General features: G+C 49.7%; 3 protein-coding genes and 1 pseudogene across 3 annotated transcripts; 2 read left to right on the top strand and 2 right to left on the bottom strand.

Moving 5' to 3' along the window:
- Positions 1-19,154: 19,154 nt before the first annotated feature.
- On the top strand, positions 19,155-20,300 carry LOC117842318 (peptidyl-prolyl cis-trans isomerase CYP19-3). Its single transcript, XM_034722718.2, has 2 exons — positions 19,155-19,305; positions 19,660-20,300. The coding sequence occupies exon 2, from the start codon at positions 19,684-19,686 to the stop codon at positions 20,209-20,211; it is 528 nt and encodes a 175-aa protein (XP_034578609.1). The 5' UTR covers positions 19,155-19,305; positions 19,660-19,683; the 3' UTR covers positions 20,212-20,300.
- A 2,293-nt stretch (positions 20,301-22,593) lies between these two features.
- On the bottom strand, positions 22,594-23,790 carry LOC117844139 (uncharacterized; annotated as a pseudogene).
- A 1,219-nt stretch (positions 23,791-25,009) lies between these two features.
- Positions 25,010-27,972, bottom strand: LOC117842363 (uncharacterized). The gene is made up of 7 exons (XM_034722782.2): positions 27,568-27,972; positions 27,006-27,205; positions 26,426-26,776; positions 26,147-26,347; positions 25,974-26,044; positions 25,621-25,760; positions 25,010-25,514 (listed from the first exon to the last, which is right to left on the bottom strand). The coding sequence occupies exons 1-7, from the start codon at positions 27,908-27,910 to the stop codon at positions 25,219-25,221; spliced, it is 1,602 nt and encodes a 533-aa protein (XP_034578673.1). The 5' UTR covers positions 27,911-27,972; the 3' UTR covers positions 25,010-25,218.
- Positions 27,973-51,091: 23,119 nt separating this feature from the next.
- Positions 51,092-53,046, top strand: LOC117845010 (coumaroyl-CoA:anthocyanidin 3-O-glucoside-6''-O-coumaroyltransferase 2). The gene has a single exon (XM_072292137.1). The coding sequence runs from the start codon at positions 51,093-51,095 to the stop codon at positions 52,470-52,472; it is 1,380 nt and encodes a 459-aa protein (XP_072148238.1). The 5' UTR covers position 51,092; the 3' UTR covers positions 52,473-53,046.
- The last annotated feature ends 18,484 nt before the right edge of the window (positions 53,047-71,530 follow it).

A 71,530-nucleotide genomic window follows, 5' to 3' on the forward strand; every position in this document is an offset into this window, starting at 1 on the left:
TCGTCGCCGCCGAGGCCGTCAGCGGTATCCCAGTGGGCACCTCCGCCTCTGCCGCCGGAGCCACTCCCACGGGGGTGATCGGGGTGGAGGTCCCTGCCTCCGCCGCAGCCGCGCCTCCGGGAGCAGGCGTTCCCTCTACCTCTGATCCCGCCACGGCCGCGGGGGCATCCGTCCTACCTCCCGTCACCGCCGTCCCCTCTGCCTCGTCGGCGTCGAGGTCGATCACCTCCCCGGCCTGAGAACCCGGGAGGATCGCGCCCTGAGCTGAAGGGGCGACCGGGGGAACCGAAGGCGGAGTGGAGTCCGCTCCCCCTCCCGCGGCTGACGCCGCCGTCACTCCGCCAGCCGCCACCACAGGGGCCACCTCCGCGGGGAGATCCGCGGCCGCACCAGGAACCCCGCCGCTTGCCGCGGGCGGGGCCGTGGCCCGCCCCCCGGAGGAGGTCGACAACCGCAGCGCCTTCTTAGGCGCCAACTGCAGGGTGAGGCCACAGGGAGCAGGGCTGCACATCAATGGACAGACGTCAGCAGAAACGAACGAAAGAAGAGGAGAGGAACGAGACGCAGGGAAGGCCAACTTACGTCCTTGAAGCGCAAGGACGGCGCGCGCGCTTCGACGCAGAGCCCGACGCCGACCCCGGGGCATCCGGCAGTGGCCGCTTGTCGCCGCTTTGCTGCTCTCCGGTAGCAGGCACGGCGGTGGAGGCAGGCTCCACGGACCTCCGAGGAGCGCCCTGTGCGGACTCCTGGGAAGCGCCCCGCGCCGGCTCCGAAGCTGCGGCGGGAGTAGGCTCCGAAGACCCCAGGGGGGCACCCCTTGCCGACCCCTAGGGAGCGTCCCGCGCCGACCCCTGGGGGGCGTCCCGCACCTGCTCCTGGGGGACGCCCTGCGCCGACCCCTGGGGGGCATCCCGCACCTGCTCCTGGGGGACGTCCTACGCCGACCCCTGGGGGGCGGCCCGCTCCAACTCCTGGCGCACGCGCTGGGCTGGCCCCTGAGGCACAGCCCCAGGGCCTGATGGAGCCGAAGCCCGGACGGACGCCTCCCCCGCTTCGCCTTCCGCGGCCGTCCGCGGGGGCGCCTCCCGAATGGTGAGGGCGCCCGATCGGGGGGGGGGAGAACCAGCTCCTCCTCCTCTTCATCATCTTCCTCATCTTCATCCTCTTCATCATCGTCGTCGTCATCGTCGTCGTCGTCGGACACAACCGACCCCCTCCGCCGCCGCTGGAACTCCTTGGCGGCCTTCTTCCGCTTCTTCACCGTCTCCTTGTCCTTACGGCGCTTCTGCGCCTCGGCGAGGAGACGATTGCGAGTTCGCCGCTCAGCATCTTCCGGCACCGGCGGAAGCGAGTCCTTGACCCGGGTTAGTGGGCCCTGCAAACGCAAAACAGCTCCGCGTCAAGGCGACAAATAGCAGGATACAAAGAAAGGAAGACGATGCCCCAACTCCTTACCAGGTCTATGAAGCCCGCCTCCGGGCGCATCGGCGGGTGCCCGGGAATCGGGTACTCGACGTCCTTGTCCTCCAGCGCCTCCCGAATCCGTTGCCGGATCTCGGAGGCGGCAAGCGCGCCCGTCACCAAAGCGGTGCCCTCGGTCGACGCGTCGGGGGTCATGGCGCCAAGCGGTCGGATCCGGAGCATCAGCGGCGCCACCCGTTGGGCATGGTACGCCCCGATGACCCCGGCGCCGGTGAGCCCGTTCCTCTTCAGCCGCTCGATGGCCTGCAGCAGGTCGGAGAACCGCTTCTTCTCCTTCTCCACCGGCCCGTACACTCATACATCCAGCGCCGCATCGATGGTACGGCCGGTGAAAGCCGGCAGGGGGGAGTCCGGGTAGTTCTTCACGTAGAACCACTGATTATGCCACCCCTTATGGGACGCCGAGGTCTTCATCGTCATATACTCCTTGGAGCGAGTATGACGAAGGTGGATCCCGGCGCACCCGATCGGCACCGGAGGCAACCGCTGCTGGCTCCCGGCCTTCCCCGACTTCTGGTACAAACTCACTGTGAAAAAATATTTCCACAGCGAGAAGTGGGGCTCGATGCCCAGGAATCCCTCGCACAGTGCGACAAACGCCGCAATGTGCTGGATCCCGTTCGGGTTGAGGTGCTGGAGCTCGAGGCCATAGTGGTGGAGGAGCCCGCGGAAGAAGCGACTCGGGGGAGAAGCGAACCCCCTCTCATGGAAGTGAGCGAAGGAGATGACATAGCCGGAGGGAGGCGTCGGAACTTGCTTCGTCCCCGGCAGCTCCCACTCGCCCGCCGCCGTCCTCTCGCAGAGGAGACCCTTCCGCACCAGGCCCTCGGCGCGCGAGGAGGTGAAATGAGAGACCCCCCAGGAACCCATCGCCGGAGGAGGGAGGAGATCGACGGAGACGGCAAGAAGAGCGCGCGGCTTGGAGCGAAGGAAACGAGGCAGGCGCGGATGAACTGAGCGTGAGGCTGGAAGGCACGGGTTTACGCTGAATTTATAGCGGCAGGAGCATCGATTTGGCTTCTCCGGTACCTTTCCTATAAAAACGGGAGCCCGCCGCGCCGGCTCCGCCTTCCTTCTTGCCTGCCTCCGCCTCGTCCGACTGCGGCCTAAGGGTCGGAGGCGCCCGACCCCTCGCAACAAGGTTCCGCCTTGTCCGACCCCAAGCACAGGGGTCGGGCTCACTGGGACCCCCAGGACAGGCATCCCCCTCGGATGCGGAACAGGTGGGCAAGACAAACAAAATCCTGTGGGTCCCCCCGTCAGCTTCGCCATAAATGCGCTGCAGGCCTGGCAGAGGAAAGGATGACCGCGCCCCTCACGCAACCCGTCGCAAGTACCCGTGCAAGACCGCACTGTGCAAGCTACAGTGCCGGCGGCTGACTCCCATTCGCCGCAGGGTACTCATGGCCTGCGTTGGCTGGAGCGGAGGAGAGACCGGCCTGTCCTCGGGCCCCGCGCACCCTCGGGTCCCGCGCGCCCGGCAGTAAGGATGTGACGCCCTCTCTCCGGGAGCCATCATCCGAACGGTGGCATCCACCGTCCTCCCCAACAGACACTAGGATAACGACGAAACGCCTTCATCATGACCCGACGCCTACAAGTGCCGAAGGAGCTATCTGTAGGGAACAACGACAGTTGGCACACAGCCGCCTCCCCCTCCGGCATGCACGCCGGTGTTCGCCAGGGGCCGGCGGAGGCGTCGGGCGCCTAGGAACTTGCTCCTCCTTCCTGCCGTATTTTTTACCATTCTACGCTTTACTCTTTACGGTCCTCTTCACCCGGTCCCAGCTGTAACTCCGGCCACCCCCCTTGCGATATAAAAGGAGGAATCCAGGGCCGGAGGGGGGGTCGGCTTCTTCTCCCACAAGCCACAGCACACAACGACTCTCCCTGAGAGCACAAGCACGAAAGAGACTTGGGATCAGTCCCTCTCTCGTCGACCTGTAACCCCTACTATAGAACCCCGCGTGGGCAATACGAGCATCCTCGATACTGGACGTAGGGCTTCCCTTGCCCGAACCAGTCTAACCCGTGTCTCCCACGCCACCACCTGAGGCTTTACGCGCATAAAAGAAATTTACTAGTCTAAGTCTTGATCCGCCGATCTTGACAACGACAGCTGGCATGGCAGCAATGGCCATAGGAGACCCCCACACGCACCGGAGGTGGAGACAGTCTTTGTCTCCAACTCCTTCCATCTAGAGCATGATGTGCAGGACTAGGAATCGTCTGCTCTCGTACCGTGGGCACTCCACCTGCCGCCAGACGCCGTAGCGCAGGACATCGCCGACCTCATCAACCGAGAGCTCCGCCTGCAGCCAGGGAAGGTCTCTGTCATGCTTCACACGCCGAAGCCCTACCTCATCCGCTTCGAGCACGCTGCTAACACGATCGAGTCACGCCGCCATGGGCGCTTCATTGGAGGAGGCATCAACATCTGTCTCCGCACCTGGCGCAGCCTCGTGCACGCCCTCGGCTTCCGCATCTTCTACAGGGTGCGCCTCTGCCTCAATAGAATCCCGTCCCATGCCTGGACACCGAAGATTGTTGAGAGGATCATCAGCCACAAATGCGCGCTACAGTGCATCACCACCGACCTCATCCAACCGGTGGACTCAAGGCATATCGAGCTGTGGGCGTGGATGGTGGACCCAAGAGAGATACCCAAGAAGGTGTGGCTCGCCTTCACACACAAGCTGATGGACAGGTCCTTGGCTTTCTTCATGCCGGCCGAGCTGCCGCTGGAGTCATGGCAGCAGGGCGCCCGCTACGAGGTCTTCATCCACATTCCCATGCTCGAGGACTACACGGCAGCCGCGCGCAACCTTCAAGAGGCGGTCGACAACCCAGCGAGTATCACTCCGATATGTTGGAGATATGAGTGGCGCTAGGGCCTTGTGGACGGCATGCCGCCGGACGCCCGCTCGCGCTTCCTAACCGAACTGCCTCGGCCGCCGCAGGAGCCTAAGGGGTGGGATGATGGTGATGGCCGCCAGAAGCACGACGGTCATGGCCGCGAACGGCGCACTGGTGACAGCCAGAGCACCAGGCGTGTCACCTATGTTCGTGATGACGCAGGGGACGGGAAGCGCGACCACGGACCACACGCACGCCGTGGTCCAAAGGACGAGCGCAAGAAACGAACCAACAGGACCAGCTGCAACGACGGCCACGACTACGAGCACTCGGGACACAGGCTCAAGTACGACGACGCATACTAGGGCGGCACGGAGCTGGTTCGCTGGGACCGCACCAGGTCCCCCCCAGAACGAAACTATGCACCATGCCACGGGAGACACCACTATAGGAACGAAGATGGGCTAAGCAGCATGCCTCCTGCTCAGCTGCAAGCACTCTTCGTGGCCCAGGCGAATGCCTTGAAGAACTACATGCAAGGTCAAGTATTCACCGTGCCTTCGTCTAACACGACCATGGATTTGGATGCCAGAGCAACAGCTACCTTGTCGGCGCCGACGACTAAATCCACAAGGCCTCCTGGCTCACGGACCGCCTGGGCATTGAAGATGCCAACAGGGGGAACCAAGCCTGGTCCGAACCAGTCCTGGTGTCGTGCGCCTTCAACACACTGCGAGCAGCGCTACGGCCGGCGTCCCCGCCTCCGACGGTCGCCGACGTCAACCAGGCACTGGACAAGTTGTTCCTGGATACCAACAGAAGCTCCCCAACAGGCTGCAGAGGATGCTGCATGGTGGCCTACACCGAAGCACAGGGTGGTGAGGCAACCCATGCAGCTGGAGGCCTTACCTTCTTGGCCCGCGACGGCAACAAGGTGGGCTACCTCGAGGCGCCTAGCCTGGCTTTGAACGGGGAAGCTGGCGAGGCAGCCCAGGAGGTGCTAAAGGCCCAGCAAGCATCGATGGCCCAGCATGACAACAGAGACCAGCTTGCGGGCTAATGCGCGCTCGCGAGCTGGAAGGATGCCGCGGCCCGCAACGGGGGCACGCGCATGGGCCAACTGCTGGACGGCAGCGCACTCACGGCCCAGCTGCCAGGCATGTCCCAAGACGGGGGTGTGCGCACAGGCCACCTACTGGACCTGCTGGACATGGCCTAAAATGGGAGCGCGACCACAACCCAGCGGCCGGGTGCAGCCCATGATGGGGGCGAGCCATGGACCAGCTGCTGGGAGATGATCACGATGGCCCATAGGCCGAGCAGGCCCCTAACTCTGCACGACTTTCCCCAGACGCTAGCCCAGAGGGGTTGCTGCTTACGCCCAGCGTGGATGAACTCTTCTTGACTCCGGCGCTGCCAGCAGTGCAGCATCAACTGACGTGGCGCACGCGCCAGCGCCACACGTTCGACATCAATGACGTGCGGCGGAGCGCGCGACTGGCCAAGAAATTGGCCATGCCGGCCATAGAGCGAGCCCAGCGGAACTTTTGGAGGAAGCTTGGAGTCGGCGATGATGAAATGGTGCCAATTGAGCAAGTTCTGCAAGAATTCCAAGGGGCCCTACCGGAGTTCGTCATAGCAGCCATGGCCGCCCTCTTCGACCTTGACGAAGACAGCAAATGAATGATGCACTTCTACAGATGGTGGGTCATGTCGTAGAAAAACTTCAACACGAGCAGCACACTGTGCAATGATGATCAAGACGAAGCACACTTCCTATGCATTCTACCACCACTTTATGTACTACTACTTTTATGTATCATCTGTGCCTCACCCTGCTGGCTGCGACCTTCGGGGAGGACTCTCGACTACGAGTAGCCTTGCTGGCTGCGACCTTCGAGTGAAACTCGTGAACTGCAAACTATGCCTTGCTAGCCATGACCTTCGAGCACTACATTCGACGATCCCCATGACAAACAATGTCAACGCATGTCAATCGACAACCTCTACGACCCCCACGCTCTACATGATATACAGCATAACAACATGCTACTTCATCCCATGTTTTGCGACACGTAAGCAAGAGCATGACACTACGCCCAGATGATCGGTAACTTTGAAATAATGCACTGGAATGTGAGAGGTCTCAATGCTCCAACTAGATGTCTAATGGTCCGTGAAACTATTGCAACGACAACATGTCACATAGCGTGCCTACAGGAAACCAAACTACAAAACATCGATGCAACTCTAGCTAACTTCTTGCGGGGATGCCCGCCTAAACCAATTCGCATATAAACCAGCTTTAGGCACAAAGGGAGGAATCGTCATCGTCTAGGATGATAGGGTATTTGACATACAAGACATCCAAATTGGACGTTTCACCGTTTCAGCAACAACGGTAGTAAAATACAGCAACACACGCTTCTAGCTCACGATAGTGTACGGGCCATCATGCCATGCTGCAAAACCTGCCTTCCTGCAACACCTATGAGCTATGAGATCGGACGACGACACCAGATGGCTACTCCTAGGGGATTTCAACCTAATATACAGCACATGAGATAAAAACAATAGAAATCTAAACCGACGGCTGATGGGGAGTCTCAGGATTGCACTCAATTACTGTGGCCTAAAAGAGGTACATTTATAGAATAGGAGGTTCACCTGGAGCAATGCCAGGCATCGACCAACATTGACACGGCTTGACCGAGTCTTCTGCAACGAGAGCTGGGATCTTTACTTCGATGATCATGTCCTACACGCACTCTCCTCCTCACACTCGGATCACTGCCCCCTGCTACTGGCACACCAATCTGGGCCCAGAAGGCCGACGCCTTTCAAATTTGAAAACTTCTTGATACGTCTCCCGAGCTTCCACAAAGTGGTAACTCGGGAATGGTCCAAGCCGACAAGCCACACTGAGCCTTTCCATAGATTGGAGCACAAACTGCACACCACGGCCCGTGCGCTTTGATTCTGGAGCAGATCACTCATCTCGGACGCCAAATTGAAGTTGTACATGGCCCAAGAGGTCATCCTGCGCCTCGATACGGCTGAGGAGACAAGAATGCTTATAGGTGCGGAACACTCCTTGCATCAAAAGCTTAAAAGAAGGCTTCTGGGGTGGGCGGCTATCGAAAAAGCATGGAAAAAACAATGCTCCAAAATAACCTACCTGCACGAGGGCGACGCTAATACAAAATTCTTCCACCTAAAGGTGAACACCAGGAGAAGGAAAAACTTCATCCAGAGGTTAAAGAAAGAAAGTGGCTGGGCAATAACTCACCAGGACAAGCAGGGTGTAATTTAAGATCATGTCGCATGATGAGCACACCACAGAATTGCAACAAATACCTAAATTGAGAGGTAATAGAATTCCCAGAGGTGGATTTAGGCAATATTGACAGCCCCTTCTCAGACGAAGAAATACTACAAGCAATCGCAGAAGTGCCAAAGAACAAGGCGCCAGGACCGGATGGCTTCACTAGCCTATTCTTCAAATCGTGCTGGCACATAATCAAAGGCGATGTCAAAGCGGCCATTAACGCCTTCTACAACATCCGTTGTAAAGACCTCAATCTGGTCAACACTGCTAACGTAGTGCTAATCCCCAAAAAGGAAGGTGCCGAAAGCATCCAAGACTTCAGACCAATAAGCCTCATACATGCGATTGCCAAGATCATCAGCAAACTCCTGGCGCTATGCCTAGCACCTTTCATGGAAGCGCTAATATCGCTATGCCAGAGTGCCTTTATAAAAGGAAGGAGCATCCATGACAACTTCTTGTATGTTTGGAACATGGCACGTCGATTCCACAGGAACAAAACACCTGCACTGCTAATGAAGCTGGATATCTCAAAGGCTTTCGACTTGGTGTGTTGGGATTACCTACTATCAGTGATGCAGCGCAGAGGCTTCCCCACAAGATGGCAGGACTAGATTGCCACAATGATGGCCACATCAACCTCAAAATTTCTATTGAACGCAATGTACAAAATAGCGGGCTATAGCGAGGCTATAGCGGCGCTATAGCGTTTGATGCTAACTGCCGCTACAACACTGTTGTACTAATTAGCGGGCTATAGCGGGCTATAGCGGTTGAGCACAGCTCTACGCTAAATCTCATAGCCCGCTATTTTGTACATTGATTGAACGGCTTCCCATCTAACTCGATTGCGCATGGACACGGACTATGACAAGGAGACCCGCTCTCCCCTTTTCTCTTCATCCTTGCGATTGACCCGTTATACCAGCTGATACACAGAGCAATGGACACGGGATTGCTGAGCAAGCTGGAAGGATGAGTAGCAGGGACCCGTATCTCAATGTACGCTGACGACGCAGTAATATTCATAAAGCCAATGCCCGCGGACATTGCGAACACCGCAAAACTATTGCGCATCTTCGGAGAGGAAACTGGGCCTAAAACAAACCTTCAAAAAATGACCGTTGCTCCCATCAGCTATGACAATGTTGATCTGGAGGAAGTCCTCTCAGAACTGCTGATAACTCAAATGGGCTTCCCGATAAGATACCTCGGACTTCCTCTAGCGATAAGACAACTAAAGAAACTCAACTTTCAACCTCTGATTGACAAAGCAGCACACAAGCTGTCAGGATGGCATGGCTAAAACCTCACCCAAGCAGGACGAGCTTGCCTCACCAAAGCAGTACTAACATCACAACTGTTATACCTACTGATAGTAATCAAAACGCCAAATAAAGTACTTGAGGATCTTGACAAAATAAGGAAAAGGTTCCTATGGGCAGGAGATAAAGATCTCAGTGGTGGGAAATGCAAGGTCAATTGGGTCAAGAGTTGCCTACCGAAAGCAAATGGAGGACTAGGTGTGCTTAATCTACACAAGTTCCCAAGAGCACTGAGACTACGATGGCTTTGGCATGAGTGGGAGTCACCACAAAAAACATGGATTGGAATGGAGACACCATGTGATGACACGGATCGCCTTTTGTTTGCGGCATGCACAAGCATCATAGTGGGGAACATCACAGTGGGGAACGGGCGCAAGATGAGCTTCTAGCACTCGGGCTGGGTGCAAGGCATGAGACCAAAGGACATTGCGCCAAACATCTATGTGATCTCCGGAAGGAAAAAAAGAAGTCTGGCGGAGGCCTTACAGGGGAACAACTGGATCAGGGACATAAACGTACACGGTGGAGTAACAACAGTGCACCTACAAGAATTCGCGATGCTTTGGTGACTAACTATAGAGATCCTGGAGGACATCATTCGCTGAAAATTTACGTCGAGCGGGAAGTACTCAACGGCCTCGGCATACAAAGCGTAGTTCTTGGGATCTACCAATGCACCGCATAGCAGCACACTCTGGTGCTGTTGGGCGCCGCTGAAGTGCAAGTTTTTTGCATGGCTCATACTACAAAACCAAGTGTGGTCAGCTGATCGACTTGCACGTAGAGGATGGCCACACTCCCCTGCATGCCCCCTATGTAGAAGCCAAGAAGAGACGGCGCTTCACCTACTAGTCGAATACAGATTCACCAGGAGGATATGGAGCCTGATGGCGGAATGGACGGCACAACCAAGCATACACCCCTCAGAATGGCGACAGAGCGACAACATGTTGGACTGGTGGATAAAAATGACCATTAAAATAGAAGCCCCCAGGAAGGGAACATGTTCCACTGCACTGCAGATCATATGGGAAATTTGGAAGGAGCAGAATAGGCGTGTATTCAATCAAGAAGAGATGGCAGCCACCACATTAGTGACAAAAATCAAAGAAGATATGGGAACGTGGATAATAACAGGGGCAAAGGACTTGGCGTTTTTTTGTCTAAAGAGTAATCGTGTAATAGTGTGTACCCTGTCTGGTTAGCCAGCTATAACTTTTTTCTCTATCAATGAAATAGGCACAATCTCATGCCCATTCGTTCAAAAAAAATATTTACAAGCATCGATATACTTTATCCATTTCATTAAAATGAAATTTCAGGCTTGTAGATGATAGAGAGTGCTTCCATCTATGATTTATGGTTAATATGTCTGCTCTCTACAACTTAACTTTATATGTATTTTATTTGAGCTCCTTTATGGTGCTTTTAAAGTACCATCAGGTACTTGGAGGTACCTTGTGCTTTGATTTTTGAATTATGAAAAAAATAAATTAAATTGATTGTTGGTCCCACTATTTTTGTACTTGGTCCCATCAAATTGGTACTTCTTGGTACTTTCTTTTTTTCACCGTTCATTCGATTTCTTAGAATGGATGGTTCTCATTTTTTTCAATCACTCTAAAATCTCTCATTTTATTAATAAAGAGCGTGCTTCTCATGAGATGGTACTTTGGGATTTCAATATCTCTGAACTCTTGCTAATTCACAACTACAAAAACACAACCTTTGAGCGTTTAACTGCTTCAAGGGATAATGGGCCGGGGAACCAGAACTACATTTTCTTTACTTTATAGCTCCTTATTCCGAATTGCTGGAAGCTGTATATAAACTACTGAAAGCACCTAGTTCAGATAGGCAAGTGCCATTGTCTGGAGGGTATCCATACCATAATACCCATTCTTTTGCACGTCCTCTTGCAGATTATGAGAAAACATGGGGCGTGAAGGGTCGTTGTCATTATTGAAGGAAGCTGTACATTCAGGTGTGTACTTATGTGGGTTATGAAGCTGAGGGGATTGCTGAGGAGTGCAAGTCAAAATATCACTGCTGAAGTAGTGCTGGCTCTCATTCTACAGAAGTGCAAGATTCTGCTGGATGCGGTGACCCACCTTCTCCTTGCAGGTAAGCCACGAACTTATTCTCACAAATATTGTCTTGTTGAGTGCCTGGCATCAGAAACTCATTTGTGTATCCTTGTGATGCTTGAGCTTTGAGTGATGCTAGCTGTGCTTGCAGAGTTACCACCCGTGAGAAGAAAACATTACATTACATTCACATACTTCAATGTTACTAACGTCTCTGAGAAGAAAACTTCTGATGAAACAAACACCTGAGAGCCAAAATAATAAACCTTTCTACTATCTCCAGTCACTCCTATATGATGTTTCAGATAACAAATTATAGCTACATGCAGGCCAATTTTGATGTCTGAAATGTCATTTACATCTGACCGGATGGAGTATAATGTTACAGTTATTATACATCTTCATCACTATGGATATATAGTTATATACAAAGCCAAAGTGTTGTTGAAATTAGTATTCCACAGCAAAGAACTCACCTGCTGTTGAAGAGCAAATATATGTGCCACACAACCATATAGGACATGGTGACTGCAGCCTCACTGCGGACAGTGTCTGAGAGATGCGTGAGGAGCTTTGACGCATTGCTTGCACCAAAGACCTTGTGAATGGCAGCAAAATGTGCAGCCCCTTGGTCATGGCAGAAGTATGGTGCAAACACGCACCCCTTCACACACTTCCTGCGGAGGAACTTGCATGCACCGCATGGAGAGCCAAACCCTGTCATCACTTTGAATTCCTGGAACTTGATGATGCTATTGTGTTCTTATTCTTTGCAGCTTGTGAAGTGTGTTAGCTTCGTTAAACTTGTGTTCAGTAGTATGTGTTGTGTTCAGTAGTATGTGTCTGTTAGTCGGTTAGTTTGTTTCACAAAGAGCCCAACTGTCCGGCTTAACTGGAGTTTGAGCGCGTCCTGTAATCTCGCCGGCGTGCGCGTCGTGGCGAGTGATGTCCGGGGTCGCGCGGCATGAACTGGCGTGTGGGATGGCACACGCAGCTAACAGATCGTGGCGCGTGCATGCACGGAGGTTTGCCTCTTTTTTCGTTTCTCAGTTTGTAATCGCTAGTATAAATAAAGGCTAAGACAGAAAACGTCGAGAGCAGTTCGCGACACCAAGTTCCATTCTACTTTGAGTGCTGTTTGATCTTGGCCGGAGTGAGTCCGGCTGACATTTGGTACCAGAGCTATTGAGAGAGCGACCTGATCATGTCCGTGCGCTCAGCACCGCATGGCAGGCGTTCGCACATGCCGCCGCGTCGCCGTCGTCCGTCGCCCTCCCCCACGTCCCACCGCGGCCGTCGTCACCCGGAGATCATCGTCAAACGCACGATCAAGGAGACGGGCGCCACCGTCCAGTACCCGACGCTCACCCGTTCCAATTACCAGGAATGGGCAATGCTGATGCAGGTGAACATGGAGGCAGCAGGGATATGGTACGCCATCGAGCCTGAAGACGGCGAGGAGGTCGAGTACCGCGACGATCGCTTAGCACTGGCGGCCATTCTGCGCTCCGTCCCTGCAGAGATGCTGCCCACGCTCCGTGGCAAGCGCACGGCGCAAGTAGCGTGGGAGGCAGTGAAGACGATCCGCGTCGGCGTCGAGCGCGTACGCGAGTCCAACGCCCAGCAGCTCCGGCAAGAGTTTGCAGTGTTGGGCTGGAAGGAAGGGGAGTCGGCGGAGGATTTCTCCGTCCGTGTGACTGGCCTCGCCAACAACCTTCGCATCCTCGGCGACGATATCCCCGACGTTGACATCGTGCGGAAGATACTACAAGTCGTCCCCGAGCACCTCTCCCAGGTAGCCATCGCAATCGAGACTCTTCTCGACTTGAGCATCGTATCTGTGGAGGAGGTCACCGGAAGATTGCGCGCCGTCGAGCAGCGCCGCAAGCCATCTCCGGTCGTCGACAACCAGGGGCGGCTCCTCATGACTCAGGAGGAGTGGCTCGCAAAGCTGAAGATCGGCGCAGGAGAAGGTGAGAAGGGGAGCTCTAGCGGTTCCGGCGGCGGCGGCAACAGGCGCAGCGGGGAATCCCGTGCCCGTGGCAATAGCGGTCCACGCCTTGGACATCCTGCTGCTGGTGAAGGTGTGGGCAGGCCCAAGAAAACTGATAGGTGCCGCTACTGCGGCAAGAAGGGCCACTGGGCCAAAGAATGCAGGTCCAGGAAGAGGGCAGAGGCCCATCTGACCCAGGCGGAAGAGGAGGACAATGAGCCCACCCTGCTGATGGCAAGGGCATCGTGGACCTCAGACACACCACAGCAGCACGTCTCCTCTTATCTCGCCAGCGGCCGCCGTCCCCTCCAGATCGTCGAAGCGAAGGTCTTCGCCCAGCTCGATGTAGGTGAAGATGACTGCGACGAGACGCTGTGGCACCTGGACAGCGGCACCACCAATCACATGTCCAGGTGCCGCTCTGTCTTCCACAACCTCGACACTCAGATCCGCGGCGTCGTTAAGTTTGGCGACAGCTCCGTGGTGCCGATTGAAGGCGCCGGGACGGTGATTCTCGAGGGCAAGACCGGGGAGCACACTCCTATCACGGGTGTGTACTTCATTCCGAGGCTCACCACCAACATCGTGAGCCTTGGCCAGCTCGACGAAGGTGGCTGCAGCGTCCACATCGACGACAGGACTTTGCACATCCGCGATGAGAAGAAGAGGCTCCTAGCCAGGGTGAAGCGTTCCGCCAACCGTCTGTACACCTTGCGCGTCAAGATCGCCCGACCGCTCTGTCTGGTGGCGCGGTGCGATGACAGGTCGTGGCTCTGGCATGAGCGCTACGGCCATATGCACTTCGACGCCCTACAGAAGCTCAGCAAGGAGAAGCTGGTACACGGGCTACCACCATTGGAGCACGTACACCAGTTCTGCACCGACTGCGTCGCCACAAAACTTAAGCGGAAGCCATTCCCAGCACAGGCGAAGCGGCGGGCCGACGGGATCCTCGACCTGGTCCACGGCGACCTCTGCGGGCCGATCTCGCCGGCAACTCCAGGAGGGAAGGCGTATTTCCTCCTCCTCGTCGACGACCACAGCCGGTACATGTGGTTGTCCCAACTGATGAACAAGAGTGATGCACTGGAGGCGGTAAAGCGCTTCCAGGTTCGAGTGGAGGTGGAGACAGGGCGCCGGCTGCGCATTCTGCGCACGGATCATGGGGGTGAGTTCACTTCCATCGCGTTCGAGGAACATTGCTCCAAGCACGGCATCAAGCGCCAGCACTCTGCTCCGTACACGCCGCAGCAGAACGGCGTCGTCGAAAGGAGGAATCAGTCGGTCGTCACCATGGCGCGGAGTCTCCTCAAGGGCAGAGGGGTGCCCGCAGCATTTTGGGGAGAGGCCGTCACGACAGCTGTCTTCCTTCTAAACCGGGCGCCCACGAAGAGCGTGGTGGGCAAGACACCATTTGAGGCTTGGCACGGCCGCAAGCCTGACGTCGAGCACCTACGCACATTCGGCTGTGTGGCACACGTGAAGACGGCGCGCCCTCATCTCAAGAAGCTCGACGACAGGAGTTCTCCGATGGTCTTCATTGGGTACGAGCCTGGCGCCAAGGCGTGGCGGTTCTACAACCTAGTAGCGCGGCGCGTGCACGTGACCCGTGATGCCGTGTTCCAGGAAGACGTGAGCTGGGATTGGAGCAAGGTGAACGACGACAAGCTGGAGCAGGCGGCGGAACTCGTCGTCGACTATAGCATGGAGGAAGCCACGACCGGAGAGGTGGAGATGCCAAGCCCACCATCCGGCGGCGGCAGCAGCGCGTTGGCTCCACCCGCTCCAACACCACCGAACGCCCCTGTCTTCGTATCGCCGCCACCGAACGCCTTCGACTTCCTCGACTCCGACAACGATGATGTCCTGCCACGGTTCCACACCATCAACAATGTCCTCAGCCCGGTCACACCACCTGGCCACGCGCCCCGCAACCTTGAAGCTGAACTCTTCCTGCAAATTGGGGAAGAACCGGTGTCTTTTGCAGAGGCGGAGCAGCACGAGTCCTGGCACCGGGCAATGCTAGAAGAGATGGACTCAATCGAGAGCAACAGCACCTGGCGTCTGGAGACACTACCGGCCGGCCACCGGCCAATCGGCCTCAAGTGGGTGTACAAGGTCAAGAAGAACAACGCTGGGGAGGTGGTGAAGCACAAAGCTAGGCTCGTCGCCAAGGGATACGTGCAGCAGCAGGGGGTGGACTTTGAAGAAGTGTTTGCTCCCGTGGCGAGGATTGAGTCTGTCCGATTGCTGTTGGCGCTCGCCGCCCAGGAGGAGTGGCCAGTGCACCACATGGATGTTAAGTCCGCGTTTCTCAATGGTGAGCTGAAAGAAGAAGTCTACGTGTGCCAGCCTCCCAAGACAAGGTGCTGCGACTCGACAAGACGCTCTACGGTCTCCGCCAGGCCCCACGCGCCTGGAACGCGAGGCTCGACCAGACCCTGCGCGATCTGAGTTTCAAGCACAGCGCCTCCGAGCACGCCGTGTACGCCCGCGGCCATGGCGCGTCCCGACTGCTTGTGGGCATGTACGTCGACGACCTCGTCATCACCGGGAACGACGACAGTGAGATCAACCGGTTCAAGCACGAGATGAAGGCCCAGTTCAAGATGAGCGACCTCGGTTTACTCAGCTTCTACCTGGGCATCGAGGTGAACCAGAGGAGCAATGGCATCTACCTCTCCCAGACGGCGTACGCGCGCAAGGTGCTCGACAAGGCGGGGCTAGGTGACTGCAACCCCTGCTACACGCCGATGGAGCCCAGATTCAAGCTCAGCAAGATCAGTTCAGCGCCGCCAGTCGACGCCACTGAGTATCGCGGAATCGTCGGTTCCCTAAGGTACCTGGTGCACACAAGACCTGATATCACCTTTGTTGTGGGGTATGTCAGCAGATTCATGGAGGGTCCAACTATCGAGCATCTGGCGGCGGTAAAACGGATTCTCATATACATAGCAGGAACAATCGACTATGGCTGTCATTATAGGAAGGCCGGAGCTGAAGCAGTATTGCTAGGATACAGTGATGCAGACATGGGAGGTGATGTTGATACTCGGAAGAGCACCACCGGGGTTCTGTATTTCTTTGGATCGTGCGCAGTAAGTTGGCAATCACAGAAGCAGAAGGTTGTAGCACTCTCATCCTGTGAAGCCGAATACATTGCAGGCGCAACGGCAGCGTGCCAGGGGCTCTGGCTCTCACAGCTGCTCTCTGAACTGAAGAGCGAGCAGCGCAAATCCTTCAAGCTGAAGATGGACAGTCAATCAGCAATAGCACTCAGTAAGAACCCTGTTTTTCATGAGAGGAGTAAGCATATAGATGTCAGGTTCCATTTTATTCGTGATTGCATTGAGAAGGGGATGCTTGACGTCAAACATGTTCGCACTGAGGAGCAGCTGGCCGACATCCTGACGAAACCACTTGGGCGAGACAAGTTTTGTGAGCTGCGCATCCAACTGGGAATTGGCAGGATCATCAAGGAACATCAAGTTTAGGGGGTGAATTGTTAGCTTCTTTAAACTTGTGTTCAGTAGTATGTGTTGTGTTCAGTAGTATGTGTCTGTTAGTCGGTTAGTTTGTTTCACAAAGAGCCCAACTGTCCGGCTTAACTGGAGTTTGAGCGCGTCCTGTAATCTCGCCGGCGTGCGCGTCGTGGCGAGTGATGTCCGGGGTCGCGCGGCACGAACTGGCGTGTGGGATGGCACACGCAGCTAACAGATCGTGGCGCGCGTATGCAGGGAGGTTTGCCTCTTTTTTCGTTTCTCAGTTTGTAATCGCTAGTATAAATAAAGGCTAAGACAGAAAACGTCGAGAGCAGTTCGCGACACCAAGTTCCATTCTACTTTGAGTGCTGTTTGATCTTGGCCGGAGTGAGTCCGGCTGACAAAGTGAAGCGAAGTGTCATCCTACCCATTTATAACGGAGTCTCATCAAGCTGTGGTGTTAGCTTAGTCTGTTGAATGATTTATTTGCAATTGTCTCCCTAATGGGTTACAGCTTCCACTGCCCTAAAGCCCATTTCCAAATTATATGCTCGTTTGGGGTTCCTTTTTCAGAATGACTCCAATGACAAGGGAGGTAACACTGACCCAACCCATTTATGTTTGCTTGAAAAAACTTGTTTCGGTATTAATTTTTAGATGCTTGTGTAGTTTCTAATTTTTTTTCATTTACTTTTGTGTTAAACATATAATTTATTTACTGGTCTGATGATGACCGAAAGGACTTCACTTTAGAAATCAATGCAATAAAAACAGTAGCACAATAGGAGGAGCTTGGGCAATGGCATTAAGAAGGATTAAAAAATGTTTATGCCCAAATCCATTTCAAGTAAGTCACCACATATGTTTTGGGACAGTTTACAGTTAGGTCCCCCAACTAAAAGTTCTCAGTCAACCATAGTTATGGCTTGGCTTATGTTCTTGACTAGCTGGCTTCTTCTCTTTGTGCAGCTAATTTTTTTCCCTTCTTCCTTGGAACCTCTTTTGTACCGAAGTAAGGGTTTCCCTAGCTGTTTTCCCTAAAAAACTAAACGCTCTCAGTCAACCTTGTGTGATGCCTACTGCCTGAAGTCGATAGCACAGTTTGCATCATGTCACTTCCCTGAATCCATGCATCCTGATCAAATCCTTCAGGGTTCTCATTCTCTCTAAAAAAGCCTCAGTGGTCGCAAAAATGAATGTTAACTCACTTGATATATAGGATAACGTATCTTTCGAAATAGACAATGTATGTATTCTTCAGTTGCTTTAGATGAATATAACAGTTTCTCTCCTGACTACTATATCTAAACATTGTTCTGAAATTGTTTCTTCTGGAAACTGTTGCTTATTTACATATCTCAATTAACCATAAATATTACTTTAATTTAATTTTGTCCCCCCCCCCCCAATGCGCATTTTCCTTATAGAAGGAACTAGTTAATCTTGATCGTCTTGTCTGGATAGAGTCCCTCTCCAGGAAGCATTATGCATTGTTGACATGGTTTTGTTATAAGTTTGTTTGCCACATGCTGTATCTTATTTGAGACACAGAAGAGAGATGCGGCCGTATTCACTTTATTTTAACAAAAGTGTTGCTTCCGGAATCCGGATGCCAAAGGGTATATAAACAGTATTTGTTAAGGTTTAGTGGTTCCCAACTAAAAATACAAGTAATGGCGATATGGTGCTTCTTCTTTTTTCCTTTTCAATCTCCATACTTTGAGCTGATTTTCCCTAAAGAAAAAGGATGGTTGGTGTCAGTATGAGAGCACATAAGAAACTCTTTCCTGATTAATTGATTATACGAAGTCATGACTGTCCCATCTCATGTACTGTAGATAGGAAACCATGTGAAGTGGATAGTAGTCTGGTTGCATTGGGTCCCGAAAGCAGGAGGCAGCCTGCAGATATCAGAGTGGGATCTTTCCAAAGCATCAAAGCATGTCATGATTTGGAGCTTTTGTGAGTACGTGTCGAACTCATACGTAATTATTATTTTGCTAATACAGTTGCACAATTGACAATACGGTGTTTTCATAAAGCGAAATATTCGAGCATTACATGATTGCATTCCACAACTTTTCATTTTTTTTTAGCTGGACTGAACACTTCGCATATAATACATTGTAGTAGTTATTAATTTTCCACATTACTCTTACAGATTGACCAAGTTATGGCAAAGTATTATCAAACGATCATATTGTCTCGGACAAGTATACTTCAGAACAATAATGGCTAAAATGAAAACGATGATTGTGACAGCTGTTTGAAGTTAGCACTCAATTTTTTCCCAGTACTTGAAACAAAGACTAAATTTCGTATCCGATAAAATGGAAGCCAAATCTTTATATATCTACGAAAGTAAGGCATCCATGAATTATAAAACCAGTTACATGATGCAGATATGTTCATTTCAGTTTTCAGGTCAGGTGTACATATCAACATATGTAGAGTTCTTGCTATGCTCTGTTGTGGACCATGGTCTTCAACAAAAGAGAAGGGGAATGGGCCAGGCTGATCGCAGCTTGAACAAGGGTGGTTTATATGGGCCTTTTGTGAAATGAGTTCGGCCTGTTAAGGAAAATAGTGGCCCATCAAAGCCGCCTCCCCTTCTCTCGAAAACCCTAAACCCCTCCACCTTTTCCTTATATCTTTGCTGGCCTCCCCTGCCCGCAGCAGCAGCAGCCGCCGCCGCCGCCGCCTCCTCTTCTTTCCGGCGTCAACAAGACCGGCGACCTGTTGATCTCAGGTGAGCTGACTGATTTAGGTCCCCTTCTTATTCCCCCTCACCTCATCTGGTTGGTAGATATCCAGGTGCCCTGTTTCCTTCTTTTAATTTACTGCTTTGATCTGGAACTATAAGCACATATCGAAGGCTTTCTAGGCGTCAATCGGCCTATTGAGCTCAAAGCTTGTGCAATATCAATTATGGTCGTCATCTCCACGAAGATTGCATGATATCCTGCCACCGTATGTGGAGGATGACAAGGATGACGACGCACACTTAGATCCCCTCGAACAGCAACTACAGTATCCTTGCAATTCTTCCAGAATGTGTTGTTTAACCTGCCTCTGACGATGACACTCCCCTTCGCCCTTACAGAGTAGAGCCTAGAAGGCATCCGCCATGGCCAAGAACCCCAAGGTTTTCTTCGACATCCTCATCGGCAAGGCCAAGGCTGGCCGCGTCGTCATGGAGCTCTTCGCCGACAAGGTCCCCAAGACGGCCGAAAACTTCCGCTGCCTGTGCACGGGCGAGAAGGGGCTTGGCACCTCCGGGAAGCCGCTGCATTACAAGGGCTCCGTCTTCCACCGGATCATCCCCAGCTTCATGTGCCAGGGCGGCGATTTCACCCGCGGCAACGGCACCGGTGGGGAGTCCATCTACGGCGCCAAGTTCGCCGACGAGAACTTCAAGCTGCACCACACGGGCCCTGGCGTGCTCTCCATGGCCAACGCTGGGCCCAACACCAACGGCTCCCAGTTCTTCATCTGCACCACCCAGACACCCTGGCTCGACGGCAAGCATGTCGTCTTCGGCCAGGTCGTCGACGGCTACGGCGTCGTGGAGAAGATGGAGGCCGTCGGCTCCGGGAGTGGAGCAACCGCCGAGCGCGTCCTCATCGAGGACTGCGGCCAGCTTGCCGACGAATGAGTGCCTCCCTGAGTCCCCTGAGACAGTAGATTGGAGCGTCATGTAGCCAAAATGCCAAATGAATGATAAATAAATTAGTCTTGTTTTCAGATGCTCAGATTTTGTAATGCAAATCTGCATCCGCTGCGAGCATGCAACAGATCGATGAATCCAATTCATCACTTGCTTGCATCGTCACAGATCTGATCTGATGCTTCAGTCAGCTTTGCAATTTTGTATCGGCAACCCAAAATAAAACGATGCGCAAGTACTAACCCAACTTAAAACTCTCGGGAAAATTACATTGGCCGGCAAGTATTTTTAGCACAGCAGAGCATCTCCAAGAGAGTATCGGGAGTCATTCCAAATCTGTTGAACCTAAATTTAACCACGTTCTCCAAGAGTTTGCCTAAAAGTTGGATCCCAAAATATTCAAATTGGACCACGTCATTTAGATGGGCCATGTTGGATTTCTACCTGGTTTTTGTGTGTGACCTTTTCATGAGTTGCTCGTTGCTTGATCAGGTCGATCCTATTTTCACGGCAGCTTCTCGTCCAAAGAGGAGGGTAGGCTACCGTAGACACATCTTCATCACGTCTAGTAGCAGTCGCCACGCCGTGAGTTCAGAGTCCATCGAGCTGGCCAACAACAGCCCAATCACACACAAGGTACTACTGGTTTGCAGGGCCATAAAGGGGATTGGACAGTGTTTGCCGCCGGCTATTGTTTGTTGCCAGCCATTGGTTACCACAGCCATTGTCCCCTGATTAGCGATGAGTCGTCCTCGATCCCTATTGGAACAGGTTCTACGGTCGTCCTCTTCGGATGAGGAGGATGAATTCTTTGTTTCCGCTACGCATATCGTTCATAGTCATTATCAAATTGACAGTGCACCAAAACATGGTTTTGTGGTTGGGCATAAAGTAATTGATCCTGAGCGAGAAGAGGGCCATAGGAGATTATACCAAGATTACTTCGCGGATGAACCAACATATGGCACAACTTTTTCAAGCGAAGGTTTTATTGTATGAGCAGGTTTAGAATGCATCGACATCTATACTTGCGCATAATGCATGCCGTTGAAGACCATGATGACTACTTTGTCCAGAAGAGAAATGCAGCTGGCAAACTTGGATTAAGTTGCTGGCAAACTTGGATTAAGTTGCTTGCAAAAGTTACTGCAGCATTCTGTATGCTTGCTTATGGAATACCCGTGGATACTACAGATGAAAAAATTCGTATTACAGAAAGTACTATCATAGAGAGTGAAACGGTTTGTGAGAGCAGTTGTAAATGTTTTTGAAGATGAGTACCTAAGATCACCAAATGACAATGATATAGCTCGGTTACTTGCGCTTGGGGAGGAAAGAGGTTTTCCTAGCATGCTAGGTTCCATAGATTGCATGCATTGGAAGTGGAAGAATTGACCTTCAGCATGGCAAGGTGTGTACTTCGGCCACGTGCACGAGCCTACAATTATTTTAGAAGTTGTTGCTTCCCATGATCTATGGATTTGGCACGTTTTTTTTTGTTTACCTAGGTCTCATACTGATATCAACGTTCTGCAGCGATCTCCACTATTTGCAAAACTAGCTGACGGCCAAGCTCCCAAAGTAGGTTATAGCATAAATGGTCATGATTATACAATGGGATATTATCTTGCCGATGGCATATACCCATCCTGGGTCATATTTGTGAAGACCATACCAGAACCATAGGGCAATAAGAGAAAATATTTTGCCATAGCGCAAGAATCAGTAAGAAAGGATGTGGAACGGGCCTTTGGAGTGCTGCAAGCTTGTTTCGCCATTGTTAGAGGTCCTGCTCGTTTTTGGGATGACGTCATGCTGGATACATCATGAAAGCTTGTGTCATCATGCATAACATGATTATTGAAGATGAGGAAGAAGTTGATAGTGAAGAACGTTTTGAATCTGGTGGTGAGAATGTTAAACCTTCCCACGACCCTACACCTGATCTTGAGGATTTTATTAAGGCGCACAGAAAAATAAGGGACAACGAAACTCACTATCAACTATGAGAAGACCTGGTGGAGCACCTGTGACAACATTTTCCTGATAAATATTAAGTCGTTGTTAGTGTCATGTTTCTGAATTCCTACATTCTTGTCCAGTTTACTTTTTTTTTAAGATTCCAAATTATTTTTTCATATTTGCCAAAGTACAAATAGCTCTAATTTATTTATTAGATGAAACTCAATGCATCCAGTAGAACACTTATTTTCAGAGCTTCAACAGTACTCAAACATGATCTTTCATGAAACATTTAAGAGTGCAACAAGTCTGTAAAGAAAATGATTGATATGACAAAACAAATGTGAGAGCAAATGTTCAAACTATGAATAATAATTCAACAAAAGAGTTCATCATTTTTTAACTAGATCAAGCCAAGCTGATCCCATGACGAGCCATTATCTCAGAGTGAAGAGTCTTGTAGTATTGTTGCTGGTCTCCGGGCATGCCACTAATGTTGATTGTCATAATTCGCTCTTCTTCTAACATCCTTTTGACATTCAACTCTTTTTCTTTAATCTCAAGAGCTTTTGCCTCATTTGCAAGCCTCACTTGGTCATTCTGAATCCTCACTTGATCATTAGCAACCCTCACTTGTTCTAGGTGAAGCTTCTCTTTTTCTAATTCATAAGATTGTTTGTATCTCTCTTCTTTCTTGAGTTCCTTCTCTGCATCGGCTTCCTTCTTCTTTTCCCACAAATGGTCCAAAGCCTCTGTGCATGCATCACCTCCACCTCGTCGTAAAAATTCTTTTGCCTTCTTGTTGCCCATTGGTCTTTTGCCTACATCACTCTCATGAGTCTCATTCTCACCTCCAACACGATTGACAATGTTTCCATTCACCATAGGTTCTGTCCCAAGACTTGAATCCCCTGTTGTCTTCTGCTTTTTGTGTGAATTCTTCTGACCTGACAACTCCGTCATCCTGTCATGCCACTTCGGTTGTGTTCGCAAGAGGTTCTAGCAGTGCATGAACTTAAATGACTTATTGTCTTTATCTTCTAACTTGTACAAAGCGCATGCGGCCATAAGCTGGAATAAGTTTATCTTCTAACTTGTACAAAGCGCATGCGGCCATAAGCTGGAATAAGTTTCAAGTTAGTTATAGCATTACAAGAATATATTAGGTTAGATGCAAATGAAGGCCACATGGTCTTGTAGTACCTTGTCATGTACAGTCACACCACTTTGCTTACTACCCTCAATTTGGATAAGACATGCACAGAACTTGTTGACACATTCTTGAATAGTTGATCAACGGTGCACAAGTGAACTTTGGCTATGCTTGGAGGGGCTTTCCTTGTTCGAATGAAAAAAATTAGATACTCGCTTCCAAAATGCGCCACGAGTTTGATTCGCACCACGCACTGGATCAATAATGACATTTAACCATGATGATACTAGTAGTTTATCTTCCTCCTCACTAAAATTTTTTGATCTCTTCTGGTTTGGCCTTATGGTGGCAGTGGCAGTATTATTGCCCATGCTGGGTGCTTGCTGCATTGCAGGAGGGCTACTGAAACTAGACAAAGCCATAGGACCGTTGTCCTCAGTTTCATTCATCATGTTTGTATAATAACCTTCTCCTTCCATTGTTAGCACCACCTACAAGAAATTCATATTCGTGTTCAGAATAACAATGGAGAGAATAATCTCATAACAGATTATAAAGGAATTCTAGCAAACACTCCAAATTTCCTAACTCCATTTGCTAGTCGTATCAATGCAAGTAGCAGCTGTAGTGTTATTGTGCTCTGTAGTCATGGATTACATACACCTTCAGGAAAATTAACTTGAACTTATGAACCAAAAGAATTCAATTGTCGATACAAAAACAAGTATGCAAGGATACGCAAGATGCATCTGCAGGTACCTACAAATATTTGACATCTGATTGGAGACTAAGATGCATGCCATTCTCCCATGTATGAACCAACTGCAAGAGGAGATGGCATTGCTCCTTTGGCATAGTACCTCTGTCAGTTCATAACACGTACTATGGATGCAAATGATGCAGTTCTAGATGGTTTAAATTCTACATCTAAGAAACAAAGAAAACAAGTAGGTGAATACTATCAACTGCGGTGCACCCAATCTTTGACCTAGAATCAAAAGAAATGCTTTGCTTACAGGAAAACAAAGTGGAGCGTCCATAGTCCATGAACAGTGACAAACTAATTTGATACGTGATATATAGTTGACTCTCCCTATCGTACACACGCTCAAACAGATTGGATTGCTTGACCAACAAATATATTGTATCACATAACTATGCAGAGATTGCTTTACAGATCAATGTACGACCTCAATTAGCAAGATACAGATACAGATTTATTCAGAAAATTGTAGGGCCGTGGGCAGAGATGTTGGCTGCAAGATCAGCGACAGCAACTGGATAGCAGGCCGGCCATCGGAGATGGTAATAGCACGGCCACAAATGCCGCCTGTGGTGATTGGAGATCACGCCGATGCCAAACAGATGCAGACCCACAGCGAGGGCGACTTCGACTGGGCGGTACAAGCAGCACAGTGTGGACGGCAGTAGCGAGGGGATATGTGCGCGGGGACGCAAGGCAGGTAGGAAAAATGGCAGCTGCCAGGGGATATGTGCGCACGGACGTAAGGTAGGCGGGGAAAAAATGACGGCATCATGGGGTTGTGCACGGAACGCCGGATTGTGAGTGCAGACCCATAGCGAGGGCGACTTCTCGATTTACGGCAGGGTTGGGGAAGCGCGAATAATTGGAAACCTCTTTGGACCTTTGTTGGAGGGTGTTTTGTCTCGTTTATTCCTAAAATTTAGTTTTGGGATTGATTTTAGACATCTCTTGAAGATGCTCTAATAGTACTGTACAACATACACAGGCCAAGGCTGGCAGGTTAGTCCTCTGAGTGATACTAAAAGATCAAAGGAACCGCCGGTATATGCCTACACATCACAAAACTATAACTAATAGAATCCATGCGTCCAGCCACTACAAAGTAAAGCTCCTGTCATTCATCCTGAGGCAGCGGTGGCAGTGTCTTGAGCACCTCCCTCATAGCGTAATATATGCTTTCACATCTGTGATCAGATATCAAGTTGCCAGACAGCAGTATCCTCTGAAAATTGTCTCCTGGATCACCTTTCCAGAGCGTGTATGACTCGTCTTCGATGCCGTTTATATTCTCAATATCCCTCTGCAGGTAATACAGAGTCCCAGGAAGGAAGAGATCCTCAGGCACAAACACATCATTTGTACTATTCGATGACAGCACCTTCGTCGAGTCAGCTGGATCTTTGGCAACATCTGACAAGGCAAAGTTAGGTCACATACTCACATTCAGCAGCATACATCAAGTAAAACCATAACCCTTCTACTTTGACATCTTCATTCCCAAGTCAATCAAACTCACCAGAATTTGTTGATGCTGATACAATTTTGGCATAGTCACCGAGTTTACGTGCCACATCTTGAATTGATGAAACGACAAGCTTGGCATTAGTCACAATATCCACTATATGCTTCAAGTCTTCCTTTTCCAGAACACTTACCCTGCAAAACAACATGGTACAGGCATCATGTACAAAGGGACATCCATTAACCGAGTGTTTAACTTATAAGCTTGCACATACAGAAGTACATACACTAGGATGATATTCAAAAGTATTATCCGCAAGGCAGACTATCAAAACATTCTTTCTTCCTAAGAAAGCTACCTGAACACAAGTTCTTGCCATTACTACCAGCCCAAACTCAAATACCTACCAATCTGTTTTGAGTATTTCATTTCGCAGTCTTGCCAGTGAAGCTGCACTGAGCCTAGGTATAATATCATCCTGCATCAATAGAAGAAACAACTCAATTACGGATGGAAACTACTCAACAAAGTAAGGCACCAGAAACCGGATTTCGACTCCAACAAAAAGATCAAGCATAACCTGGAGCACAACAGTAGAGACATAGCTAGCACAACTTTCAGCAGCTTCCTTCGATATGCAAGGTGGTGTTCCATATCCAACAGCTGAAATAATGTCCGGACTGAAACCAAGCTCCTCCTTTGACTTCTTCCGTAACATTATGGCCAGTAAAGCTGCTGAAGCTCCTCCAAGGGAGTGCCCTACCAACCGCAACTTGTAGTCCTGCTTCAAATAATAGAAACTTAGAATTGGGCATAAAAGATGATAGTTTCAACTGAACACAGGAATACACCCTTTCACCTTGTGCTTCTCCAAACATTTTCTGATTATTCCCAGCTCATGGCGAAGGTACCAACGGGCCGCCTCATATGTTCCAAAGTGTGTTGAGAAACCTTTTGGTGATACCTTCTTATCGCTTAGAGCAATCAAATCAGTAACAAGATCATACACTGTATGAGTCCCACGAATCCCAAGAATCACCAGTTTAGCTCGTGGATCAATGCCAATGTAATATCCAGGCCTCAAAATACTAGAGTCTTTCACAAATTTTACAACATTTCTCTTGCGAAGCATGCTATACCTTGCAAGTCCAGATGCGTTGCCTTTATAGCAACCTCTTGCAAGTTCTAGGTGATAAATTAGTTCTTGAACCTGGAAAAGGAATAGCGATGGATCCCTGTTACCAGCGCATAGCCACATACTAGTGCATGTTACTTAATTATTTTGAGAAGCATAACAGTCTAAAGAGGCTGAAACTCTAAATGCTCAATCATCATAACCAAAGAACAGAATAATCAAACTATATGTATTGTTTTTCTTGAATTGCTATAGATATCATGCAATTACTACCCAATACAAGGTTTGGTAGCTCAGTATGTACCATCTTATTGGAGGATATCTGAACACCCTTGAAGGCTTCAGCATTCTTTGATGAAGCTTGGCTGAGGTAAATGAGGTAAAGGCCAACAGTAAGATCACTGAGGCTCCAGTCCTTGATGCTTATCTTACTTCGCTGGAGATCACTTAGAATTTCACTAAATGTCCGGGTGCTCGCAGGGATGTTCTCCCCTCCACCAGTAGCTGCATTCAGATAGTATAACTTTAACCACTCTAAGGGGCAGAATATCCAGCTTTCTAATTGTGTAGCAAAAGAAATAAACAATCTAATGATGTCCTTGTAATTGTCCAAGGATTCACTGCTTATTTAATAGAAGCTGGGCTGAAAACGGAAGCCTGATTTATCAGTTATGATTGCAAATTATCGAAATCCTCTTTGCAATTTTACAGCCAACCACTCTACACAGGAATACCTCATATTCTAATTCCTATTACCAATGTGACAATTCTTAAAAAAGAAAGCATCGCATCGAACAATCCACAATGTGTAGGCTAGATAAGCGTAAAGATGTAATAGAAGAGCAACTGAAGAGGAGGGGACGAACAGGTGAAAGGCTTCCAATTGTATTGCTTGTAGAGGTGCAGCGCGGGCTCGAGGGCCTTGGAGAGCCACGCGACGTCGGGCCTCCAGCTCCTCCAGGGAAGACCGGCGTCCTCGTCGTCGTCCTCCGATCCATCCCTCACGCTGACCTCGGGGTCCTCCCTCCGGCTCGTGGCAGCCGCCTCCACCACGACAGCCGCCGCCGCCGCCGCCTTTTTGCCCTTGTCCTCTGGTTCGCTAGTCGTGGGGGCGGGCGGGCCGTGGGAGAGTAGGCGGGAGAGCGCGGGAGGTAGGACGGGATGGTGGAGCGTAATGAGTCGGGTGCGGGAGAGGAGGCGTTTCGCCATGGGCGGCCGCACAGGTCTCGGGACGGGGGGCGGTGAGCGGGGGGCGGTGAGAGCGGGAGGAAGAAGGGAAGGAAACGAGGGTTCTCGACTCAAGACTTTTTCTTTGTTCGAATAAACTGAGTCAATCTCAACCGTTGATGCGTAGAAAAAAATAGTTCTAGATCTATGAAATTTTAGCATATGGTTAAAATGACTTTTTTTTCAAGATTTGCTATATAAGTGTTGCCTTTTTTATAACGCACTTGAATTTGTTTTTCTCAACTCTCAAATCTTCAACCTCCTTTTTCTACTCCGTAGAGATTGTGCTCCCTCTCCGTCTCCACTGAGTTTAAAGTCATGATATTGAAGACTTAAAATTTAAACTTTTAGAGAGAAGGCGGAGGAGGTGGGTAACAAGGTGAGATGGTGAAGGTTGTGTTGGTGTTTAAATCTAGCAACCTACCGAGGAGGGTGCCTGAGGTAGTGTTTTGGTTAGTGGGGCTCGTCGAGATTAGGAACTCGAAGGTAAATGCAGACACATGGTTTAGACAGGTTCAGGCTGCTAGATTACATAATACCCTACATCCTATGTGTTGGTTGGATTGAATTGCTTTGGAGGGGTCCCTACCTCGCCTTATATTGCCGGGGGCAAGGTTACATGTCGGTTGGTTACAAGAATACTAGTCGAATACGACTAGAGGAGTTCTACTCTTACTACTATGAGTACTTTTCCTAATTCTCGACTAGTTTATGTCTTTCCATGTAGACTACGCCATCCTGCACCATAGTCTCCATGTCAGATGCGTCTCAGTGTCCAGCCCTATATTTAGGACTGTCCAAACCTTCTGGTGGGCCCATTGGATATATGTACGACAAGCTCCCAAGTACTTTTTAGTCAAATACAGCAGTTTCAGTACTTTTGCAGACTTCATCGACTAGTTTTGGTATTCTTCGAGTACTTCATCTAGTCGAGTCTTCAAAGGTGCCCAAAAACTGACATGCGGCTAGAATGTATTCAAGCCTCATTTATCTCAGTCTCATATCCTTCAATCTTGAATTTTATGTGGAAGTGCGACAAAAGTTGCACTCCATATGGAGTAGCTCCCGAGTCTTAGGTTGAATCGAAGAATCAGGCTGAGATCAATCTATAATTTGCATCATTTTCCCCTTAAAACCCAGATAAAAAAACGTTTTTATCAATGGACACATAGCACATAGCCCTAAGCCTTTTAGCCGACTAGTTTGGTGGGTATAAGGGTCAATCTCTGGAGATGAAGGCGCTTGTGGCCACCAAGTTGCTCCAAAATCAAGACTTCATCAGTTGGAGATCCGCCTATGGTAATCCGTGACCATTGGAGGAATACCCTAATGAAACGGTAATTTTCGCTCACTTCATCGAGCGCGGTCTTGCATTGCCTGACTTTTTTCGGGGTCTTCTGGATTACTATAACTTGGAGCTGGTTTATCTGAACCCCAAAGAAATTCTCCACACTACCATTTTTGTTCACTTCCACGAAGCTTTTCTGCGAATCAGGCCCCACTTCCAGTTATTCCAAAAAAATTTCCATGTAAAGCCACAACCGATGAGGGATCACACTCAAGTAGTCAAAGGCGCGAGTATCCAGATGCGGGAGAAACTCAGCAATCTGTATCTAGATTATGAATTGATAGACTCCAATGCTGGATGGAAGGAAAAATGATGCTACAATGGCAATAATGATCCGAAACTACCCGAGCTGACAGGATATCTCCCCTCCTAGAACAACCGGTGGCTTGATGAGCCAACACATGGGGATTGACTCTAACTACCCGATCTCATTGATAGAATAGCCAAGCTGAAGCAAGAAGGGCTCACTGGAGTTGGAGTAGTCTTCAATTTTATGAAGCAATGAATCCAACCCTTGCAGCAGCGATGCCACTGGGGTTATGAGTATACTATCCATCCAAACTTTCTTCTGATGAGCTCAACACAGATGAAATTATGGTGAGGCTGAAGCAGATGTTCAAAAATGTGGGTGATATCCCTACTATTGTGCGGGAATTCAGCGCCGCCAACCCGCCAATACCTGTAAGTATCCATGGTCGTAGCCCCTGAGTACTTATTTGAAGTTGTTGGGTTTGCTAACTTGTCTTTCTTCGCAGGAAGATGTCGGCTTGTACTTCTCCACTCCTCTTCCTCCCAGATCGGAAGATGCTTGTGGAGCTGCTCCTCGCGTGTATATGGTGGAGAGTGCTAAGAGTGATGACGACCAAGAGGAGGAAGTACTCGAGTCCTCTAACAACACTAGCTCTGACGCCGTAGATGAAGTCAAGGCTCAGCCATCTGCTAAGGCTGGGTCTTCCTCCAAAGCAAGGAAACGCTCGGCTGTTGATAAGCTTGAAACTGCGATCCCTCCGCCACCGAAGAAGAAATGGACCATTGCTGTGAAACGGGCCGTGAAGAAGTCTGTATCAGTAGATGATGTGCCTCCCAAGGTAATTACCTATGAGGAAGGACAAGATCCTGATTATTATGTACTCGCAAAGAATATTTCCAATGTCACCACCGTGTCTACTAAGATACACTGGCCGACTGCAAGTACTCGAGCCGATGACGGATGCTGAAAAGGTAGCTGCTCTGGATACGCAAGATAGGTTGTCGGTCATCGAGGAGGTGATCAACATTGAATATGATTCAGAGCCTCCTTTTGCTGTTGATAGCAACATATCTAGATTGGTGGTGGACCCTACTGGTGCAAGAACAATTCGAACAACAGAGGCAGTGGCTAAGGCTGGCAATGATCGTACTACGACCATTCAAGCCGTGCCAAAGAGACCGTCTCCTACCATCAAACCACTGCATCTTACAGGAGAACCCTCTTTGAATTTGAGGAGATCTACAAGGTATGTCTTGTTGCTCCTTTGAGTACTAATTGTAGCTCATGATCGACTTGTTGTGTCTCTGAAGTTTTGTCTTATGCAGGAAATCCTCTGATATGGACCTTGGAGGGCTTAGCTTGAGGCCCATGACCGATGGTTGTAGCCTCTCAGTCCAGGATGTTACCCCAGCCCAAGCAAGTCCACGGCCAGAGAATCAGCCTACGACGACGAGTAGTCCAGGTGCTGTGTCTTTTGTAGCAGCGTTGATGCAAGATGTCATATCATCTTTAAATGACATTGTAGTGCCAGCTCCAAAGCGACAAGCACCCGAAGAAGTGGCGGCGACTACCTCTGACATTGTGGCTACTCTCGTAGCCCCCGAGCTAGAGGTGGAAATTGAAGCGGCAACAGTTTTGGAAGTCATGGCTGCCGACGCGTCTTCCGAGCTAGGTCTATCAACAAACCTTGTTGTGGTTCCACTCAGCACAACTGATTCCAAAGCTCATGCGGATCCTCTGTCAGCTGGAGAAATTTGTCTTGAAGATATCCAATTAATCAACAACCCTCTACTGCATGTGGATGTCGTTGCTGGAATGATGGAGATGCACCGTCGTATCGGTGCTTACGTAGGATGTCATCAAACTCTCCTACCGCAAGTCTCAAATGCTTGAAAGCTATGGGGACACAGTACTTCGTGCTGGGGCCTCCAGTGAGTCGTCGTAGACCAACAATCGCTTGATTCCTAGCGAGACTGCCAGGTGGAGCCCGTGCAAACGCGTTTCATATTCAGCTTCGTTGTTGGATACTTCCCAGAAGATCTACAAGACGTATTTGAGTTGTTCGTCTTTGGGAGATATCAAGAGTACTCATGCACTAGCGCCCTCGAGCTTGAGTGATCCATCTAAATACATGATCCAATACTCTGGACGCTCTGCTGGCGTTGATAGTTGATTCTCCTACCATTCTGCCATGAAATTGACTAGGGCTTGGGACTTGATTGCAGTCCTCAACTTAAATTCCAGGGATAATGCTCCGAATTCTACCACCCACTTAGATATTCTTTCTGTTGCATCCCGATTGTGGAGAATTCTCCAAGAAAGAAATCTGTGACAACGGAGATCTTGTGCTCCTAGAAGTAGTGTCACAGCTTCCACGAGGTGAGCAGTATTGCGTATAGCAATTTCTAGACCGGAGGGTATCTGGCCTTGGAATCTGACAACACCTCGCTGATGAAGTAAACAGACCTCTATACTTTGTATACATGGCCTGGTTCTAGTCTTTCAACCACGATTGTTGTGTTGTCGACGTTGGTAGTCACGACGATGTACAACAGCAAGTCCTCGTTGGGGTTTGGCACCGTGAGGACCGGTGGCTTTGATAGGAAGTCCTTTAATTATTGTAGGGATTGATCTGCCTCCTCAGTCCATTGAAACTTGTCTTGCTGCTTGAGTAGTTTGAAGAAGGGTAGGCCACTTTCTCCAAGTCTTGAGATGAATCTATTGAGGGCTGCCATGCACCCAATCAGCTTCTGGGCGTCCTTGATGCCTGATGGGGCATGCATACCTCGAAACGAATATATTCTGTCCGGTAGTGTTCTTTGGTCCCAATGGTAACTGGCAAAACCACCTGTCCGTGGGATACAACCGCGTTGCCCGGGATGATCCCATAGAACTGAGAGTTCATTGGGGTGAGCATATTGGTGACGTTGAGGCCCATCTTCTTCAGTGTCTTGGCGAATAGGAGACCGCTACAGCCGTTGATGAGTACTTTAGTGAGTCTAGAGCCAGTGACAACCGGGTCCAGGATGAGGGGATACCATCCTAGGTCTGAGAAACTAGTCCATTGGTCCTTCCTAGAGAAGTTGATTGGCACCTCAGACCATTTGAGGAACATTGGCGTCGCAAGTTCAATGGACATTATCTCTCAAAGGGTAAGCTTCTGGGACCGCTTAGTAGCAGTTCTCAGGGTTCCGTCAAAGATGACGTTGATGGTGTTGGACGGGTTCTAGAACTTGCCATTATCACCATCATCTTCGTCTTCCTTGGCCTTGCCCTTGTCTTTCGTGCCAGATGGCTTTGGGAGGTCCTTCATGATTCTGCGTAGACTGAAACAATCTATCGCAGAGTGCTTGTGGTATGGATGTCATGGGCACTGTTTCTTTAGGAGCTCGTTGAACGAGGGCCTATCTTGGTTCTTGCCGCCACCTTTCTTAGACAATTGTGATATTGCCACAACAGTGTTGACTAGCTTGCGCTTGCGGTTGTGACCTCCCAAATAGTTATTTCAGTTGTCATTATTGGAGTGATCGTTGCGGTTCTTGTCGTTGTGTTGGCCATTGTTCTGATTGTTATTGTACTGGCCCTTGTTGCGGTTGGATTCAAACCTTTCGATCTCCCTATTTTCTTCATCTGCCCACGTCTGTACCATGATCTTGAGGGATTTGACATCAGTGGGGCGTCTTCTGCCAAAGTCCTGGAACATCCGGCGGTCGTGGAGGCCGTTTTGGAAACAGTCAATGATGTCACGCTCCGTGATATCCATGATTGTAGCCTTCTTGTCGAAAAGCAATGTAAGTGGCTCCATAGAGTCTCGCCTTTTTGTTGCTTGACCTGAGAGAAGTCAATCCTGTTGCCTGGACGCTGCATTACCCCTACATAGTTGTTGGTGAACGCCACCTTGAGGTCTTTCCACGAATCGATGGAGTATTTTTTTCCAACGATTCGAGCCATGTGAGTGGCGCCACCTCCATGCAGATAGGGAAGTAGATTACTTTGAGGTCGTCGTTTCCCCCAGCTACTTGTACTGACAGCGAGTAGCACCAGAGCCATTGGACTGGGTCCTGCTTGCCATCATACTTGGTGATACTGGGAGGTTTAAACTTTTTGGGTAGAGTTGTTCTCCTCACACGTTTGGAGAAGGCGGGGAACCCATCAGTATCATCTTCTGGGTGTTCGACTTCTTGCTCGCGCTCGCGGCGCCGTCTGTCGATGATGGTATGGGCGTCGTGGCTGGCGTTGATCTTGTTGCGGAGGTCTTCTGCTAGGTGTTCGGGTTCTGGGTTAGCCTCACGGTGGCCACGACCTCCCGAGGGTCCTGCCCGACTACCTTCAGCTCCAGCTTGGCTTGGTCTGGCGCCTCCAAGTTGACTTGGTCTGGACGGAGGGCCTCTGCGGCTACTGCCATGTTGACTTCGTTAGGATGCGGTGTATTGGACTAACTGTATTGGATTCTGCTAATCGAGTTGTTCGTATGCATGTTCTACCAATTCAGCCAACTGTCTACTGTACTTGTTCTACGGCATTACGCAGGTGATGAGATCAATAGACGTGATGGTGGCGAGGGGAGTACGATGGTGATGCATTTGAACTGCTTCAAATGCGTTATCCATGTTCATGATTGATAGGTCTGGTGCAAGGTGGCGGCGGCGCTCTGCTCTTGCGGCGTTTCTTACTCGTCGTCGAGTTCTTTGAGCTTCAGTCTCTTCTCTGACAATGTTGGCGGTGAGCTCATCCTGTGAGACGTCATCTGGATGACACTCATGTCGTGGGTTTCTATCCCTTGCTCTTCTTCTTCGTCCTCTTGTCTAGTAATGACGATGAAGAATTCTTGTTTTGGAGAGTGGCTTCCCGAGCTTGAAATGATGACCTCCGTGGTGCCGCCTTCCTCGTAGATGGGTGACAGAGGAGTTCCCTCCTGGTACAGGAGGGTGTCGAGGTAGGTGATGAGGCGCGAATCCTCATCCTTGACGAGAGTAGGTGGCTTTATGTTGGACCAGTAGACAAATTTGCCTTGGGAAGTTGATGTGATTACCAGGCCCTGCTGTGGACCTGATAAAGGAGTCTTCTCATCCGGATCCGAGTAGAAGTCGAGGCCCTCGATCGCATCCATATCGGATTGTGATCTGGATAAGGCCGCCTGATAAACAATGGTCGCATTGTAGAGTTCGAACAGGAATGGACTCTGGTGGCAATCTGATTCGCATGATGGCTTATGTACCAGCTCGTGCGGGTCAATCCGACTGGTGGAAGAAGTCGAGTTGAACTCGAAGTCATCCTGCCAGCCTTTGACTAGGTCAGAAATTGAAAATTCGCCGAAATTATTGACGAGATTCTCCAGAGCTTGGTGCTGGAGCTTCATGGTTTGCTGCTTCTTCTTCGGGGTCGATGCAATGTGGCGGTGGAAATTTCCAGCGCCATCTGTGATGCAAACCCAGGAGCCGAAGACAAACGTCACGCCTACTTCGAACGCGATGATTGGCTTGATGATGACTTGTGCCATCGAGTTCGTCAGTGGATTCTCGGCTCGATATATGTTGCAATAGTTAAGCATTGATGTCGCAACTATTGCTTCGGCATGTTTCACAATGAATGTTGCATGAAACATAGTTTTCATATTACGGTGGGATTTTCTATCCCAGAGTAGAACGACGTAGTAATTTTTTTCGCATATTTTTCAATGTTGCAACTATACCTTTTCGATGTTGCAGATGTTTTGTTTTGATGTTGCAACAAAGCATCCGATGGGAAAATTCCCATCGAACGTCCTGGCGCTAATAGTGCTGTAGTTTTTTTTTCTCTAATTGTTTAGTGTGGCAGTAGTAGACTTGAGCAATTTTTTTATCCGGCCTAGCCTAAGTTCATTGGGATTTGGCTCACCCAACTCGCAATGAGACAGGTTGTGGTCAATGGAAACCAAGTCTGAGCCTGCCATACAATTTATTTGATTTATTTTCCAACTAAAAAAAGGAACTCGAGCCTAGCTCAAAAAATCAGCCCGACAACACCTATAGGACGATCATGGGTATAAATTTTCAGCATGAGATGAACCGGAATTTTTTTCAACCCGCCTGACTTGACAAATGCTCATGTCTCTGCGGTAGCGAGTTGTGGCAGCTCCCATCATTGGATATAGGAGGGTTAAGTGGGAGCGTTGGATGTTGTTTGGGCACCACTGCCTAAGGATGAAGAAAGTAGCTGGAAGAGGAAGATGAACAGAGGCAGAAGAAACATGAAAAATCCAAAAATATCGATGAAGATTCAAATGCTCGAAATTTGGATGTGAATGAGGCCACACTCAACACCAAAACATATAGTAGACCAACATTTTTACAAGAAAATCATGAGAACCTAGATGGACAGTTTGTGTCACTAGTGTCTAAAAAATGATGAGCAACACATCATAATAATTTCCATTAACAATAGGGGATGAAGTGTTGTGCGAAGGGGGGTCTCATTAAAAATGAGGAAAGGAAAGACTAGAGGAGCTATATAAAATCTACTTTCAATCAAATCGTAGGTACAGAAAAATGCATTGTTTCTCAGTTTTACAATCATCGATAGCTATGACAATTGACAAAGATTTCAAAATTAAGATGAGATATGTTCCGAGTGTAATTTCCTCCTATATATGTTTTCATAAATTCAGTACCGTCAAATAGACATGCATACGTAATGCAAGGGTGGCATGACACACTGTTTGCACTATGATGAACATCATATATATTATTAGACTAGCAAAATACCCGTGCGTTGCTACGGTAGAAGATCAAATATGTTTTTCAAACTAATGATATTTTTTATTTCCATCACTAATTTTTTATTCCACTTATTGGATGTTTACACATTTAATAGAAAACCAAAAAGAATTTTGACTTAATTATTTCCTTGAACTCCAATACCCTTAAATTAAAAAAAAAATTTATTCAAGCAAGAGAGTTAAATCAGCCTCCGATAGCCACCGACCGGGGAGGGGGGGGAGAGTGTAAAGGCTAGTGGCTCTTGGAAATCTGGTGGGACGTTTTATCCCGGTTGCAACTAACAACCGGGACTAAAGGGAGCCTTTGGTCCCGATTGGTGTTTTCAACCTGGACAAAACGCCACCCCACACACAATACGCGCGCCCCACTTTCTCTCCTCCCTCTCCTTAATTCTAGCGCCGAGGCCTCCTCTCCTTAATTCCATTGCTATGAACCATGAGAGTGATGCAATAACCATCTAAAGGATCACATCTATCATACCCATGAGAGAAAAGGCTGGACAAGAGGAAATTCAATTCTTTGAGTTAACATGTGCTGTGAATCAAAATATTTTTTTATACAGTGATGGTCAGGATATCTATCTCTAAAATAGTATACCTATCTCCTGGATATATACATCGAGTGATGAAATAACCAGATTTTGACAGTAATTTGAATGATGAAGTGAACTAAACATGTTCCGAATCTTCATCTGATCTGATCAGTGGTCAAGGATGAGTTGCTACCACCCCACCATCTGCCACAGCTGCTGCAAACTTTGCCAAGTGCCATCATGCAAACAGAAGCTTTTGAACATGTTAACAATTATTTCTTATCACAAATCTAGACTACTGCACAGTGACCGGATGTTCCTAGTTGAATGCACTCTTGCATACTGAGCATACAATTTCTACAGTTGTTGAAAGAATAAGGCATCTATTGATGGAAAATAATTCCCCATCTCTTATGAGCATTCTATCGAACACATGGTAAGCTTGAATTCATCCATGTTGACAGAGTATTTTCATGAACAGAGCAAGTAGAGGAGAGGAGGTAGGAGCATTGCTGACAAACTGCGACATTCAAGAAGAAATTATGTGCAACAAACGTGAAGCATTTGAACTAATCCATATGTAAATAGGGAGGATTGAAAAGGTACCTCAAGGATGCTCACACTTGAAGGACTGAAGGAGCAAATGAAGATACAGGCCTGGGTAGATTGTAGGGTATCGCCAGTCGCCCCATTGCCTGGGAAGATTGCAGGGCAGACAAGGAGAATAAAGGGGCGGGGGGTGCTACTTCATGGGATGAGGCCAAGTGAGCAGCACAACGCCGACGCCGCAGACCCAATCGCTCCCAATACCCCCCAAGCCGAGATCCTGGGGCCAGCCGCATTGCTGTGGATAAAGGAGGGGATGGCGCCGCAGCTGACCGGCGCGTCGGACTCGGCGGCCGCGGCGGGCGGCGCGGCAGCCATCAACCCGCGGTTCCACCACTACCACCACCACCGCCTGCTGTAACATCTGCGGAAATCACCAACTAAAATCACCCGTTAAAAATCACCTTTAAAATCTTTTTACTGCTGAGCTCCCGGAACTCCAAAATTTTCCCGGCGAACTCGCCGTCTCGGCATCCGAGCCGACCCCTATCTTTTAGCTGTACCCGTAAATCTCGCCGCGTGCCGTCGACAGACCGCCGCACGCGTGCTCCGACCGCGTGCCACGATCGCCGCCGGCCCCTCTCTTTTCTTTCTCTTTTCCCTTCCCTTTTTCCTTTTCTTTTTTTCTTCCTTCTTAATTTCTCTTTCTTCTTCCTTCTTTCTCCTTCCTTCTTCTCCTTCCTTTCTCTTTCTTCTTCCTGGTTACTGGCGCCACTCCTCCTGGCCGGCGTCATCTCCACCACCCGACCGGCCCCCTCCCCGGTGCCATTAACTCCCGCCGGCACCCACACCCCCTGGCGCCACGCCGTCCGGCCGCCTTGGGCCCACGCTCGGGCCACGTGCCGCCGGCCCCTCGGCCGGTTCGGCCTCGCCGGCCACTCCGCCCGGACCGGCCCCGCCGGCCACTCCGCCCCGGCGCCTGGCGCCCGACCCCGCGCACGCCCGAACCCAGCCGCGCCCGCGCCCGGCGCGTCGCACCGGTCCTTCGGCCCCAGTCGGCGCGCCGCGCGTCGCCACCGCCGGCGCCGCTGCCGGACCCGGCCAACCCGCGGGCGTGTCCGCCATGCCGCGTCCCGGCCCCGCTCCACGACGCCACCCGCATGCCACCGCCGGCCCCTACCGCTCTCCGGCACCGCCCGCCGCCCGCCGCACGCCATCGCCGGCCCCACCGCGACACCGGCCGCCTCCCTCGCCGGCCTATAAAAAGGCCCGGCGCCCGGCCAACTCTCCTCACCCATCCACGAGCCGCCCGAAGCACCGCCACCTCCCGCCACAGCTTGTGCGCCGCCCCTCCCCGCCACCTGCACAACCGCCGCCGCCACCATCCGAGCTCCTCCACCCGAAAGCCGCCTCCACCAAGACAGCCGCCGGCCGCCCCACTCCCCATCCCGAAACTTCAAGGTAAGGGGCCAAATGGAGCTCCCTTCCACCGCAGCCCCCGACCCATGGCTCGCCGCCGGCGAAGCCCCGCCGGCCGGCCGCCGCCGGACCCCCAACTCCCCACTCTCTCTCTCCCTTTCCCTGGAAGAAGAAGAGAAAAAAGCTCTCCAATTCCGATCCGACCCCCAAGTTTCCAATTTACACATAGGTCCCTCCACCTCTCTCAAAGGCTATTTCACAGATCGGCCCCTCCACCCCAAAAAGTATTCGCAAATAAGTCCCTGGTTTATTATAAGTCAGTCCTAAACCCCCGTTTAAGCCCCTAATTCATGTTTAACCTGTCATTTCATGCGCCAAACTTCCTCCAATTAATCCCAAATTTTACCACGTCATCCTCTGAAATACTTCCGCCGATCCATATCCAAATTTCCTAAAAATAATCCTTCTACCTATTTTCCGTTCACGTTTTCTGTTCGGAGCTCACGGTTAAAAACCGATCTTTCTTTTATTTATTTGTGTGTCCGTTTGTGTGTGGCATAGATCGCGAATTGACCGAGGAGGATCCCGAGGAGGAGTTTGACCGCGAGCCCGAGCCCGAGGACCAGCAGCACGAGCCGGAACTCCCGGAAGGCTTTGAAGACGGCAAGTCCAATCTCACCCTTTGATGCATACTTAATACCTAGCTTTTCAAACACAACCTATTGGCCTGTTTTATGAAATGCATATTTTTTTACTGCAAGACATGGTTGGATAGCCACCCCTTGATTGTTATGATCATTCCTTGTTATCCTATGCTTATCTCTAAATATGACTTGCTCTGTTTAGATGATAACCACTGCTAGAACGCTTAGGAATTTGTTACACAACTCCAATCATTATTACAATGGTGTATTCGGAAAATAAATGTGTGTGTGTGTCCAAGTGAGAAAAATGGCCTTTTGGGTTCAAGAGAAAAGGATGTGTAGACAGGATGGATGGGTACTCCTTGCGTGGGATGCCAGGATGTTGTGCTCGTACCTTGGTGGTTGAGCAATGTCGGGAGATATCCATCTTGTCGTGATTAAGGACCGAGTTGATGTGTCATCTTGCCTAACTCCACCATCGTGCAACCACTCGACTGTTGTATGGGCAACGGCTTAGCATAAATCCCACTAGCTGAACTGTTAGCCTTCAGGGGTGCTGGTGAGCAGCGGGAGCCCATGGAAAAGGAGTAAGATCTTGGTGACTTAAGTCCCGGTTACGGTCTCGTGGATGAGTCGTGAACCCCTTGGGTGCTTCCGTGGGGACTAATCAGTCTTAGCTAAGGTGGGTAATGGCTTTGTTAGGATCCGCGCCGACACTATGGTGATCGTGCTGCAGTACCCTACTTGTGGGAAAAGTGTACAACCTCTGCAGAGTGAAAACCTATCCGGGTAGCCGTGTCCACGGCATTGGACGAGTTACGGCTTGGTCACATAACTAGTTCTTGGGCAAGGATGTCACGTGTGTGTGTGTGTGTTGGATTTTGGAAGAGTACGGCAGATGTGCCGTGCGCTTTGCGGATGGGGAGTCCGATAGCGATAAAGACTTGGATCCTTTGTGTAGGATCAACCCCACTCAATGTTTCGGGCACTAGAGGAAAGCTTTACAAAAACCCTTTCGAAAACAAACCCTTGCATATGTTGAAAATTTAGTTTTACCGCAAATAAACTCTAGCCTATCCTTGTTGTAACCTGTGCATAAACTTGCTTGTATCCCCCTCCGTGGATGGGGTTGGACTTGTTGAGTACATTCGTACTCACCCTTACTTCGTTGCTACAGAAGAAGACCCGGACTTCATCGCCAAGGACCTTGAGTAGAGGTTGTGTCCGCACCCAACGCTGCCTGTGGTGTTGGCCTTTCCAAGATGCTGCTACTGCTGCCGTGTAGTCCCGAGTGCTGTCTTTTGGCAGTCGCTTGGTTAGCTGCTGTTCTTTATTTACTGCTTATCGCTGCGTGGCTTTCACGCCCACTCCCTCGGGAGTTGTACGGTAACTGAATTATCTATCGAATAAATGTGCTATCAGCCTCCTGGGACTGATATTTGTATCACATTTAGTCTCTACTTATGTGGGGACGCTTCAGGTGGTATCAGAGCCGTCGTTGGCTGTAGGACGCGACCTTAGGACCGGATTAGCCCTTTTTGACCAAAATAAAAGACTTACAAAATTTCTGCCTACCTCTGCTCTATTGTGAAACTAATTTGTGCCCCGGATCTTTTCCAGATGGCCGAGGAAGGATGGGTCAACAGCCACTGCCTGGAGGAGCCTGGTTTTCCCAGATCACTGTTCGCCTGCATGGACCGCCTCGGGATTTATTAGCGTCCGGAGTACACCAGCAGGGAGTACGAGGACCGCGGGACCCCTCGGTGTGAGATGATCATCTACATCGGGCGGAGTAGCCGCTACCCCGACATCCAGCCATGGAATGTGACTGCCACCGGCTTTCGGCACAAGGATACTTATCAAGTGGTAGCCCGGAAGGCCCTCCGTTTCCTGTGCCAGATCTATGAGCGGCACATTGGCCGCACTCCAATGAGGTTCTACCCGCCGGTCAAGAAGAACCGACCGGTTTGGCTGGCCAGGGTGAGAACTTTGGAAGGACATGGACAGCGCGAGGATGACCCCACCGTGCTGCACATGGCTGCCTACCTTCTCACCTTGGACGAGCTCTACGACGAGCAGGCTGCTAAGTTGAAGCAGCAGACTCGTAGAGCCGAGGACGCAGAAGTTATGGTGAGGAGGCTTCAGGTGAAGTTGGCCGCCGCCGAAGCTCGAGCCACAGCCGCCCAAAGTAACGAGGCCATTGCTGTTGAGGCTCTCAAGGAAGCCGAGGACCGGCACTCCAAGGAACTGAAGGATGCCCACCTCACCATCCGTGCCAGAAGGAGGATGGTGGCCATTGAAGACGATGAGGCCCCGATCCTTGAAGGAATCCCCATTGCCCCGGGGCCCAGTAAGCGGAAGAGCCCGGATGCCACCCCGGCACCACCGCCTTCGGAAAGGAACTCCGAAGTGTCGGATGGAGTAGTGCCCGAGACCCCTCCAGCGGGCGGGACTCTGAAGGATGAAGTGCTGGCCCTTCTCCTTCCATTAGAAGACCACTCAGTCCAGGGAGAAGACTCGCCCCACGAGTAGTATGCCCAGCCAGAGTTGCCAAGGAATGAAGCCGTCATGGTCCGCAGTTTAGAGTTGTATCCTTCAGTTGTGTTGCTGTAACCGGTCGTGTGGTACGTGTTTTGGCCTTACCCCAGCAGTATTGTACCCCCCCCCCGTGGCAAAATAAATAAAACCGCTTGTGTTTGTTGCTTGTTAGCCTGTGTGTTTGTTGACAGGAGGTGGATTTTGTCTCTTCGAAAATACGAATTAACCACTTTAAAGATCACTAAGATCCAAATCACACTCTCATAAAGTCTCACTCAATCTGCAGATGCCGCCCAAGCGTACCACCAGGACTTCCCCAAGTCAGGCCCATGCCACTCCTAGTGCTGAGAGGCAGCCAGAAGGGCAAGGACCACCTCCAGCAGCGCTTCCTGAGGAGCAGGAAGTGAGCCAGCCAGAAGGAAGGGGAGAAAGTCAAGTGGGAGCACAGCAGCCACCACCCCCACCGGTTATTGATTTGGTTCAAGTAATGAACAACCAGACCCTCCTGCTGGAAGCTCTAGCCAACGCCATTACTCGCCAGAGGCCCCGCGGGCAGAACATGAATGAGAAGTTGATGGACTTCCTCCGGACCAAGCCACCCACTTTTGGCGGGTCCGTCAACCCTCTGGACGCAGATGACTGGCTGCGCGTCATCCAGAGGAAGCTGGAGCCATTTGGTTGTGAGGGCAGGGACAAAGTTCTCTTGGCTGCCCACCAGCTCACTGGGACTGCCCTAGCTTGGTGGGAGAACTACTGCTTTGCCGCCCAGGATGCCTCCACTATCACCTGGGATGAGTTCGTGACGGAATTCCGTCGCTACCATATCCCCGCAGCTACCATGAAGCACAAGGCGGATGAGTTCCGTGAGCTCCGCCAAGGCAACAGGTCTGTGGAAGAGTACACCTTCCAGTTCATGGAGCTGGCCCGTTATGCTCCAGAGGAGGTGGACAAGGATGAGAAGAAGCAGGACATGTTCAAGAAAGGCTTGAACGCAGAACTGAGGACCCTGCTCACTCCCCAGATCTACCCCAACTTCAACACCTTGATGAACATGGCCATCTTGACTGAGAGGGCCAAGGCGGAAGAGCGGAGGGACAACAAGCATCGGTTCCTGGAGAGCAAGGCACACCAGCAGGACCGATTCCAGAAGCCAAGGAGCTTCGGTCACCCCTTGCCCAGATCCCAAGATCCCATGCATTATCGGACCCAGTCCCAAGCATCTGGCTCGCATCAGACCGCTGCCCCATTCAGGAGCCAGAACCCTATCAAGGCCCCACAGAGCAGCGCCAGCCAAGTCACTGGCAATGGTAGGGCATGCTTCAACTGCAGGGAGCCAGGACATTTCATCGCCAACTGCCCCTATGCCAACAAGCCAGCAGCATCAGCCTTGTCCAACTCAGTAGCTGGGCCCAGGGCCGCATTGTCAGGGGCTAACCGTGTGCCAGTCCGCAGCAGCGGCAACCCCAGCAACAACAACGACCAGCAGATGAGGCCGCCCCAGCAGTCATTCGGACGAGCCCGCGTCAACCACATCGGCGCGCAGGAGGCTCGCGAAGCTCAGGGCGTGGTACTCGGTGAGTTTCTAGTCAGCTCAGTCTTGGCAACAGTACTTTTTGATTCTGGAGCATCACATTCCTTCATATCCTCAAGTTTTGTGGAAGAACATCATATACCTACAGTACTACTAAAGTTACCCCTATTAACCCGGACTCCTGGAGCCGACATTCAGTGTCGGCTAGGTTGTTCTCGGGTAAGGATCAATTTAAGTGGGGTAGAATTTCTAGCGGATCTAGTAGTACTTAAGTCTAAGGGGATAGATGTGATTCTTGGAATGGACTGGTTGAGCCTGCATGACGGTCATATAGGGTGTGCTGATAAGTTAGTGCACCTGACCAATCGAGATGGTGTGCAAGTGACCTGTCACACTCGAGGAAGTGGCCCAGACCCCATGGTGTTTAGCATGGAGACCAAGACCATAGAAGAAGTCCCGGTAGTGAGTGAATACCCGGACGTCTTTCCCGAGGAACTACCTGGAATGCCCCCTGACAGGGACATAGAGTTCGTAATTGACCTCGTCCCCGGAACCTCCCCTATAGCCAAGAGACCCTATAGGATGGCAGCCTCAGAGTTAGCCGAACTGAAGAAACAGTTGGGAGAATTGCAGCAGAGTGGCTTTATCAGGCCTAGCTCATCCCCGTGGGGAGCCCCCGTACTTTTTGTCAAGAAGAAAGACGGGAGTATGAGGATGTGCGTAGATTATCGCGCACTAAATGAGGTCACCATTAAGAACAAATACCCCCTCCCCAGAATAGATGACCTATTCGACCAACTAAAAGGAGCCAAGTATTTCTCCAAGATAGATCTGAGATCAGGGTACCATCAGCTCAAGATCAAAGAGAGCGACATCCCGAAGACAGCCTTTGTCACCCGTTATGGTCAATTTGAGTTTACAGTGATGTCCTTTGGATTGACCAATGCACCTGCTTATTTCATGAACCTGATGAACAAGGTGTTTATGGACGAGTTAGATAAGTTTGTCGTAGTCGTTATTGACGACATACTTATTTACTCCAAGAGTGTTCAGGAGCATGAACAACATATACGGGTGGTATTAGAAAAATTGAGAGCCCACCAACTCTATGCTAAATTCAGCAAGTGCGAATTTTGGCTGGAGAAAGTGGCATTCCTTGGTCATATCTTGACCGCGGAAGGAGTAGCAGTTGATCCTAAGAAGGTTGAAGCCGTCTCCAACTGGCAGCAACCCACCAATGTTAGTGAGATCAGGAGTTTTCTGGGTTTAGCTGGGTATTATCGGAGGTTTATTGAAGGATTCTCCAAGATAGCCCGGCCCATGACAGAGTTGCTCAGGAAAGATAAGAAGTTCACGTGGACCGAGTCATGTGAGCGGAGCTTCCAAGAACTGAAGAAGAGGTTGACGACCGCCCCGGTGCTAACCTTGCCAGATATCCAGCGAGACTTCGTCATCTACTGTGATGCATCTCGATAAGGATTAGGATGTGTCCTCATGCAGGATGGAAAGGTTGTGGCATATGCTTCTCGACAGCTCAAGCCCCATGAACAGAACTACCCAACCCATGACTTAGAGTTTGCAGCCGTAGTGCATGCCCTCAAGATCTGGAGACATTATCTGATTGGGAATAAGTGCGAAATCTACACCGACCATAAAAGCCTAAAGTACATTTTCACCCAGCCCGATCTGAACTTAAGGCAAAGGCGGTGGTTAGAACTGGTAAAGGACTACAACCTGGAAATCCATTACCACCCTGGTAAAGCTAATGTTGTAGCTGATGCCTTAAGCAGAAAGTTCTATGGACAGCCCGGACCCGAGAATGCCCATCTACAAGAAGAAGTGGCCCGGCTGAATGTGCATATCATTCCCCAGAATACTAGCCGCAGGCTAAGTGTCCAGCCCACCTTGGAGGATAAAATCCGAGAAGCCCAGGGTTCAGACCAAGACTTAGTAAAAATCCGCAAGCAAACTGGAGAAAATAAAGCCCCGGATTTCAGGGTAGATGACAAGGGAACCTTGTGGTACAAGGACAGAATTTGTGTCCCCAAGGACGGAGAATTCCGGCAGACCATCATGGATGAAGCCCATAACTCGGCATACTCCATTCACCCCGGATCCACCAAGATGTATATGGACTTAAAGCAGAAATACTGGTGGAATGGAATGAAGGCAGACATAGCTCAGTTTGTCGCCCGTTGTGAAACTTGCCAAAGGGTCAAGGCCGAGCACCAGAAGCCAGCCGGCTTGCTGCAACCCTTGCCTATCCCAGTTTGGAAGTGGGATGAGATCGGCATGGATTTTGTAGTAGGCTTGCCCAGAACTCAGAAGGGAAATGACTCCATATGGGTAATAGTGGACCGACTCACTAAAGTTGCTCACTATTTACCCGTACGGACCACCTATGGTGGAGAAAGACTAGCCCGACTCTACGTCGACAACATAGTAAAGCTGCATGGTGTGCCCAGCAGGATCGTCTCGGATAGAGGGACCCAATTCACCTCCAGGTTTTGGAGAAGTTTGCATAAAGCCATGGGTACCAAATTGGACTTTAGTTCAGCCTACCACCCCCAGACTGATGGCCAAACAGAGAGGGTGAACCAAATCATGGAAGATATGTTGAGGGCGTGTGTCCTCACCTATGGAAAGGATTGGGAACAAAGCTTACCCTATGCAGAGTTCTCATACAACAATAGTTATCAAGCCAGCCTAGGCATGTCACCATTTGAGGCCCTTTATGGCAGAAAGTGTCGGACCCCTTTGATGTGGTCAGAAGTAGGAGAACGCTCCTTAGTCAGACCAGCTTTCATCAAGGAAGCAGAAGACCGTGTGGCAGAAATCCGAGAAAAGCTGAAGGCTGCACAGTCCAGATAGAAGAGCTACTCGGACAAAAGGAGACGGGAATTGTGCTTCAATGAGGGAGATTTTGTCTACCTCAAGGTATCCCCGATTCGGGGCACTCGAAGGTTTCAAGTGCAAGGAAAACTAGCCCCTCGATATATTGGACCATACCAGGTGTTAAAGAGAGTTGGAGCCGTAGCATACCGCATCCAACTTCCTGAGGAAATGTCGGATATACACCCGGTATTTCATGTCTCCCAGCTGAGAAAATGTTTGAGAGTACCGGAGGAGCAAGTACCGGTGGAAACAATAGACCTGCAAAAGGACCTTCGGTATCAAGAAGTGCCTGTCAGAATTTTGGACACTGTCACCAGAAGGACGAGGAGTACAGCAGTCCGGATCTGCAGAGTGCAATGGAGCAGGCATGGCGAAGAAGAGGTCACGTGGGAACGCGAGGATGCGTTAAAGAAGGAATTCCCCCATCTCTTCAGGACTCAGTCGAATCTCGAGGATGAGATTCAATTTAAGTGGGGTAGGTTTGTAACATCCGCGGAAATCACCAACTAAAATCACCCGTTAAAAATCGCCTTTAAAATCTTTTTACCGCTGAGCTCCCGGAATTCCAAAATTTTCCCGGCGAACTCGCCGTCTCGGCATCCGAGCCGACCCCTATCTTTTAGCTGTACCCGTAAATCTCGCCACGTGCCGTCGACAGACCGCCGCGCGCGTGCTCCGACCGCGTGCCACGATCGCCGCCGGCCCCTCTCTTTTCTTTCTCTTTTCCCTCCCCTTTTTCCTTTTCTTTTTTTCTTCCTTCTTCCTTTCTCTTTCTTCTTCCTTCTTTCTCCTTCCTTCTTCTCCTTCCTTTCTCTTTCTTCTTCCTGGTTACTGGCACCACTCCTCCCGGCCGGCGTCACCTCCACCACCCGACCGGCCCCCTCCCCGGCGCCATTAACTCCCGCCGGCACCCACACCCCCTAGCACCACGCCGTCCGGCCGCCTTGGGCCCACGCTCGGGCCACGTGCCGCCGGCCCCTCGGCCGGTTCGGCCTCGCCGGCCACTCCGCCCCGGCGCCTAGCGCCCGACCCCGCGCACGCCCGAACCCAGCCGCGCCCGCGCCCGGCGCGTCGCACCGGTCCTTCGGCCCCAGCCGGCGCGCCGCGCGTCGCCACCGCCGGCGCCGCTGCCGGACCCGGCCAACCCGCGGGCGTGTCCGCCACGCCGCGTCCCGGCCCCGCTCCACGACGCCACCCACACGCCACCGCCGGCCCCTACCGCTCTCCGGCACCACCCGCCGCCCGCCGCACGCCATCGCCGGCCCCACCGCGACACCGGCCGCCTCCCTCGCCGGCCTATAAAAAGGCCCGGCGCCCGGCCAACTCTCCTCACCCATCCACAAGCCGCCCGAAGCACCGCCACCTCCCGCCACCGCTTGTGCGCCGCCCCTCCCCGCCACCTGCCCAACCGCCGCCGCCACCATCCGAGCTCCTCCACCCGAAAGCCGCCTCCACCAAGACAGTCGCCGGCCGCCCCACTCCCCGTCCCGAAACTTCAAGGTAAGGGGCCAAATGGAGCTCCCTTCCACCGCCGCCCCCGACCCATGGCTCGCCGCCGGCGAAGCCCCGCCGGCCGGCCGCCGCCGGACCCCCAAATCCCCACTCTCTCTCTCCCTTTCCCTGGAAGAAGAAGAGAAAAAAGCTCTCCAATTCCGATCCGACCCCCAAGTTTCCCCAATTTACACATAGGTCCCTCCACCTCTCTCAAAGGCTATTTCACAGATCGGCCCTCCACCCCAAAAAGTATTCGCAAATAAGTCCCTAGTTTATTATAAGTCAGTCCTAAACCCCCGTTTAAGCCCCTAATTCATGTTTAACCTGTCATTTCATGCGCCAAACTTCCTCCAATTAATCCCAAATTTTACCACGTCATCCTTTGAAATACTTCCGCCGATCCATATCCAAATTTCCCAAAAATAATCCTTCTACCTATTTTCCGTTCACGTTTTCTGTTCGGAGCTCACGGTTAAAAACCGATCTTTCTTTTATTTATTTGTGTGTCCGTTTGTGTGTGCCGTAGATCGCGAATTGACCGAGGAGGATCCCGAGGAGGAGTTTGACCGCGAGCCCGAGCCCAAGGACCAGCAGCACGAGCCGGAACTCCCGGAAGGCTTTGAAGACGGCAAGTCCAATCTCACCCTTTGATGCATACTTAATACCTAGCTTTTCAAACACAACCTATTGGCCTGTTTTATGAAATGCATATTGTTTTACTGTAAGACATGGTTGGATAGCCACCCCTTGATTGTTATGATCATTCCTTGTTATCCTATGCTTATCTCTAAATATGACTTGCTCTGTTTAGATGATAACCACTGCTAGAACGCTTAGGAATTTGTTACACAACTCCAATCATTATTACAATGGTGTATTCGGAAAATAAATGTGTGTGTGTGTCCAAGTGAGAGAAATGGCTTTTTGGGTTCAAGAGAAAAGGATGTGTAGACAGGATGGATGGGTACTCCTTGCGTGGGATGCCAGGATGTTGTGCTCGTACCTTGGTGGTTGAGCAATGTCGGGAGATATCCATCTTGTCGTGATTAAGGACCGAGTTGATGTGTCATCTTGCCTAACTCCACCATCGTGCAACCACTCGACCGTTGTATGGGCAACGGCTTAGCATAAATCCCACTAGCTGAACTGTTAGCCTTCAGGGGTGCTGGTGAGCAGCGGGAGCCCATGGAAAAGGAGTAAAGTAAGATCTTGGTGACTTAAGTCCCGGTTACGGTCTCGTGGATGAGTCGTGAACCCCTTGGGTGCTTCCGTGGGGACTAATCAGTCTTAGCTAAGGTGGGTAATGGCTTTGTTAGGATCCGCGCCGACACTACGGTGATCGTGCTGCGGTACCCTACTTGTGGGAAAAGTGTACAACCTCTGCAGAGTGAAAACCTATCCGGGTAGCCGTGTCCACAGCATTGGACGAGTTACGGCTTGGTCACATAACTAGTTCTTGGGCAAGGATGTCACGTGTGTGTGTGTGTGTTGGATTTTGGAAGAGTCCGGCAGATGTGCCGTGCGCTATGGCGGATGGGGAGTCCGATAGCGATAAAGACTTGGATCCTTTGTGTAGGATCAACCCCACTCAATGTTTCCGGCACTAGAGGAAAGCTTTACAAAAATCCTTTCGAAAACAAACCCTTGCATATGTTGAAAATTTAGCTTTACCGCAAATAAACTCTAGCCTATCCTTGTTGTAACCTGTGCATAAACTTGCTTGTATCCCCCTCCGTGGATGGGGTTGGACTTGTTGAGTACGTTCGTACTCACCCTTACTTCGTTGCTACAGAAGAAGACCCGGACTTCATCGCCAAGGACCTTGAGTAGAGGTTGTGTCCGCACCCAACGCTGCCTGTGGTGTTGGCCTTTCCAAGATGCTGCTACTGCTGCCGTGTAGTCCCGAGTGCTGTCTTTTGGCAGTCGCTTGGTTAGCCGCTGTTCTTTATTTACTGCTTATCGCTGCGTGGCTTTCACGCCCACTCCCTCGGGAGTTGTACGGTAACTGAATTATCTGTCGAATAAATGTGCTATCAGCCTCCTGGGACTGATATTTGTATCACATTTAGTCTCTACTTATGTGGGGACGCTTCACCTGCCCCCGCGCCACCACCACCCGGCCCCCGCCTTACTCCTCTCCAAGCTCGCCTTCTGGTCCGTCTGCTCCCTCTCACTCCTCCTTGCCTTCCTCCTCCTCTCCCCGTCCTCGGCGCCCGCCCTGCGCGCCGCGCCCGAGTCCCCGTGCCTCTCGCTCCACTCCTCCCCGGCCGTGGCTGAGGCGGCTTGGGCGCGGCCGGGGCCGGGGCAGCGTGGGCGGCTGGGGCCGAGGCCGGGCGGCACGGGGACTCAGGCACAGCGCGTGGGGTGGGCAGTCACAACGCTCTCTGGATGGATGAAGAAAAAACAGTCGAGCCTATGACAGGTGGGATCCACGACGGACGATTTTTTTTTTGGCAGAAGCGTTATTTACTTTTAATATTAGGTATAGATTAGCTCGATGGTATCAATGGGTGCGGTCTGTGGTGCCTCATGCCTGGGTGGTTACATGCCTAACCGGCTAGCTTAAAGCAACCAAGCTCTGTACTAGCAATTGGGCAGGAGCGCCCCTGCCCCACCTGTCTGTCCCCCCTCTGTGTCTGCTCCACCTGCCAAACTGCCTCGCCTTCTTTCCTCAATCCTCAACCGAAACAGGGCAGAGTGGAGCAGAGGAGGCCACACAACTCAACAACTGCAGGCTCGAGCAAAGCAGCGTGCGGAGCAGATCGGATGGCACCTCCGTCGCCCCCGTCGGGCGTGCGCGTGGTCGACCGGATCCGCGTGTTCTGAATCTAATATTTACCTAAAGTAGCCAATAGACATGCATACCTAATGCAAGAGTGCCGTGACACATTGTTTGCACTATGAACAGCTTATATAATTATATTAGCCTCCATGTTATTAGTGGTAGTGGGTGTGGTGCCTGGGCGGTTACATTGCCATTTGCCAAACTGGCTAGCTTAAAGCAGCCAAGCTCTGTACTTAGCAAGTCGGGCAGGAGCGGCACCTGCCCCACCTGTCAGTGTCCCCCTCTACTTCTGATTTCCCTGCCAAGCTGGCTGCCTCGCCTTCTTTCCTCAATCCTCAACCGGAGCAGGGCGGAGCAGAGTGGAGCAGAGGAGGCCACTCAACAACTGCAGACCAGAGCAGAGCAGCGGCGCAGAGCAGATCAGATGGCGCCCCCGTCGTCCCCGCCGGACGTGCGCCTGGTCGACCGGATCCGCGTCTCGCCGGCGCCGTCCGATTCCGCGCAAGAGCACGCGCTGCCGCTCACCTTCTTCGACGTGGCCTGGCTCTTCACCGGCCCCGTCGAGCGCCTCTTCTTCTTCCGCCACCCGGACCCGTCATCCGCGCTTCCGCTCCTCCGATCCTCGCTCCCCGTCGCACTCCGCCGCTTCTACCCGCTCGCCGGCACCATCAGGCCCCACGCGCCCTTCCTCTGCTCATACGCCCGCGGCGCCGACGCCCTCACCCTGGTCGTCGCCGAGTTCGACAGCCCCGACGACTTCGACCACCTCGTCGCCAGGGCGCCCAGGGACCTGTCCCGGATCCGCGCACTCGTGCCGCAGCTCCCGCCGCCGGGGGACGACGGGGCGTTCGCGCTCGCCGCCTTGCAGGTCACCGTCTTCCCCGGCCGCGGCCTCTGCCTCGGCGTCTCCGTCCACCATGCCGCCTGCGACGACGCCTCCACCATGCACTTCGTCCGCACCTGGGCCGCCGCCTGCCGCCTAGGCCTCGAGAGCGGCGACGGATCCGGGGACGCCACTCTGCCGCCGCCCCCGGTGCTGGACCGCTCCCTCGTCGCCGACCCGGATGACCTGCGCGGGAAGACGCTCGCCGGGATGGCGCGCCTCGCCCCTCCTCCGCCGCCTCCGCCTCAGCAGCAGCAGGAAGAGCAAACGCCGATGGTGATGGCGTCGTTCCTGCTGCCGCGCCACCAGATCGACCGCATCAAGGAGGGCGCGGCGGCGAGGTCGGATGCCAAGGCGTCGTCGTTCGTGGCGGCGTCGGCGCTGGCGTGGGTGTGCCTCCTCAAGTCCGGATCCGCGGGCGTCGCGGGGGCGGAGCGCAGCCACATGCTCTTCTCCGCCGAGTGCCGGTCCAGGCTGGCGCCGCCGCTGCCCGCCGAGTACTTCGGCAACTGCCTGCGCCCCTGCTTCGTGGAGGCCGCCACGGCAGACCTCCTCTCCGGCGACACGGCCGACGGCGTGGCCGCTGCGGCGTCGGCGATCGGGAGCGCGATCCGGGAGATGGAGCAGGGCGTGCTGGAGGGCGCGGAGGGGTGGCTGGGCAGGGTGCTGTCGGTGCTCCCGGAGCGGCCCATGTCGGTGGGCGGGTCACCCAGGCACGGCGTGTACGAGACCACGGACTTCGGGTGGGGGCGGCCGGCGAGGGTGGAGATGGTGTCGGTGGAGAAGACGCCAGGGACGGTGGCGCTGGCGGACAGCCCGGAGGGTGACGGCGGCATCGAGCTCGGGGTCGTGTTGCCGCCCGACGCCATGGACGCCTTCGCATCCTGCTTTGCCGATGCCCTCGCCGGCGCCACCATCTGACTGGCATTGCCGACCCGAGGTGCAGCTACATTCTTCAGCAACACAAAACCGAGATTCAGGGGGCGTTTGGTTCCTTTGCATATTTTTAAGCGAGTGTCACATCAATGTTTAGATACTAATTAGAAGTATTAAACGTAGGCTATTTACAAAACCCATTACATAAGTGGAGGCTAAACAGCGAGACGAACCTATTAAGCCTAATTAATCCATCATTAGCAAATGTTTACTGTAGCAACACATTGTCAAATCATGGACTAATTAGGCTTAATAGATTCGTCTCGCCGTTTAGCCTCCACTTATGTAATGGATTTTGTAAATAGTTTACGTTTAATACTCCTAATTTTGTAATGGATTTTGTAAATGGAACCAAACCAGGCCCGCATCCAAGCAGCGCAGTACCAGCATCTTTTGAGTTTTGTATTTAATTTGCTTTGCTGGTTGAGTGAGCTTGATCTGGAAGTAGTACAGCATGCACTGCGAAGTGGAGTAATAAGCTGTTTGTAAGCTGATCGAATTGTTCGAAATCAATCGAACACACATTATGAATGAATTGTTTGCAATGTTCTTGAGATTATATCCACAGGATTACAGTATAAACATAATGATGATCCTGGAGCCTGTTGGGAACTTAGCTACAATGAAAATGGAGTTGCTATTGGAAAGGAAATTTCTGTTCCTTTGCTAGAACTGGGCTGTGGCGATGTATGTGGTCAGAATTCCTGTCCGCTCAGTTCAACAAGGCCCAACCCAACAGCCAGGAAGGAGCCCACAACTCATACCCTCCACCTGCGGCTTCGTTTGGCAGTTCGTGGGTTGAATCCACGGGACAACGAATCTCAGGGAGGGATCCGGTGGATCCCCTCCACCCACCCAATCCACGTCCACGCCAGGGTCTTTAGTCCATGCGGTGGGTTTAAACCCTGAGATGCTAATTATTATTTGGCTGAGATTGGGTAGACAGGGATTCCACTGTGCTAATGTAATTCGATCAAACCAGCATTAAAAAATCTTTAAAAATAAAAACTTGAGAAATTAAACTTAATCGTGATGCCATCATCCCATATTAATATCATCTAAGTTACTATATCAATTAATCACCATTAATGCTAAATTTTCTAACTTCTCCAGCTAACAAAAATAACATAATCCCCATGGGCAACCGACAAGTATGAAGGAACATGCTGCTGATTCTTGCTCTTGCAGTTAGAACTGAGACAAATGTCAAACAACTTGACTCATGATCCTCTGCAAAGTCTGAATCACAACAGATTGAAGTATGTCAGTGCTTTTAAGTATGTCGAAATCACACCAAATAAGAAAAATTGTGATGAAGCAAATAGACAAGCAAAGAACCTAAGCCAGACACGACTAAGATTTTCAGTACAAAATTCTAATAATCTTTGAATAAGCCAATACCCTGAACCTACTCTGAATAAGCCTGCTAATCATACATTCCATTGCATTGCTAGCATATCGACAAGCAAAGAACCTACAACTAATCATACAGTGAAAAGCCATATATGCTAGATATATAGTGAAAAAGCAAGACTGACAGAGGTGATACATATACATTCCATTGCATTGCAATGCAAGAACTGTCAATCAGACACTTGCTTCCACTAGCTAGTTAAGAGTGTACATAATACATACATTCAAATGATAGGTTCATGGCAAAAAAAACTACAGGACCACAGGCTGACAAAAGAGCAACAATATCAAGAATACAGATAATGGTATATAAGGTACAAGTAAAGGAACTATACTGACTGATGAAAGGCTATAACATCTGACAACTAATACTGACAGCAATATGCTTCGATTGAGTCGGCCAACAAGAATCAGGTTGCCATCAGAAACTTCCTCACTCTAAAAACATTGCATTCAGTAACTACTATACCTCACTCTGAACATTGCAATCAGAGACTACCTCACTTTGGACATTCAATCAGAAACTACCTCAACACGCCAACTAACATGATCTCAGACAAATCCACGCAGGGACCATAGGAAAGCTGAAAAACCTGTTGCTACCTCAAGGGAGAAGCCTAACAGTACCAACTCATTATCAACAAACACTAGCACGACATGTCAATTACCTTGATCCATCCTTAGAATCTCTAGGAAAATGCAAGAACTAGCAGTCGGACAAGCAAAGAACTCACCAAGGGTTAGAGGATTGGAGCATGAGGAAGAAGCCAACTGGGAACAAATCCCGAGATCTGAGAGGGGAGTGGCTTCACGATCCATCCAGGGCGGCCTTGAGATGAGCGTCCTTGCCTGCATACATACACGTTGCCAGAAAAGAACATACAGCAGTCAGAGTAATGAGAGAAAAAACAAAAGAAAAAACTCAAAGGCAAAAATTCTTTAATAGGTGACATCATACTACAAATCATGAGAGAAACTTGCTAGGATCTGCCAGAGTTTATATGCAGCACGACATTGAAGCAAGATGTCCCTGGAGAGTAGAGATAGAACTGGTTACTGAAAGTGAAAGGCAGAAGAAGTCATTATTTGCCTGATAAGCAAGATGTCCCCAAAGAGTAGCAAGATGAACTAAAAAGGAAATTAGCAGACTCCTGAATTCTTTTGGAAAAAAATATTTCCCCAAAGACTAAGCATATAAGTGGCAATAAGCATCATCTGAATTAAGCACAAATCACTCTCATATGATTTAAGCACAAATCACTTACTGTTACATGCATCCAACACAAATTTATTATGCATACAACTACACAAGGGGAAATTAGCCCAGAAGAAGTAAAACGTCCGCAAGGAATTAGAACCTAGCAAGAAGCCTCTCCGGGCGGATCCAGGATAGGACATGAGCATGTGTTTAACCGTGCAAGAATGGAAGGAGAAGGACGAGAGGGGAGGGGAGGATATGCACTTGGTGAACTGGAGGAGCCGAATCGAGGTTGGTGTGGGAGGAGCAGGGGCCGTCGCCGCCGCCGTCACCACTGCCTGCCGAACCCTAGCAGCAAGAAAAAAGGGGATGAGGAGAAGGAGAAGGGGAGAGGATGAGGCGGAGGAGGAGGAGGAGGCGTACCTTCCCGCTGTCGCTGTGCTTGCCGCCGGCGCCGCGAGGGACGAGCGGAGGAGTCACCGAGCGGCGAGCGCGATGCGGAGCGGGGCGTCCTCCCCGGTGTGCGGTGACGGCGATGGATAACCGCGTGGATTGGGGGTGGGTCGAATCCGACCCCGCGGTAGGGTCAGCGACTGCGAGTTGCCTGATCTTACCCCTAATACCTAATACCTTTTAATACCTTAAAAAATTGAACTCCAAAAGTTCATCCAAAACTTCAAAAATAATTAGCAACGCGAAAAAACACCGTCTTAACCTCGTATATTTTCGCAGCCACGGTCTTCCTCTAATCCCCCACGAGCTCCTTCCCGCGCCCGCTCTTTTTTTCGCACCCTCATCTCCTGGCAGCGCTGTCCTCTCCCGGCGGTTCCCTCATCTCCCGACGACAGGCGGGGGCGGCCCTCCTCTCCCGGTGGTGGCTCTCCTCTCCCGGCGACCGGTGAGCGCTAGGCGGCAGCGGGTTGGGATGCGGACCTCCTCTCTCGGCGGCGCCCTCCTCTCCCGGCAGGCGAGCGCCCACCGTGCGTTGGCGGCTTGCACGAGCAACAGGTACGTCCGGCTCGAGGTTCACCAGTTGCTGCAATGCGGATAATGTCTCACGATTTCGGTCGAGCGAATCGCCATCCCTAGATCGTCTTCGATTTGTTTGTCAGTAGTGTGCCTGGAAACTAAACTAGCTATATGCATGCTATCTACTTTTCTGACACTCTGTAGCAAGGAAGTTGTTCTTCTGCCGGGTTGCTATTAGTGTTAGAACAACTGGAAGCAGCGCTGACCACTGTCATCAGAAACAAAACCTACATTAGTAGCAGGGGCCGGGGAAGCCTTTCTTCTAAACAAACATTCATTAGTATGTACATATGTATATCCCACCAATATCTCCACTAGATGTTTGGGGGGCATGGAAGCATAAAAGTTCTTATAATAAATATGCAACCAATTGAATAGATAGCTAGCTCACCAGCTGCAGAACCAAGCTGAAAAAAGATGGCGAAGGTGTAGCTGATTCCCGTCACGCAGTAGACGAGGGCCAGAAGAAGCACGTAGTTTTCCCATATTGATGACCTCGGGTTGTTAAAGAAGTAAAACATGGAGAGGTAGACAATCGGCTTGATAATTGTGTTGAAGTGATCTATTGTATGTTTGGACAAGAAGTATGCCAGTGAGCTCATGCCGGATGCTCTCTCCCTCCAGTATTGTATTTTCTCCGGTGAAAATGACCTCAGGGCCCCAATCTTGCACAGCAGAGCTGCAGCCAAAAGAAGTGCAGCCAACATAAGCTTATTCGCAAATGAACCTAAAAGTTCTGATTATTGCTTACAAAGTTCAAGCATACAATAATTGCAAAATCATCTCCTTTCCATGACAGGTTCAGATTAATTTAGAGTCCTAAGCATACTGCACTCAACTTAGTTTTCCAGAAGTTTCTTATTCATCCATGTACCAAAACCAGATTCTATTTATATTACAATTTTCCAGTTGTTGCTTTCTTTGCATCTCCGCATGGTAAGTCTGCTGGATTTTTATCCTTTTACATAGTAGGATGGACGAAGTCACGCAAGCCGTTGAGAATCTGAAGAAAGAATGGAACTAAGCGGTTTTACAGTTTGAGGAGAGCATTGCTGCAATCAGATCATGTGGAATTACTTGTGCATTATTTTTTTGGAGAGCAATTACTTTTGCATTAGTTGCAGCATACTTTGTACAATTTTGATGAGCTATACTGATTTGAAAGATACTGATCTGAAGCTTACCCCAAAAATCACCGCAGATTTTAATTCCTTTTGTTGCCTGTGCAAATGCAGGCACCACGGCCAACCGCTCCTGTCCGGCAGGGCCAAGTAAGGCGTGGCGGAGGGATGCTTCAACGGCGCATGGTGGTCGTCGGCGGCCAGCACCCTCAATGGCCCGGCGGCAACCACATGCCTCAATGGACCGACGGCGGCACAAATTTGCAGAGGTGCAGCGTCGACGACCTCGACCTGGCCAGTGGTCCTCCGATGGCAGCCCTTGCCGGCGATGATTTCAATTCCGTATCTAGTGACCCCTATGCTGCCTTCGAACAAGCAGTCAACGACAACTCATTTTTCATTTGGGAATAGTATGAATCATAAGTTACTCATTTCAATTCTCTAGGGTAATCCGAATTAAGCATTGCCTGTCGGCTTATTAAAGTTTATATCTCAGAGTTGATGAGTAAGAGTTTGACATGCAAGCATATTGGCATTGTCTAATATTGTCCTATGAATTTTACCTATTAAAGCAATGCTGTTGTCTGATGCAGCATATTACCATTTGAGTGAAATTGTCTTACTGAATTAACTCAGTCTTACTAGGCAGTAGAAATTGTTGGGTTAGGATTGTGATGGCTGCCACTGATGGATGTTAAATGTCACTGGTAATTTTTTAGACCCCTGCTAAAATTCTTGATGTTTATTTTCTACCTACTGGCAGGAAATGGATATTTTTCCAACATGATGATGGATGAAACCAATCTAGGGGATTCTGATTATTATAGCAACACATTTGTTGACCAACAGTCACAGGCAATTGAAGTGGGTCCAATAGCCCCCTCCGCGAGACCAAACCATAAGAGATCAAAGAATTTCAGTGACCATGAAGATGAGATTTTGGTTTCAGCGTGGCTGAATGTAAGCTTGGATCCGGTCGTAGGCAAAGATCAAAAAGGTGGCAAGTATTGGTCTTGTATCTATGAGTACTTCCATGAACACAATACGTGCACCTCAAAGCGTACCATAAATTCTCTCATGCACCGATAGGAGACCATACAAAAATGTGTGAACAAGTTTTGTGGATGTCTAGCACGGATTGAGTTAAGGTGTCAGAGTGGTAGTACAATGAAAGACAAGGTACTTACTCACTACGCAATACCACGATTTGTTTTGACTATTTTATTTTATATATCGTATATGAATATCCCTTGTATGTTGGTGCATGTAGGTTGCAGAGGCATGTGCTTTGTAAAAGTCCAAAGACGAACATCAGAAATTATTCCAGTTCATGCATTGCTGGAATAAGTTGAGAACACAACCAAAATAGCTTTCTAAAATTGATGAATTGGTTGCTGCTAAAACATCTAACAAGAAGCAGAAGACAAGCTCAACTGTTGACCCGAGTGCAAGTTTACTTAGTGACATAGGACAAGGTGAGGTTCAAGCTCTAGAGGATAATGCATTGGCAAGACCAATTGATAAGAAGAAGGCAAAAGCAGCATTGCTGCAAGAGAAGAAAAAAAAGTGTGACAACAACCTTAGAAAATATGTGGGTACAGAAGAAAGAAACTGATGGGGAGAAAGAGCTAAAAAAAGAGGAGACGTTCAATAAAGCTTTTGCTTTTGAATAGGATTGAGTTGCAAATGAAAACTACTTCTTGAGGTTAGGAAGCAGGAGGTCCAGTTGCAGAAAAGGAGGGATGAAGATAGGATTATGATCATGGACCTTACTGCCATGCCAGATGAGTAAAAGAAATACTACATGTGCTTGCGGGCTGAGATCATGAGCCGAGTACTTAATTAGAATTTGATTCTTCTAAATAGTATTAGTAGCTACTGTGATGTTTTTTTTGATATGGTATTGTGTGATGTTCGAAACTTAATTAGTATTTGAATCTTCTAAAGTGTAGTATTTCCATATGGTACTGTGTGATGTTCGAAACTTAATTAGTATTTGAATCTTCTAAAGAGTAGTATTTCCATGTGGATTTGAAGCGTCTTGTGTTGATTTTAATGTTTGCTCAGTCAATATTATTAGTGATGTTTTGTTCTATGTTGAGCCAGCGGCTGCAGGTTGCAGCATCTGCTCGAAAGAAGCATATATTACAGCCTGATCATCTTCAGTAATAATAGAGAACCTGAAATCCCCTGCAAACGTGCTATTCAGCTCCCAAAATGGAAAAGAAACGTGCTATTCAGTAATAACCAAAAAGAAGTCCGGCGGCGTGCCGTGACGAGGGCCTGGAAAAAAGAAGCCTGGCGATGAGCGAGGGGTCCTAGGCTGCTGCAAAAAAAAATCCTAAAATGGACCCAAATAACGACGTGGTCTCATTTGAAATATTAGGAATTTTAGTGTTCTGCTGTGGGTTGATATATTTTTTGGAGAAATTTTTTTAGCATAGCTCCCAATATCTTATTTTGGGGAAGAATTTTTTTGGAACTCTTGGAGTTGCTCTAAGGGGGTGTCTGATACCAGGGGCTAAAATTTAACCAATTCACATCGGATGTTCGGATGCTAGTTAGGAGGACTAAATATAAGCTAATTATAAAACTAATTGCAGAATCCCCAGGCTAATTCGCAAGACGAATCTATTAAGCCTAATTAATCCATCATTAGCAAATGGTTACTGTAGCACCATATTATCAAATCATGGACTAATTAAGCTTAATAGATTCGTCTCACAAATTAGACTCCATCTATGTAATTAGTTTTGTAATTAGACTATGTTTAATACTCATAATTAGTATCTAAATATCCGATGTGACAGGGCTAAACTTTAGCCCCTTGAGCCAAACACACCCTAAAGTGAAATAGGGCCTAAAGCCAAATGCGTGTTTTTGTCAAGTCGGGAAGGTAAACCCGTCGTGGGCTTGGTCCCCCGCGACGCAGGGTTTTGGCTCCAATACCCCCTATCCACGTGTTCCCAAATGAAGCCTGCATAGAAATCCTATCCAATTATCCATCTTCCGGAAGAAAGAAGTGAATTTATTTTGGTGTTTGACATTCGTGCTTCCACTACTGGCCTTTGGATCAGCTACTTCTTCACCCCCTCCCTCCTAACCCTAGACGTGACTTCTGCGCACCGCGCCGCCGCTGTCCTCTCGCACCGTGAGAAGCCAAGGGATTAGGGCTTCGGGGTTGATAATTGGGGTTCTCCAGGGTCTGCAGGCTTAGAAAGGAGCTTGGGAGCCGCCGATTTGCCTGGCGGTGGTGGCAGGCGAGATGATGGTGGGTCGTTGATGGGAAGACATCCGGATGGGCAAGGTTGACAGCGGGTGTGGCGATTTGCCTCGGTTATTGGTGGGCGGTGTCGGCATGGCGGCGGCAGGAGGTGGGCAGCGCGGTGAGGTGGTGGGAGCCGCTGGCCACAGGTGGAGGAAGGGAAGGGAGAGCGTAGTGGGGCAGCTGCGGCGCTGGTGAGGCGCCAGCGGCTGTGGCGGGAAGTGGCAGGACGGGCCGGAGGCGGGGGCGACCTAGTTGGACGCTGTAACATCCCACTTTTAGAGCATTTAAAAATACGAACTTTTAAAAAAAATTCTTTAAATTGAACACACTTTCTTTTCCCCAAACATTTCAACTCTTTTTATAAATAAAACTTGCATGAATTAGGAGCATATGTGTTGTACTGGAAGCTCTAGGAATTCCTAGACTATCTTTTTTTCCCAATTCTTAGCAAAACCCTCAATAAACTCTTCCTATAAAACCCCTAGAATTAATATCTGAACCCTACTATTAATCCTATTTAAATCCTATGTCAACTCCTTTGAATATTATCCAAATATCATATTCAAATTCTTGACCTTGTCTTTTCATCAACGAAATCTTAAAAGCCTTTTCGAAACTTTTCTAAAAACTCTAAGCCTAATATTCAAATTAATATTAACTTCTAAATCAAACCCCCAATACAAACCCTCATCCATCCTAGTCATATCTTAAACCCATCTTAAAAAGGCCGATTTCTAAGTTCTAACCAAGCCCACACTTCAAACTCTATCTAAGTTTGAAATCCAACTTAAATTTAGAACCAAAACCCTTTCAAACAAATGGAAAATCCTTTTAAACTCTCGTGGGCCAGCAACCCACCATTTTGCCTGCTCCTGTTTCCGGCCCGACCTTCCACCTCTCCCGTCGCTAGCCGGCTTGCTCCTCCAGTCAGCCCAACCCCACACCAGCCCAACTCTGTGCTGCGGCCCAGCCAGCCCACATGGCCCAGCTCGGCTTGCACACGCTAACACCGGCGGCGGTGGCGGGGATTTCCCCTAGCGCCGCTTCGGTGAAACTCCACCGCCGCCACGGTAACCTGCCACGCGACCGCAGATCCACTCCTTCCCCTCTCCTCTTCCTTCCTCCCATTCTCTACCGACCAAACCATGTGCGCACTGCCTTCCCTGCCGCCTCACTACGCCACTGCCTGCCACCACTGCCGCCCGCCTTCAGCCCCAATCAGGCACCCCCATCCCTAACAACTGCGTCAGCTCGCCCATGCCAGAGCGAAGCTCCCGACCACCTTATCCACCCCGACCACCCTACACTTATCCCCCACTGCCAATAATTCCGGCCACCGGGACATTCCTTCTCCCCTCCCTCCTTCCTGCGCAGCTAAGCGTGCTGGTTGGCCTCATCCGTTCCAGGTGACATGGCCACCTCCTGTCTCCTGGCTATAAATAGCCTCACTCTCCTCCCCAGAGCACACACCTCCGACCGGCTGCACTCACTCATTCCTCCCGCGGTGCTCCGGCCTCCTCCCTACCTCCACAATATCACCAGCATGCTCCCCTTGCTCTCCTCTCTCCTCTGGTGGTGGCCATGAGGTCAGCGACGACCGGGACCTCCAATTCGGCGAACTCCCGATGTCCCGCCCGGCCCCAGCATAGCCCCGGATGTGCCGTCAACTTCCATCCTGTAACATCCTTGGTAATTAGAAAAGCAAATTGAGAGTAATCAAGTGATTAAGCAAACAAATCATACTACACTCAAATTTTCCACTTGCCAAAATTCAAAAGAGTTTTCAAATCTCTAACGGTTGAAAATGTCCTAAAAAGCACCTTTTGGGGGCAGGAGTTGAAAACCAATTTTTATATAAGAACTTAACTTTTGGCCAATATGAAAGTTGTAGAACTTTTAAAAACAAAAAACTTTTGTTATTTGAGCTTTCACTTATTTGGAGTGGAAGACACTCAAAAATGAAACAAAGTTTGGCCAGAGTGGGGCAAGTTCAATTTCAGCCAAGCCAGCATTCCACCAAAGTTTCACCCAACTTATCTCAAATTGTGTTGATAATTTCACCCATAGGCTTTTGTAGAAGTTGAAGTGTATAGTTTAGACTACAACTTTTATATTTGAAGTTTTTGAAGTTTGAAATTGAAATTTGGAGAAAAACCAGCTTGAAGTCCCTGCCTACACGCACGCACACGAACGCAGCTCACCCGGTGTGCGGTCACCATGCGCGCCGCGTGCGATGTCGCCACGCGGCGCCGCCCGCTTGGCACAGCCCGTCAGCCACTCACCGCCAGCGATGGGACAGCACGTCCCCGGTGCTCACCCAACCGCACGCGTGCGTTATCCTCCCCCTCCGATCGGCCAATCTCCCCCGACTAGTGCCCAGCGCGCGAGCCACGCCCCTTGCTCGGTTCGCCGCCACATCGCCACCCACCCTTGGCACTCCTCCACCCAGCCAATGCCGTCAGTGATGTGACCCAATGCGCGCCCCTCTTTTCCACTCCACACACGAGGCAAACCAGATTCTCCACGTGAGCAATCCTTCTCCGCTAATCCTTGCTGCTCACCCATGCGTGCTCGCCGCCATGGCCAACCGCCGCGCTGGCGCCTCTGTTCCGCCAGTCGCCGGCCAGCTCCTTCCCCACCCAATCACCACCTGAGCTTCCCACGACTCCTAAGCCTTTCCTCACCCTCCTGCTGCCACTATAAAAGGAACCCCTCGCCCGCTTGCCGGCACTACTCGCCGCCCTTGCTCCTCGCCGCGCCACCCATGCCACCTCACCATCGAGCATTCCTTTCCGAACCCCACCAGTGCCCCAAAGCCTTCCAGTCGACCACCAGTGCCCCACTCCAACTCTCTGAGCAGCTCCGCGGCCAGCTCCGCCATCGCTGTCGCCAGAGCAGCAGCGCCTCCACCGCACCCACTGCCTCGCCGTCGACAGCCGCCACTGGCCACCCTCCGCCCGCGAGCCCCCCACAGCGCAACCACCCTAGATGAGCCCCTAATCACGCAAGTAGCCCTAGCTCACCCCCTCCCCGTCAGACTTTGCTGGAATTTCGCAGGCAAGCCGCCGGTGAAGCCTGAGGGGGACATTGCAAGCCCCCAATTAGTTCTAGGGTTTAAACCTTGAAATGGAAGGACCTGGTTGTGAAACTTTAAAATTCTCAAGGGCTTGGGTGTAAAACGCGTTTATCCTTTTTGGTTTAAAATTGAATAAAAAGGCTGAAACTTTGAAAATGTGTAGAGAAATGTAGAAAAATGCTAAAATTGTGAAACTAATTTTGTTGGACTCCAGATGATGTCTAGTTTCAATGAAAAATATTCTTGAGCATGTTAATATTCTGCATGTCACATTAGATTTTATTTTGTATAAAACCCAATAAATACCTTATAAATCATAGAAAGCTCTGAAAAATATGAAACCACTTTTGTTAGTTTACTCTTGGCATGCTTGTTCTAGAGTTGTAACTTAGGCTATTATATTAGATGATAATCACACTATTTTAAGTTCAAATGCTTAAATGCTAAGTTGGTTGGTTTAATATTCAGAAAGAGGATAACTTTCCAATTGAACGTTGAGCAACCCCAAAATGACCCCACCTTTCTTCGTGAATTCTAAGTTATTAAAATCTTATATGTGTAAACAATGACCATCAAAATCAAGTTCGAGTTTTAAATCGCAACACACCTTACTTCACAAAGAAATAAAAGTTCGAAATCTTGTCTAGGTAAGTGTGGTCGAAATGCAATTTTATACTGCAATAGATCGTGAAATGCAACCTGCATATGAAAACATGGAAAATTGAACTCTTGTATATGCATATCGTTTAGAAACAAATCTCACCAACGGTACCTACGGGCTTGTTCCGGCAGCTGAGGAGGAGCTGTCTGCAGAAGTGAACCAGATCGATGTTGTGCAGGACCCCAGTCAAACTTCAAACGACCCTCAGTCTAACCTAGTACAGGAAGGCAAGCCTCGGAGCATAACCTTGTTTTCTAAAGTTGTGCAATACTCCTATTACTTATGTTCGTGCATTAAGTTTATAGGCGTTGTTTGAAACCCTAGTTGCATGATCCTAGGTACCTATGTTTGTATACTAGTATGATAGGTCGAATAGTTGCAATGCTAAATAGGGACTCGGTAAAAGTTGAGTGATTTCCTGTCACTCGCAAGTTACAGGAGTTGCCTATTTACTTATGTTGAAACCACAAGGATGACGGGCGGGGCCGAGCAATATGTTCTGAATTGGTGGATTGCCCCGTCTGTCTAGAAGAAAGTTGTTAAGGTCGAAATGTGTTTAGAGCTATGGTCAAGTGTTTGAAAGTACTAAGCTCATACCTAGTTTGGGATAGGGAAGCCTAGTACCTGATTGAACTGGGATGTGGGCATACCTTCCCACTCTCTCTGGAACTGGGTTCCCTTGCTACATCATGTGGGTACAAGTGCAGTCACGGTACGGCGACGTTCCGGGACCATGGGGTATTGTATCCAAGGGAAGTGGCCTGACCACGTGCCTAGGGATTGATGGGGATAGCTGACATGTGTGGACCTGGTGCGGTGCGCATATGTCATGGGTTTAGGTTGACCTTGGAAGGTTAAGAAACTCGATTCGAATCGTCTACCTCTCACAGTTTGAGATTGCTTGACTGCACTTCTGCACTGAGTAAGAAAAAGAACAAGTATGATGAATAATACTGATGCTTGATTAATTTTGCTTGATCACCATGCTTACTTAGAATAAGTGCTTACTTAGAATGGATAATGAAATAGAACCTGATGCTAAAATTTGAAAGTAAGGACCTACTTTAGATGCTTTTGGAAAAACGAACCCCTCAGCCAAAAAGCCATGCACATCTAGAGGTCGGTGGAGTGGTTACCACTTGACGGGTAAGTCTTGTTGAGTATTAGTATATTCAGCCTTGCTTGTGGCTCTGTTTTCAGGGTTGGATATTAATGAGTTGGCTGCTAGTTTGACTTGGTTGACCCAGCTTCCTCTGCGTTGGATGCTCGAGTGGGACCTGTCCTCGGTCGGCGAGGAACGTGGTGTTTGATATCATGGCAATCTTCACCATGGTATCATGTATCAACCTAGACTAACGTTTTAATTCTGCTGCTTCAAACTCTGAAACTCTACTTTTATGCTTTTGAACTTCTGAGTTGTAATAACTGAATTTGGGACCTGTAATAATTATCTGGATTGTTGTAATCTCTAGACTCGCCTTCGTGTGAGAATGCTTTGTTTCGATCCGAGACAAGTGGTTTATCGCGTGAAACCCGACAAACTATCATTTTAATTTGATTAAAGTGACCATTCGCATTTGAAGCGAGGTTGAGTACACTTTAGCCAGATTAACTTGGGTGGTTCTGCCATAGCTCCCACCCCTGTCTCCCCTCCTCCCTTTCCTCTAACCTAACGTGCGGGCCTGGCTTAACGCTGTCAGGCCACCGTCACCCTACGCGCGCATGGGCTAGGTCCAATGGATCGCACGCACAGCCACGCTGGTCCACGACGTCACCCGAATCGGCACACAACACAGTGCGTCAGGAGGACCCCACCCGCGCCGCGTTAGCCCTAAAAAATTGCTAAAGCCCCCCCGATGAGTGTACCCACATCCTTGCTTGGAGCCTTTCTCCTTCCCCAAAAATTCCCAAAATTTCTCCAAAAATACTACAAAATAATCTAAGCACATCAATGTCCTTCTTAAATAGAAAATCTAGCCCCCAATTAAATAGAAAATCCTGTATAAGCATACCCGAAATTTCGCGTCTTGCCCATTTCAATTCCAAAAACCCTAAGGAAAATTCCTAAAAAATATCTTAGGGCAACCTAAGCTTATTTCCATGGTCACCTTGCCCGGGCTCCGCCTCAATAGCCGAAGTGAGTCTGTCGAGCAAGCTCTCACCTTGATTCTCCATCCGCCTAACCTTGCTCGAGCTCCACCCTAGCGGTTGAAGTGAGTTCATCGTGCAAGCTCTCCGGCTTCCACTTGATTTTGCCTGATTGCTATAACATCCCTAGTAATTAGCAAGAAAAATCTAGAGTAATCACAGTGGTTAAGCAAACAAATCATAACTAAACTCAAATTGCCACTTGTCCAGTTCAAATGCACTTCAATTGATCTAAGTGTTGAAAACACCACTAAAAGGCACTTCTTTGGGCAGGTTTTAAAAAACATTTATATAAGAGCTTAACTTTTGGCCAATATAGAAGTTGTAGAACTTTTTAAAACAAGGAACTTTTGTTATTTGAGATTTCTCTGATTTTGAGTGGAAGGCATTCAAATTTTGGATCAAAATTCAGCCAATTGGGGCAACTTCAAAAATCAGCCTAAGCCGGTGTTCTACCAAATTTTGCTCAGCTCAAACTCCAAATCGGTGGAGAATTTCACTAGTTAACTTTTGTAAAAGTTGTAGTCAGTCATGCCATCTCCAACTTTTATATTTGAAATTTTCAAAGTTTGAATTCGAATTTTGGAGAAAACCTAGCTCAAAGTCCCTGGCTACACACACACCCGCGACACCACGTGCACACGATCAGGGGTGATCATGCACGGCGTGTCGTGGCACGGCACATCGCGCTGCCCGCTTGGCGCAATGCCGCCAGCTAGTTGCCACTGGCGATGGGACGGCACATCCCTGGCGCTCGCCTAACCGCACGCGCGCGCCATCTTACCCTCCCGACCAGCCTATCTCCTCCGGCCAGTCCCCAGCCGCGCGCCCACACGCACCTACCAAGGCTTGCCATCGCGGCCACCATGTCGCCACCCGCCGCAGGCCTTTGACGCCCGGCCAATGCCCGCCGGTGACGTTTCCTGACGAGTGCGCCGTCTCGCCTACTCAGCGCGCGAGACAAACCAGCTACTCCACGCTAGGATCCCTCCCCGCCAATCCTTGCCACTCGCCCATGCGCGCGCACCGCCACGTCCAACCACCGCACCCACACTCCTGCTCCGCTAGTTGCCGGTCGCCTCTGTGCTCCCCGGTGGGCCTGAGCTTATCCCCTCCTCGCCCTCCAGCTAGCTATAAAAGCCACTCCTCTCCGAGCTCACCGGCACACGCCTCTTTCTCTCCTCCGCCGAAGCTCTACCACGCCGCCCGTAGGACCTCACCGTGGAGCCCTCCCCTCCGAGCACCTCCGCCGTTGCCTAAGCCCTCCGGTGGACCACCAGTGCCCCATACCACCTTCCAGAACCCTCCCACAGCCATCTTCGCCACCACCGGTGCCGAAGATGACGAGCCTCCGCCGTGCCCGAGGCCTCGCCGTCAAGCTCCACCGCCGATCACCCTCCCCCTTCGACGCCCACAGCCCACAGGCCCTAGGTGAGCCCCTCATCACGCCCAGAACCTTCACTCGCCCCCTCACCGCTGGTGCTCGCCGGAATCAAGCTCGCCGCGCCGCTGGCCGAGCCTAAGGGCCACATTGCAAGCCCCTAATTCTTTCTAGGGTTTAAACCGTAAAAAGATAGGACCTAGTTGTGAAGTTTAAAAGTCTCAAGGGTCTGAATGTAAAACACGTTTAATCTTTTCTGTTTTAAAAGGGTTTAAAATGACTGAAACTTTAAAAATTTGTAGAAAATGGTAGAAAAATGCTAAAAATGTGAAATCAATTTTGTTGGACTCCAGATGATGTCTAGTTTGACAAAAAAATATTCTTGGACATGTCACTGTTATGTACTTCACCTAGGTTTTATTTTGTATAAAAGCTAATAAATGCATTATAAATCATAGAAAACTTAGAAAAATATGAAACCACTTCTGTTAGTTTACTCTTGACATGCTTGTTCTAGATATGTAATTTATGCTTCTGGTTTAAATGATGATCTTACTATTTTAAGTCCAAATGCTTAAATGCTAAGTTGATTGGTTTAAAATTTAGAAACAGGATAACTTTCCAAATGAATGTTGAGCAACCCCAAAATGACCCCCACCTTTCTTTGTGAAGTCTAAGTTGTTAAAACCTTATATGTGTACACAATCACCATCAAGTTAAGCCCGAGTTTTAAATCGCAACACACTTTACTTTACGAAGAAATCAAAGTTTAATTCTTGTCTAGGTGAATGTGGTCAAAATGCAATTTATACTTCTGCAATAGATCATGAAATGCAACCTGCATGTAAAACCATGTAATTGAAATCTTACATATGCATCTCATGTAGAAGCAAATCTCGCTAACGGTACCTACGAGCTGATCCCGGAAGCCGAGGAAGAGTTGCCAGTTAAGGTGAACCAGATTGAGGCCGCACAAGACCCAAGTCACGCTTCAAACGAGCCACAAACTAACATAGTATAGGAAGGCAAGCCCCGGAGCATAACCCTGGTTTCCAAATTATGCAATACTTTTGTTACTTATATTTGTGCATTAAGTTCATAGGAGTTGCTTGAAACCTTCGTTGCATGCTCCTAGTACCTATATGTTGAATACTAGCATGATAAGTCGAGTAGTTGCTACGCTAAATAGGGACACGGTAAAAGTCGAGTGATTTCCTATCACTCGTGAGCTATAGGAATTGCCTGTTTACTTATGTTGAAACCATAAGGTCGATGGGCGGGACCGGGCAATTGGATCTAAATTGGTGGATTGCCCCGCCTATATAGAAGAGGAATGTGCTAAGGTCGAACCGTGTTGGTGATTGTGGTCAAGTGTTTTAAAGTACTAAACTTATACCTAGTATGGGATGGAGAAGCCTAGTACCTGATCGAATCGGGATGTGGCATACTTGCCTGCTCTCTCTGGAACCTGATTCCCCTGATGCATCATGTGGGTACAAGTGCAGTCATGGTACGGCGATGTTCCGGGACCGTGGTGCATTGTATCCGAGGGAAGTGGACCTGACCACATGCCTAGGGATTGATGGGGACAACTAACATATGTGGACCCGGTGTGGTACACATATGTCGTGGGTTTCGGTTCACCTTGCAAGGTTATGAAACTCAATTCAAATTGTCTGCCTCTCACAGTTTGGGACCGCTTGATCACTATGCTGCACTGAGTAAGAAGTAGAACAACTATGATGATAAATATTGATGCTTGAATTAAATTGCTTGATCACCATGCTTTCTTAGAATAAGTGCTTACTTAGAATGGATAACCAACTAGAATTTGCTGCTAAACTTGAAAGTAAGGATCCACTTTAGACGCTTTTGGCAAAAACAAACCCCTCAGCCAAAAGCCTTGCATGTCTAGGAGTCGGTGGATTAGATACCACCTGACTGGTAAGTCTTGCAGAGTATTAGCATACTCAGCCTTACTTGTGGCTATGTTTTTAGGTGATATGGATGTTAATGGCTTGGTTGCTAGTTTGACATGGCCGACCCAGCTCCTTCTAGGTTAGACGGTCGAGTGGGACCCATCCTTGGTCAGCGAGGAACGTGGTGATTGATATCATGGCAGACTTCACCATTGTATTTTGTATCGACGTTAGATGTATCATTATTTCCGCTGCTTTTGAACTCTGAACACTACTTTTATGCATTTGAACTATTAGCTTGTAGTAACTTAATTTGGGACCCGTAATAATTATCTGGATTGTTGGAATCTCTGGATTCGTCTTCGTGTGAGTATGCTTTGTTTCGATCTAAAACCATTGGTTGTATCGGGTGAAACCCGACAGACTACCATTTTAATTCGATTAAAGTGTCTATTCGCATTTAAGGCGATGTTGATTACACTTTAGCCGAGTTAACTTGGGTGGTTCTACCACAGCTACGTCTGTAGCCATGTGTACTATCCCCTAGTACCAAGACAGTCCAACGGTCGCACAAGCTCTCAAGTTCCACCCCTACCCTAGATAAGGAAACTTGACCAGCTCCACCCGTCGTAGGGTCGAAGCCGAGCCTGTCGTACAAGTTTCCTAGCCTTGAAACCCGTTCACAGCACCCAGCACCCAAATTATTCCTAGAATCTACTCCAAAACCTAGTCGTTGTGCTGCCCAATCCAAACCACATATATTGACCTAACCTAGCCGAAGTGCAGCCCAATTAAAACTCTAGATATTGATTAAACCCTAGCCGTTATGCCGCTCGTCCAGAACCCTCAAAAAGCCATTCTTAATTTCTTAGAATTCTCTTATAAATTCAACAAATTTATCAATTAATTATTTAGAGACTTATTTCTAAAAAATTAATAAACCATTCATCCCTTACCTGGGGATTATCCTTTAGAAATCTGATAATTCCCAAAACATCCATTATCCATTCTTCTTCCATATTCTTTAGTTATATATTGATTGCTAGGAATTGATTGTTAAACTATTTGTTTGATTGCATGCTTGTGTGATCCAAGGATGCGACCAAGACCCGGCCAAGGATCCAGAAGATATGAAGCTGAAGGGCTGGCCGTCCAGAAGACGCGTAGATATGTTAGCCTGGCCAGGCTCCAAGCTTCAACTCTGACAAGAAGATCCGAACTCCATAGATTCCAACGAAAGCTACGACTCCAACAAGAAGCTGAAGATCAAGAAGACGAAAAGCCAGGGCCCTGGTCAACTTAGGAAAAATGCACTAAGGACTTTTAATGAAGGAAAGTCCTAGAACCCACCCCTTAATCATAACTTTTATCCTATGTTTACATAGATGTTAAAATTTACCAACATAATAATTTCACTTGCATCTTTTGAAAAACCTATAGGAGCAACCCACATATGTTTTTCTCTCACCTTGACTTGAAGTTGTTTCTAGCTACAAAACCTATTAATATTTTTATGGAAATCCTAGAAGATGTGAGGTTTTAATAAAATGAACCAACTAAAGAGTTAGATACCATTAAGGACATGATAAGGGAGTAAGGGGGCAGCCTTGATAGAGGACCCTGTCCCAAAAGCTTACTCCTGTCACATAAGGGCCGGCTCACGGGAAAGTCTTTCTAGTGAATCGTGCAACCATATGTGCCAAAAGGGTACAACGTTCGGGAGTGCCTAATCATGTGAGGCCTTGATTCACACCCCACCATCTGAACCTAGCAAACCATCCCAACGGGCAATGACAGGCAACAGGTAGGCTAGAGTAGGACCTTCGCAT

Source organism: Setaria viridis, chromosome 2 (assembly GCF_005286985.2).
Source record: "Setaria viridis chromosome 2, Setaria_viridis_v4.0, whole genome shotgun sequence".
Taxonomy (NCBI): Eukaryota; Viridiplantae; Streptophyta; class Magnoliopsida; order Poales; family Poaceae; genus Setaria; species Setaria viridis.

Bases quoted from the DNA above. Each gene is read 5' to 3' on its own strand.
- LOC117842318 (XM_034722718.2), top strand. From the start codon at position 19,684: ATGGCCAAGAACCCCAAGGTTTTCTTCGACATCCTCATCGGCAAGGCC.
- LOC117842363 (XM_034722782.2), bottom strand. From the start codon at position 27,910: ATGGCGAAACGCCTCCTCTCCCGCACCCGACTCATTACGCTCCACCAT. The intron at 26,777-27,005 runs GTACATACTGAG...TTCCTTTTCCAG, and splicing joins AGATATCCTCCAATAAGATG to GTTCAAGAACTAATTTATCA. The intron at 26,045-26,146 runs GTTATGCTTGAT...CTATTGATGCAG, and splicing joins TCTCTACTGTTGTGCTCCAG to GATGATATTATACCTAGGCT.
- LOC117845010 (XM_072292137.1), top strand. From the start codon at position 51,093: ATGGCGCCCCCGTCGTCCCCGCCGGACGTGCGCCTGGTCGACCGGATC.